Source organism: Lutzomyia longipalpis, chromosome 2 (assembly GCF_024334085.1).
Source record: "Lutzomyia longipalpis isolate SR_M1_2022 chromosome 2, ASM2433408v1".
Taxonomy (NCBI): Eukaryota; Metazoa; Arthropoda; class Insecta; order Diptera; family Psychodidae; genus Lutzomyia; species Lutzomyia longipalpis.
The window spans coordinates 39,354,916-39,426,834 of NC_074708.1; the positions used below are offsets into that span (position 1 = coordinate 39,354,916).

Consider the following 71,919-nt stretch of genomic DNA (forward strand, 5'->3'; position numbering starts at 1 on the left):
TTAAAAGAGGAATGACGTCTTTCTTAAAGAATTTCCTCCGCGTCTTACTTTCAATTTTCCTTCTCACAATAATATTTCTCATTCATCCGTTTTACGTAATCCTTGACATAAAAACCCTTATGGCAAGAATCCAGAGCAATAAAAATCGTTAAAAAACAGATCCAATAAAATTATTTTGTAACACTAAATTGTAGGAAAATTAAATAAAAAATTAATTTCTATTCTAAAAATGTTCCTTCAGAAGAAAAGTTAATTTACCGAGAGAGGAAAAATATCAACAGAAAATCTATTTCTGGGGAAATACATCAAACTTTCATATATCTACATTATCCCACAATCAGTCGTGTATCATTGTTTTGGCATGATAAGACAACACACAATGGGAATATCTATTGTGCACGGAAAAATCAATATTTTCTATTACAATGAATAATTTCATAAGGCCGTAGTGGTGGTCTTTTAACAAACAGTGATGCAATAGTTTCCAAGTGACGTCATTGCCTATTCTAAAGAAAGTCATGTTCGTGCTGTAAATTATTAAATAATTTCGAAATGTCGCCCTGATTGGGGTTTGGTATTTTTATATTAAATTATTTACCGCCTTTTTTTTAACATGGCTTTAGAGGGAATTAAATTACGATGTAAGAAGAAAATTCTTTTTTTTTTCGATGAAATTAACCAACCTTTTCAGGAGAATTTCTCTTTGCGTCCTAGAAATCTATTTCCTATTACGAGGAAACCATACAAAGGGGGGGGGGAGGTTGCGGCGACACATATCATGCTCACACAACGTAAGGATTGACCTAATTCTACGAATGAGATTTTTCTTTGGGAAACCTAATTGAATTTCCTAGTTATTTTCCCCCGCCGGCATTTATTGTCACACTGTGCTGCGGAAATTTTTCCAGGAACTTTTACCATGTGGAAAAGATGTTTTCTTCCATATTGCGATGTAAAAAAAAATTGTTTATCCCGAATGCAAATTTAAAGACGACGCTTTGTGCGTCGTTTATGGATGCCGCTAAAAGGGTTTTTATTATACAGTGTGGCAAAATGTGCAGGAAAGGGTGCGTTGTCGCGAATTTTCCACGAAAATTCTCAACCCATTTTGGTGTAATTTCATGAATTGAAATTTCCTACATGCTACATCGAGGGTTGGAAAATATACTATACTAACTCATTTTTGTTGATTTTCAGGAGAGCGATTTGAAGTTTGAGATTTACATTGCTTCTTATGTAAAAATTTTTACAGTTTTCGCTGTAACTTTGTAGGGAACAAATATTCGAATTTGTCCTTTTGAGGGAAGATGAAGGACATCAAAAGCTATCGAAAAATGCGTTAAAAATATACTATACTAACTCGACTTAGTATAGTGTATTTTCCAACCCTCGACATGTATGTAACCTATATGTAGTCCCAAAAGTTCCCCTCTGTCGCAAGTTTTTCACAACCCACACACATGGACATACAAAGAGATTTTCGTGGCGCAATCGTGGCACGGGTCACCCCTCAAGTGGCAAAAGGAAGGCAAACTCATGGAGCATCCGATGTGTGGGAGTCACAAAGACACAATGGCGGAAGAGGAGCAAAATCGCGTATTTGGCGCCTCGAGGGGTAGCACCAGCAGCCGTTGCTAAAATCTCCCGCAAAGAAGTACTTTTTTTCCTCCGCGAAAAAAGTGCTAAATTCCGTGACAATGCACAAGCCCATGACTATATCAATAATTCAGAAATGATGTAAAAACCACGGGGAGCATGACTTGAGTTTTCACCTCCCCCCCCCAAAACAGTGACTCAGCACTATGGACTCCCCTTCGGTGTGACACCCCCTGACCTCCCCTCTAACCACCCAAAACCGCGGGGAGATGAAATGAATTTGTGAATGAAATTTTCCAAAGGAAGATTCGCGCTATGCCAGCTAACGTTGGCGTGAACACTGTGGCCTCCACCAAGCCCACTCATGAGATATTTTAATGGGAAATTGGAGCAAATATAAATATGAAAATATACATAAAACCATATTATATATGTCACGTAAATATTTACTTGAATATTTTTGAGTAAATCACGAAAGAATAAATTGTTCCAACGCATTTTTTGGGAGGGATTTGTGAAATTCCATTTGCATATTTTGGTTGTTACAAAAAAAAGCCCCGAAGACATGCGGAAGAATATTTAAAAGAAGAAATCACAAAAAGGGTTAATATTTAAAAGCTCTAGCTAAGAAAATACTTGGAAATTCTGAAAAAGAAAATTGAGAACCGTAAAAAAAAAGAACTTTTTAAAGGTTAAAATCCTTAATATATCCTACGCAGTAATTATTAATGACTGGGCGTGTATTTCATTAAAGGGATGAAGGGGTAGTTTTTTTATCAATTTTTCTTTTCACCTAACTTCTTGCTTAATGAAGTTCTCTTGGCATTGCTGAAGAAATGGGAATATTTTAAAATGCTTTCAATTTTCTTAAGGATTTTTTGTCAAAACTTCTTTTACCGCCATTTTGTGACTTTCCGGAAGGATATTCTCAGAATCTACTAGATGGATTTTGATTGGATAAAAAGCAATTGAAAGAGGAAGTATTATTGAAGATTGTACCAGAATAGATTTTTGAATCCTAATACTGAAGCTGAGAAAAGTAAAAAAATGTCAAAAAAGTCAAAATTTTAAGACTTCTTCATTTTTCTTAGCTCCATAAATGAAATTCAAAAATCAGTTTCGGTACAATAATTCCGAATAAAAATTGAGTCCAAAATGAATACCTTCCTTATTTTTAAGGAACTTTATAAAGTTAAAAAAAAAACATTTAAGAAAAAATCTATCGGTTATGCATGCTGTTTCTTTTTAATTTTGAGCTTTCTAAAGCTCCCTAAAAAAATATGGATGATATTACTGAGGAATATGTTTCAATTTTCATTTGGAATTTTGACGATGTTCTAACTTATCTGACGTCCAAATGAAAATTTCTAGAACCTATTTTTTTTCATTTTCTTAAAATTTTTATTGATAATTTTACATAGGAAGATCCATAATATATAAGACTTCAAAGAAAAAAGATCCTTCTTATCCAGATTTTCGAACAATATTGTTCCTTAATTAGAATCTTTACAATTTATGTTGCAATTGAACCCCTCCCCCAAATTTATCTCATATTACATTGTATTTTTTGTAAGTTGTATGTTTACCCAAAAGTAATGGACCATTCAACCCGTTGTTTACGGAAAATCCACCTTTAGTGAGAAAATAGATATTTTTGCGAAAATATTGTGATTTCGCACCCCCAACCCCGCTCTCGATGACTCAATGTCCGGTACTATCCGGTCCATTTGTGTGAATATATATGAGCTATGTATGTATGTTTATGTGGCGAATTTCACTTCATATCTCCGTACTGTGTGATACCCAACTGTGAGCAACACAATTTCCTAATCATATTTTTTATTTTGTCGACGTCATCCACTAACTATTGATCGGTGTTTGTATGCTCGTCAACCAATCGTGATTCTCAAAATTTTGCACTGACACACACACATATATAGTTGTGTGGAGGAGCTTTCCCCGCCACGTACTGTTGAGCTTTTTTGACGCACTCACAGGCAGCATTTTCCACCCCTGCCCGGTGGTAGTGGGTCTTCCTTCATACTATCTCCCCCATGTAGCATCCCCTAGCGTCTCCCCAATGCGGGGTAGCTATCCCCACCATGCGGCACATGGGCATAGAGGGGGAATTTCATTGAGAACGTGTGGGCGATAGATGAGGGGCGTAGGGATGCGGTGCGCGGGAAAATCTATAAAAGCACGTTCCACGCACAGCCAAGAGACACTCCGTGAGATTTTTGCCGTGAACATACTCCTAGTGCAGTCCCGTTGTCAACCTTTTTGTTCAAATTGAATTTTATGTGAGGAGGAAAAAAAAGAAAACCAACCCCCATCCCTTTCATTGAGTGCAAAAGTCATCACTCCTGTAGAAGGAAAGTGATACAAGAGAGAGAGACTGTGTGCTGTGAGATTTGATTCTTTTTTTAAAAGTAGTTTTGAGTTCTTTTTTTGGGGGTGGAAAGAAGTGCGAATGGGACATTTTGTTCTAAGAGGAGATAGAGAGGAAAAGTGAAGGCCTTCATCTGAGTGATTTGAGCTTTTTGGATTATCAAGGAGGTGTTGTCCCCTTCTGGAGAATTTGAGAGGTAAGAGCTACACAATGCCCTACATTTACTATGTACAGAGCTTTTATGCTTTAGATAAGGCTTAGTGGTCGATAAGTTATTTGTAGTTGGGTATGTTTTCGTGTGCAGTCGATGTTACGCAAGAAAACCTGTTGAAAATAGGTCATATTGGATTTTATGACCTAAATTCCATTTATAGATTCCCACTGTAGGCTCACTTGGTCACATTTCCCACCTTGTGCAATCCTAAATTGTTTTCTGAGCAGGGAATTTGCAGAGTTTTCTTGTGTTGCAAATTGTATATAATTAGAGAGGCTATAGATACCTATATAGGTAGCTTGAGAACATCAATGAGCTAATTGTGAAAATTTCCCCTTTCTCTCTCTCTTTGAAATTTGGCAGTCAATCGATTCAGAGCAGCCACAATGAATCGGATTACTTTGGGATTTGGAGCTTTCGTAGCGATGCTCCTCCTCACAGAGGCATACCCAATTTTCGGTACAAAGCGCTACCATCGTGCGAGTAGCATCCCATTGCAACTGAATCCAATTCCCATTTACACAGCTGTACCCCAGTACTATGACTACAGCCCCTATGAGGCACAATACCAAGCCTATGGACTCCCCATTTACCATGGTGAGTACAAGCCAACACAGTACTACTACGCCCAAGGCCCAAGCTACAGCTACTACGACGATCGTGGGGAAGATGCACCAAATCCAATGGATCACCTTCATGAGGAGATGCTGCAGGAAGATGAGCGTGAGCGCTTCCATGAGAATAGTCTACCAATTGGGCAGGAGACGTGGTATGCGGAGCCAGCAGCACGTCAGCCAGATTCCCTGGCAAATGCCAATGCTGCCTTCCTCAGGAATCTCATTGCCTACAATAGTCAAATGAATGCTGCTGCTGCTGCTCCGGAGCAGAATGACGATGGGGAATTCGAGGAGTACAGTGACTTTAGCGATGGCGGTGGGTACTTTGACTCCCCCCAGGTAGACACATACAGTGGCAATTTCAACCCCTACGAAGCATCGCAGCGACTCAATGGGAATTTGCATGAAGATGAGGATGATGATGTGCAAGAACTCAAGCATTTAGCATACGAGAAGGAACACCAAAATCCCCATGCAACAATTCACAAATCCCTCCCGACAAAACACCAGCCAGCTCCTGTCCAAGATTCCTGGCGTCATGGTAATGAAGCTGCATTCCATCAGTACGACTCAGACCCAGAGTACGAAGATGAGTGGATTAATTGGGATAGTAAGAGGAGTGTTTTGCCCATAAAGCAGAAAGATGTGGGCTCGATTCTTGCGTTCAGTGACCGGAAACCATCGAATTTGGTGGCAAAGCACAAGGAGGGTTCCACTGTGGCACCCCCTGTGGTCACACCCAATGCGAAGGAAGGTAAAAGTGGACAGAAGGAGGTTGTACTCCCACGACCAGCTACACCCGTTAATCAACCCTTCACAGCGAGTGCCATGAAGTACCTCAAGCAGCAGGCAGATGTTGCATCATCCCCCAAAGAGGAGAATTCAAAGGACACCACAAAGAGGTCACCGGGCAAAGGGAAGCAGTCTGTGTACGATACCATAAAGCATCTAATAGCCATGGAGCATAGTCTAGAGGAGGTAAGGAATATTTGTGCTAATCAATTGAGCTTAAATAACCCCAAATCCCCACATGCATATAGCATACATAGATAGCAAACTATATATAGAGCAATTGTATGATGAAAATGCGGGGGAGGATGACTTTTCTTACCCTACGGGTTTGCTTGGCGCGTGGATGCTGGGGTTCAATTGGGGCTCAAGAGCAGTACAATGCGGTGATCCCTATAGCCATCCCACTTGTGTTTCCATTCACAAAATTCCGAGAGCAAAACGCCACCACCCCTCACATAGGAGAGCCCATTATTTTAGGCCCAAAGGAGGCGCCGCTATGTTGGTTCAATTTGACTTGTGGTGGCGTCATTGGATTTATTTTTGCCACCACCCACCGCCCCGAGTACCCCATTCACAGCACAATTTGCTGGTGGATGAGGTTCTATTTTTAGAAGTATATCTGTGTGAATGGAAGCAGACCTCTTATAATTTCTCGCCACTCTTTCGCACCATCTCTCTCTTCATATATAGCTAACTATATGCATATAGGTGGGGGAGTATAGCTGGGGTAGCCCAATACGCGCCCTTTTGCATGCCAACCGCGCTTTACCAACACCCACACCACCCACCCTCCTTAACTCACCCCTTAATCGCAGGTATGGTGCCGAAAATTGAATTTCTTTTCCTCTTTCTTTTTTTCCTCCTCTGCAAATGCCCACCCTTTCGTGCCACACAGAGTGCCCAGAAGGAGCAGCAACAGCTGAATCGGCTGAAAAAGCGATTTGTCACAAATGAGGAGAGCCTTGTGCAACAGTTGGATGGCCTAAAGAGAATGGCAGCGTAAAGGAAATCCACCAAAAAAAACCCTCCTATGTTGAGTTCCCATATTCATCAAGCATCCCCCAAATAAAAGGTAAAACCTCTATTTAAATTTTCATCAAAAGAAAAATCTTAGCCAGTTACCAAGTAGCTGGAAAATCCCACTGCAGAGGAATACATATTAACAACCAACAAAGAAAAAACTCCTACTATCCTCCACAAAGAACCTCTCGACCATCTACAACTTTGTTCAACATAGAGAAGATCTTTTGACTTAAGACTGATTATTTTTAAAAAGAAAAACTGATGATAAAATCGATGAAAAAAAAAACACTATAAAAAGAATTTTGTGGATATAGCCAAATTTTTTAAGTCTTGTGCGAAACACTGAGAAAGTCTCTTTCAATAATACACAGCAGTTATTGTATTTCTGTTATATTACCTCTATCGCACGATGGAGCTATCTTTTTCTACGTAAACACTTTAAAATATGAGCTTTAATGATAATAATGGGAGATTAATAAAAAATAAATAAATATTAGGGAGCTTTTCAGTTTGTTTCTTTTATTTCCAAAAATAAAATGGTTTTCCCAACACGGGAGCCAAGAAAAAAGAATATTTGACTTAATAAAAATGCTCTCAAATCCCTTTTAAGGACACTTAAACTTTTGGGGAAGAAAGCATTTTATTTCTTATTACACGTATATTTTCTTAGGGTGGAAATAAAAGAGAATTTAGTAGATGAATATATATAAAATTAAATGTATATTCTCCTGACAGAGACACGGTTACATGAGATGAGGTTATCTAACTCTTAAACTTATATTTAGAAATTAAAATAAAATAATAACAAAAAAATAAGGAAAATTTATGAAAGAAGACCCTTCCAAAGGCAGCTAGAGTTTCCTTAAAATATAAAAATAAAAACTTATGAAGGACTATTGATATAATGATAAATAAAAAACATTTGTAAATAAACTGAAAAAGATGTGCATTGATAAACTATAAATAAACTTGCTTTAATCATAATTAAATGAAAATACCAACATTAATGGCATTTAAACACATAGGTCCCATATAGAAGGTCATTAAACATATAGCTAAAGAAAATATGCATTTTCGTCTAAATTTAATCGAAAGTTTTCCTTTCGAATTTGTATTTCAAAAAAAATAGTTGCAGCAATTGCAAGAAAAAATGTGTTTAAAAAAAATGCTATGAGTTTGACATTTTTGACATTTAAGTTGGGATTTTCATTGGAGATCACAAATTTTAACAGCATTATCCCTATTGAATAAAAAACAATGAGATAAAGCATCAACTAAAAGAGAAAAAAGGACTGTGTACATTGATAATATAGTCTCTTGTAAAATAATCTCTCATCAAACACACAGCACTGTATCCTGGGGAGCTTGAATTTCTCTTTATCCTTATTTTTTTTCTGTTTATACCTAACGTCTTCATCTGCGCTATGCTTTTGCTACTAAATACAATAGCTCCATAATCCTGTTGATGTTGTTTTTTTTTCTATCAATTTTCTCTTCTCTGATTGATGGAAGAATTAAGAATAAAACAACATTAAGGATGTTTTGACTTAATACTTCTATAAATCATTAAAAACGTTGAACCAAAACATTTTATTTCTTCTGAATTAAATAATTATTTTATCTATTTACAAAACTCTCAAAAGTTTGCGCCTAAAAACATAAAATCCTTGACAAATCTTGCATTTTAGTTTCATCAAGGAAAATATTTAAATATTTTGACAATTGCAAATGTCAAAATTTTGACAGATACTACACTAATGACAGTTAAATCTGTTAAAGATTTAATAGCTGAATCAGGCCAACTAAGATATTTTTAAGATATAAAATGTTTAGGTATGACTTTTCTTTCGAAAAAATTGAGAAATTTTTTTTTACAAATATCTTACCAAATAAAGTTCTTCACTTTTAGATTCATTGACATGTTTAAGTGTCAAAATTTTGACAGATAATAGTCCAATGACAGCTATTATGCCTGCCAAAGGCTGGTTTAAATAATTTTAAAATTTTCTTTCTGTTCATCAACAGGAATAAACAAAAAAAGAAAAGAAAAAGTCATTTCTGCTTATACTTAAACCCTTAATTTTTGACCCTTAATTCAACAATTTTCTCTCTTTCAATTTTTAAAAATCTTACTTTAAAAATTCACCTCAAACCCCCATTATCGTGCTGTTTGTTTGAAGAAATGTGAAAATATTCTCCGTTGTGACACTTATATAATTTTGGCTTAACATAAATAAAAAAGAATATGTGCTTAGTACCAAGTTGAAAAAATAAATAAAACCATGTTCAGTCGCAAAGGACAAAACAATATTAATGCAAAAACAAAAATAATATGTGTTGTAACAATGCCTGGGCTTAATTTTATAGAGCTAAATGAAAATGAAAGAGTTTTAAGAGCTATAAAATGCATACAATAAATACAAAAGTACACATTTTTTGACTAAATATTATTAAACAAATAACAACAAAAAACTCACTAAATGGGAAAATATTGCGAAATAGTGAATTGTTATAAATAGCTATGTGATTTGTGATGTAGTAGATGCATACTGGCAAAAATCTTAATTTTCTTCGCGTACAATTGCTCAAATGCCCTCCACCCCCTGCTAAGGGTGAAACCCTTGCGGTGGGTTGGGACAGACGTCAGCATTCGTGCCCTCGAGAAAATTGTTTGTTGACGCATAAATCAACTATATATAAACTTATACATAACACCGCATATATAGTGTGTGGAAAAATTTCTGCAGTGAAAGTACAGAGAACTTTTTCATCCCTTTTGGGGCTGACGGAGGGAGCTCTACCCTCCAAAAGCTCGCAACAAGTGAATATTGAGAGAAGGGAAAATTTTCTGCAGCACCCTGTATCTTGTCTTTTGAGGTGAGACTGACAAGAAAATTGGCTTAAAATTTTCCTTGAAGGTGAAATACAAAAAAAATAGCGAAGAAATTCTGCAGAGAATTCCCAGAAAAAATACATGCAGAGTTATGAAGTATAAGAAGAAAAAAAAGTATGCAATGGTGGCCTAAATGATTGCGGGGTGAACTGGAAAATTCCAAAGAGAGGTGATTGAATTTTCCTTCAGTGCACGCGCATTAAGTGTAATGTATGAGGTGAAGAGGCGTTCAAGCAATGTCCCCATACAAGTCAATAAAAATCATACACATCAGTGCGGGATGTTTATAACCAGACAGTTCACCTCCCGCGATCCCCTTTGATGCGCCCACGCGTGCCTGAGGAAATGCCGACAGTCTCTCTCTTTGGTTTCTGTGGCATCTGAGAAGGTAAACTATATACATACATATAAGTATATATACAATGTATGTGAGAATTTAGGGAACAAAGGGCATCAATACTGCTTAACAAGTTGATTCCCATTCAAGCCCGCAACTTTGGTGGAGAGCAATTATTTTTAATTAAACCGCCCACACGGCAAGAATAAATTCCTTTCTCGAAATACAACACCCCCTCAACTTATGCGCAGTAGGGGAGGAGGGTGGGAGGTAATATTAAATATTTAGGCTGTCTGTGATTCCACCAAAAAGCACCCTCAACAAGGACCAAGGTATCACCTTAATATGCTCCTTATGAGGTTTTGTTGGATTTGTGTTTCTTTCTTCTTTTTTTTTACCAAGAGGCAACACCTTCTCCTAAAAATAAATCATCGTCAGCAGTATTGAATGTCTCCTTTGTGTCTAATCTAATATGAGGATATTTTCGAGTATACCACACGTACTTTGAGTACCTCCAATAATAAAAGAAAGACAACTAAATAGAAACGAATCTATACAAGAAAAATATATAATGATTTTATAGATGTTATCTAATACTTTCATTTCTTCCAGCATAGTGATAGATTTTAGGGATATTTTTTGTATAAGAGAAAAATAAATAGATGTATTTATAGATATTTGATACTAAAACAATGATTTTTCCCTTCTATTTGAGCTTTTCTTTCTCTATAATATAATGCTCTCTCTTCTCCATATAATATACCATACATATAATGGCCTCAATTAGAAAATAAATGAATTTTCCCACAAAGAAATCAAGATGGTGCACTGAATGAAAAAAAAAATAGATTTTTCCAGAAAATATTTAATTTTATTATTTGGAATATTTTCTTTTTATTTTGTGGACAAGGAAATTAATATAAAATTAAAATTGGCTGGATAACTAAGCTTTTTCTAGGTATAGTAGAAATTCTATTTAAAAAAATAAAAACCTTCCAAAATTATTTGAGGAAAATCATTTTTATCTCTTTTACATTTTCCTCCCTTTCTATTTTAATGATAAATTATTCCTAAAATTTCTATCAAGCTTTTCAAAAAGTAATCAGAAGCTTTAAGGAAAAATCTTGAATTTTCATTAAGTGCACCCCATGCTAAAAATTGACTAATTGGCTTACATTTGAGGAATTCACTTAGGAACCAGTATTCCTCAATTGTGCTAATTTTTCAATTAAAAAAAATCGGTCTTAAATTCCATTGCCGTAAGGTAAAAAAAAACACGTGTGAATCTAATTTTCACTAATTTGATTTATAAGAAAAAAAAATTGAAAATCGATTGGAAAGCTGTTTTTTGCACAAACTAATTGTTCAAGAAGTTAAGGACGTATAGAAAGAACAAAACAAAAAAATTTAGGGCTTGGTAAAATGGAAGAAAACCATGGAAATTGAAGTCAATAAAATTAAATAATGAAAAAATAAAAGATTTTCTTCTCTACGGTTGATCTTTTAAGTATAAATTTGAGGCTTCTGTACATATCCTTTTATATGCTTATGGTTATATGTGTAAGTCAGTAAATTATATTAAAAACAACAACAAATATAAAAATAAATGATCGTTGAGACAACAAAATGAGAGCAATTAGTGAAGTGAGAGAGAAAATAAAAAAAAATGATGGAAAACTTAAAAATTTACCACAGAAAAATTATATCAAAATTATGTACATAAATATCAAAATATATTTTGATATAAATTATGATGAACGACATTTTAGACGTGTGAGGTTGGGAGACTTGAAAGAGGAGATTTAAAAACAAAAAGTAAACATAATATTTTATCGACATAATTTAAAAATCAACCTTACAGGATTTTCTTTTCTTCTCCTTTAGACTTTTCTAACTTTCTCAGAATTTTTTTCTTCTCGAATTTTCTTCACATTTTAATCATGAAAGAGAAATTTCTTTTTTCCCCCAAAACAAAAAATTAATAAAGATAAATTTATGTTTGTTAGTGAGACGAAAGGTAACACAAAAAATAAAAATATTATATACTGAGGACAATGACTGATGTATAAAACATATATATTGTATGAAATATTATACATAGATAATATATACATATATGAAAATGAATCAATAAAATATATATGTTGAAAATAAGATTATCTCTCTCTCTCTTACTTTTTCCTCCTATACAAATTTTGGCACTGATTTTCGTCTATTTTCCATGTTGGAAATTTAATTTTCATGAAAGCATACTAAAAACGCCATCCCCGCACCAAACAAGATGTTCCAGATGCGCAATTTGTGTTTACAGAAGAAAATTCTCTACATATCTGCGAGAAAAGAAAATACTTCGCGTGAAAACTATAAAAGGTTAAGTATAAAAATTATCCTTGACAGGAAATAATTCAGAATAATTTTAGTTATTATCTTTATAGAGTTCCTGGTGAAAGGAGCTAAATAAGCTTAATAATTTTCCTGGAAATTTCTGTGAAAATTATCAATTTCCCAGGTCAAATGATCGTAAAATAGGGAAATTCAATGAAGATTCTATTTTGGGATTGGAAAATCATAGTTTCGCTCGCATTTCCTGGAAAAATCAGGGAGCTTTTCATGAGTTTCTGGTAAGTTTCTGATCTGTTCAATATGTAATTTAATATTCAAACTTTTAAAAACTAGGGGATACTTTCTCCTTCCCACGTCTTTTATCTAAAGTTTTATACAAAAGGTTGCAGCAGAACTTTTATTTAAAAGCTTCAGGCTGGATAATTACAAAGGAGAAGCTTTGTTAAAGATATTAAAAAATTATTAAATTATTATGTATCAGCTGATTGATTAGCAGTATTCATTTAAAAGCCTTAAAGCTGTAGAAAATATATTTGAAAAAAAAGCTCAATAAAAGCTTTTTTTTACTATGAGAATTATGTTACAGAGAATTATGTATTGTTGATGAAGTATCTTGGTTAAAGTTATGAAAAGCAGTTTCTATTGAAATTTCCTTCAACCACCCACTCGTTAGAGGAGCATTTTCATTCAAAACAGCCCATTCATTAGGATAAAACAAATATGTTTTAATATTATAGAATTAAAACCATTGAATAGTAATTTTAAAAGCTCCATCAATTCCAGAATTTTAGGAGAGGACACCTAAAGCCAAATTTTTGCTTTCTTTATAAAACAAATCAACCAGCCCCCTTGTGTAAGTTTTGTGTGGTAAAGAAAATGAATTTCCAACCATTTTCATCACATTTCTATATCGCATTTCACTTGTGCGGCGTCCTTCAATGGCACTTTACGTAACTGCAAGAGGCCTCAATACATAGTTTGAAGCACTCTCGTGGAACCCCCCGTGTGGCGGAAAAAAAATTTGGGTCGAAGCTCAAATGAGGCCATCACCCGGCGGAACTCGAGACAAATGCGCTACTTTCCCTCTGACCTGGAAGGATGGTTATGTAATGCGCTCTTCTACAAAAGATAAAATGGGAAAAAGGTGATCGCCGCCACCCTCCGGGGGTATTATGGCAATTAATTGGAAGAGAAGGGCAATCACAGGAGAAGCCACAGCGGCACGAGTCCTATGGGGAGAAAATTGAGTTAGGATGAACGCTATGATTGCACGCGGCGAATGACCTTTTACCATCCTAATTCGCCTTTGTCCTACACAACATAATTGCGCCTTCCGAGAAAGAAGTTCGAGAATGAGATTTCCCGGAGATAATTGCGAACCTTTTGTTGGGAAAAACTTAGATTTTTTTTTTTGCTTTATTCTCCTCTGCAAAGGTTGTTTTTCTTATAAGAACAGATGTATACATATTTTGCTAAAAGGTTATCTGGATAAATTGAAATTCTTTGCTTAAAAAAAATTCAAAGAAAATTCGTTGATTCATTTCTTGAGCTTTTTCTTTTAATTTTAGAACGTCCACAGAATAACTTCTTAGAAAAGAGAATATTGATAAAAGAATAATTAAAGTTAAAAGTTTATTCTGATATGGTTGCCAAATTATTATTCCTAAAGAGATAGAATTAATTAATTTCCAGGAAAAAAATGATATTTTTAGCGACATTTCCATTTGAATTAACTCCCTTTTTTTGCACCCTCTCAAATTTCTCAATTTTCTGAGATTTCTAATTTTATTTTTTCCAGCAAATAAAAAAAAGTTGCACAGAACAAGACAAATATAAATTAGTTTATTCCAAATATTTGCAATCTTTCTCCAAAGCCAAAGCGTACAACCCCCCTGGAGGCGAAGATTTATGCAAATATGCATTGAGAAAAAAAATGAAAAGAATTGAAAAATCTCCCTTGTGGAATACTTCCAATTAATTTCCCCGCAATTGCCATATTTTTCATGGTTTACCCGCAATGTTTAATTTACAATTTTTATGGGTAAAAAAAAAGCACACACACATGCCGAGACTGAAAGAAACCCGCCCATCAGTCGTTGCCAAAATATCATTTGGACTCATGAATGAACTTGACTTTTTTTTCCGCAACACTGTGTGCGAATTTTTATGAAAATCTAAAGGTCAAATGTCGCAAATTTCTTGCAAATAAATGGGATTTTGTGAATAGAGCCGGAAAGCATGCTCTCTCGTCTCCGCGCGCCGTGGTAGTCATTCAGCAGTCTGAGAGGCGGGGAACCCTTTTTGCATAAATATATTTGTAATTTTATTCAATGACTACGTTTTCTGGGGGACATGGTTGGGAAAATTCTTGTGAATAATCACATAAAATAGAGAAGAAAGATGTTTTATTTGGTTACAAAACATTATTCAACTGAATGTGTGTACCATCCCCCTTTCATGTGAGATGTTTGTCTTCCGATTGATTTGCCGATGCGATGAAGAAGTAAATATTTTCTTCTCCCTCCACATATGTATACGGGTGGGAAAAGCAATGGCAAATGGTGGTTCATTAACCTAATATAATTATGTTATCTATATAAAAATAAAATGAGAATGACCTTTTGCAGATGTTCTTTTCCTTAATTTCTATTTATTAGTTACATTGTCATTAAGAAGACGTAAAGTCAAGTTCCCTCCTTGATGTGAGAGGAAAAGTCACAACGATAAATGCCATTTCCATCTGTGCCTATCGTGGAAGGAAATTAAGCAATACACGCCTCAGCAGCACAAGTGGTGTGTCAACAAAATGCTTATATAGGAAAAGAGACTCCTTGTAATTGGAAATTCCAGAAGATTATTGATTTTGTTGCTCATTTTTCCCACACACACACAATTTCACCTGAATAAACGCGAGCTTTTATGAGAATCATTGTATGTTGTCCACCCTTTGTATTCCCGTGAAAATGGTCATTGTATTTTCCTAGTAATTTCCAGCTAGCATTTTAATGCCATGTGATAAATAGCGGCACATAATTGTCTGATGTGTTTAGCATGTTTCACACATTCAGGGAATTACCTTCATTTTAGCACAGTTTCCTTTTCGTGGAATTTTCATAAACCCCCGTAACGTACAAGGTTTTCAAACTAAAAGGGTTGGTGTACGTTAACAGAGAGGATATATTGCGGAATTCTCCATTAACGATTGGAAGACAAAATTGGGTACTTACTGCCAATTTGACCTTATTAAACCGCCATATCCAACTTATCTTGATAAGAAAAACGTTTTCTTTATAATAGAAAATAAAGCTCAATGTTTGAGGTTAGAAATTCATGTCCTCGAAGTGTTAAACGGGGAATTTTCAGGGATCAAAAATCAATAATTAAAGGACACTAAAAACTCCACAAAAAATGAAAAAAAAGAATGATTTAAGAAACGAGGTTCATAAAAATTGAGAAAACTGAATCATATTAAAAGTTTTTGCATTTAAATTAGCAGCTTTTAACAATTTATTTGTGCAATTCTAACGTTTGACGGTCTTTCAAATGTTTGACGAAACAGATTGTGGAATAAAAGCTTGTTAATTTTTTTTTTATTTTTTACCATTCTTTGGTAATATTTGAAAATTTTATTTTGTAATTTTACATTTCTTTTTAAACGTCTGAGATTTCTTCTGTGTTCTTTGACGTTTTTAAATTGAGACTTTTATTGAAACTTTGACGCAAGCAAATTAATTTTCAACACTTTTTAGTCTAGAAATTTATTCTTTAATTCCTTAAGTATAGAGATTACACCCAAAAACTTCTAAAAAAAATTTTAAAACTCCGAGCCTGAATCATTTTTGAGAATTTGGCCTTAAAAGCTCTTTGGTTATCCCCAGTAATCCAGCAATAATTTTTGTATTTTTAAAAATATTCTTTAGGCAGAAAAAAGAAAATTTCCAAAAGAAAAATATCTGTTAAAACCTCTTTGTAAGGACCAGAAAATCCAATATATTTTTTTAGTTAAATTGTAGGTATTAAATAAAAGGAGTTTTTAAATGTAAATGAGACTATTTTCCTTGGAAAAGTCTACAAAGAAAGTTTTGAAATGTACACCACAAGTATAAAATCTCTCCCCCTTGTTTGACATTCAGTGGAAAATTCTGGGAATTTCCCACTATGAAAATGGGAAAAGGGATAAAATATATCGCGCGTAGGGGGCCCTATCTCTTGTCTACGATTGGATAAAATGCAATAACCTCTTGATCATCGTCCTTACACTATGATAACTTGTTGTTAAGGATATTATCACACGTTGAAATTTTCCTTGTCCATTAGAAAAAAAAATTAAGAAAAAATAGAGAAAAGATCTTGAAGATAAATTTCCCACGAAGTGAAGGAAAAGTCAAATCAATCAATTATGTTTCGAGGAAACAAGCAAGAAAAAAAAGGGTATAGAATTCGAGAAATTGAGCTTTTGGGAAAGTTCGCTCCCATTCAGTGCGCATGGGAGCCGTAAGAAAAGGGAATTTTGTTAATTTTCCTTATATCTTCCACGCGGGCGTGCTATTGTGGCGTGCGAAAATGTCAAAGGTCGTTACCGTTGTTACCACATCCACAAATACTGACACGAGGGAACTTTTTTTTAAATTTTCTCTCCGCACAGCATCCTTCCTCTGTGGGAAATTCGCAAAATTGCACCAATTATGCGTGGGAGCTTTTCACATTTTCAAAGTATAAAAATCCACGATTTTACCCCAAATGGATCCTCCCTCAATGTGAAGAAAAATGTTCCACCATGATTAATAATTCAAAAAATAATGGCAAATAGACTCATTATCCATTTACTTTTCCAATTCCCTTTGACCCAGGAGAAAACCCCGAAAAAAAGCTCTTTGCCGGGTGCATGAACTTTGCACATGAGATTAAAAAAAAAACAAGCTTTTAGTGCACTTTACATGCCAATTTAATAATTTATTCTTGCTCCAAAAACTTTGCAAAAATATTGCAAAGTTTTACGAATAAATGTTCTTGGAAAAAAATAAGATGTGGTGGTGGAAATCCCGGGGAATTTTCACTTGAAAATATTGCTGCTTATCCTAAAAATAAACCAGCTTTATGTAATGGAAATTTTCAAATGTATTTCTCTCTTTTTTTTCTTTTCAATACTTCTGGTAAAGTTCAAAGTTCAAATTTATAAATCCTTCTTCTAAAATAAATTGATTTAAATCCATTATGTGGATAACGCTTTATTTGAAAAATTTATGAAAGAAAACTAATGCCACTTGAGCTTTTAATCAAGAATTAAACATTATAGGTATATAGATCATTTTTTAGAGCATTGGGATTTCCCCTTTATTTTTTTTTGTCTTTCATCTCTTAAGATCATTTTGGGGTCTTTTAATTTAAACTTAAATGAATAAAGAATAATCAAGGGATATTTATTCAACAATATTCAGATTATTCGCCGAAGAAATCAAAATTTTATGTAAATCACCTCTTAGTTTTTATATCTAAAATTTTTCAGCTTGAGGAGCAAAAGCTTAAAAAGTATTAAATTCAACCCTTTAAATACTAAATTCAAATCTGAAGAGTATAATTTATTTAAGCCAAAAAAAGTTATTGTCAATTATCCAATTGAGGAGAAAAAAGTTTTTAAAATGTTTTTAAATTCAAGACTAAGCTAGTAGTAAATTCATCTAAAAAAAGGAACTACATCTTACGGTTTTTCTTCGTTTCTTTTCAATGACTGAAATCTGAATAATTTTATCTGACTAAAAAAAAATTGGATTTATATTCTGAAATATTCGGATGATTCATGAAATAAATCAAAATTTTCGATAGATAGGCACCCCTAGAGAATAATTAAAAAATTAGTAAAAGCTCAATAAAATCTCCAGAGAGGTCCTTAATGTACCTGCATAAAGTTAAAGGCAAAACCTTCAATAGTTTCGTTTAAGTTTAAGATGTTTAAATCAATTCCCTTTTTGAGTTCAATAAATTTTATAAGGTCGTCCTACCTACCTACCTACCTACCTACCTACAATCCTTTAGCCACACTTTGGAATGTAATTGGAAAATTTCCGTTTCTTGTTAAGGGAAAAAGGAGCGAAAAGGGTTCAAAGGGGCTCATATCTTGGCATATTTTCCAATCGCCTGATGGCAATGCAAGACGCCCCAAAGGAGAATGTGGCATACAGAAAAGGGGTTTACATAGTTGATGAGGGACATTACCTACAACACCTTGGGGATGATTAAAACACCCAAACTCCGGGGATTTGGTTTCGATTTTGGGTGAGTCCGGGACGAGCGGAACTCTTGCAGACTTGGTGGCACCGCGACGTGCTCCTTCCGCCCTCCCTCGCATTTTGCACCCTCATTTGGCACGGGATCCGTCCCCCCAGCCCGCGGAAGCTCTCCTGGCGGCAACTTGCGCGACTGTGTCGCCACGGCGGTTCCCCCGCACCCGAAGCCACCACGTGTTTGTGCGACTGGGACGCCCCGAAAGAGTCAAAGTTTCCCCCACAGAGTTCGCTGAACTTCCGCGTGATTTGATGCGACTGCCTGGACGCCGCCACTAAGCTCCGATTTCTCTCCCCCAAATCCACCCCAAAAACTGGGTCAGGCCCCCTCCCCCTTCCCCCATTCCACCCCCCCCCCCCCAATGAAGCGCAATATTTAGTTGCAAAAGAGAAAATGATTCGACCATTAGATGGAAAATTACATTGCTAAAAAAGAAACCCCCGAATGGATCAGAAGAAGAAATTGCGGAAAATATTTTCATTTGAGAAAGTTTCAGAACTAACTAAACTTTTCGGATATTACGTTTGAGCAGAGATAAGCTGGAGATGCTGCTGCGGAAGACTGTATGATAGTCAATATTCTTGAATGAAATGCAAGCAATGAAAGATTTTTATTAGTTGTTAAAGAAACATCAATTTCTTAATTTTATATATTTTTTTGTGATTTCCTTTCATTCTATAGATTTTCTTTTATTTAAATTGCAAAATTCAACCCTAATAGTAAAATGAAATAAATTTAGTTAAGTTACGCCCTAATTCTTTTGCGTAAAGATTGTTAAAATTATTTTTTTTAAGTAAAATTTGATTTGTTTTACCTCATTTTCTAGAATTTATTTTATCTAATAAGCAAAAATTCAAAGAAGTCTGAAAATATTCGAATTAAAAAAGCGTCGTGGCTTCAGTAGTCTTAATAGTTTTATAAATCGAGTGATAGATTCAGATAAAAATCTTTTCTTATAATTCTTCAGTTACAAGATTTTTGTTATTCTGGGAAAAATCCTTTAAGATTTTGACACTTTATTTCATTCCTTAATCGTGTTTTTGAAAGATTTTCCAGGGCTAATAAAATTTTGTTTTTCTTTTATAATTAGAACAGAAGAGAACAATTTTGAAAAAAAAACATCAAGTAACAAAATCTTACAATTGTTAGAAAAGAAAAGAAGATTTTTATCAATGAAGATGTTTTTTTTATCGTTGATTTTCCTCATTTATATGGGTTGTCAATGTAAAATTACTTACTTGGATTGAAGATTTAAGACTCCTCAGCAATTCTTAGTCACGCACTTCTTAAAACTGAAGGAGAAACAACTAAAAATCATCAAGAAAATTCTCAAAAACTTTTGGATAAAAAAATCTAATTTTCTTAACGGAAAAACTTTCAAATGCTTCGCGCAAAAGCAGCAAAGCAAGAAAGCATGCAGCATAACTTGAACTTTAACGGACTTTTATTTTATTTTTCCAAAACAATGTGATTTTCCTAATTTTTTCGCCAATTTTTGATCGTAAAACACATTTTTGGAGTTCCTGAAGAACTTCCGGATGCTTCGGAGCCCCCGGGAAGTCTTTTTGTGCAGAAATTGGGGCCCGCGGAAATTTTGACGGTTGGGGATTTTACACGACTCTGTTTTCCCGGAAATGGATTTTCGCGGACTTTTCAAACCAATGATGCCAATCGACGCGGCGTCGCTTTCTGATTGCAAAAAACTTACTTCCGCACAGAAAATTCGCCGGAAAACGCGAGAAAATTGCGAAAAACTAAAAGTGTGAGCGAGACGGATATTGGTGAAATGCTTCGGTCTCATTTTCCCCTCAATCAACAGTGCCAAAAAAATACCAGTGGTTACTTTCGGAACAAATAAACGTCAAAATATTGTTTTGTTCGGATTCCTAACCTCAAATATTTTTCGTCAACACGTGAAGAAAATGCCCAATGTGAAGTCAAAATCGGATAAATCCCTCGGAAAAGCCCTCATAAATGATAGATTAAAGAAGCGTGGAAAGCGGAGGACAGTCGATAATGGATCTATGGTGAGAAATTGTTCATTTTCCTCAATTTTCTTTGGGAATTTCCCTTTGAAACTTCTTCATTGGAAACTTCTTGAACTTCTTGATATTTTTCCAGCTTCATACGACGGAAATGAAGGATGGCTTCGACTGGGGTCGATTGAATTTGCAATCAGTGACGGAGGAGTCCTCCTTTCAGGACTTCCTGAGAACAGCTGAACTTGCTGGGAAGGAATTCCAAGCGGAAAAGCTCAATGTTACCTTTGTGACGGCAAATGCAAACTTTGGGGTACTCAGTGAGGCAGAACGGGCAGAAGCGCAGCAGAAGCATCAGGACAAGCAGGATTTGCTGAAGATTCCCAGAAGGCCCAAATGGACGCGTGAGACAACGGCGGAGGAGCTGCAAATGCTGGAGAATGAGAGTTTCCTCAATTGGAGACGTTCGCTGGCGCTGCTGCAGGAGGAAGGAGGTTTGCAGATGACGCCGTATGAGAAGAATTTGGATTTCTGGCGTCAACTGTGGCGCGTGATTGAGCGAAGTGATGTCGTTGTGCAAATTGTCGATGCGAGGAATCCTCTGTTGTTCCGGAATGAAGATCTGGAGAAGTACGTGAAGGAGGTGGGAGAGGAGAAGGATAACATGATCCTGATCAATAAATCGGATTTCCTGACGGAGAATCAACGCAAAATCTGGGCAGATTTCTTCGATAAGCAGCAGAGTCGTGTTGTCTTCTTCTCAGCTCTACAGGCGAGTGAGCAAAGCCAGAAACTCGAAGATGTCCGGGAAGAGGGTGAGAAGGATGAGGAAGATGCTGCAAGAAGCCCAGCAAAGGAACTTTTGGAGAAGATTGACAGAGTTGAGGAGAAAATGAGCAAATTGGAGAAGGATTTGGGGCAATTGATGAGGCAGCAGGATGACGATGGATGGGAGAAGAATAGTCCGGAAATTCTGTCTCCGGAAGAACTAATTCACCTCTTCCAGGGAATCCACAAGAATGCGAAGAAGGTAACAGAGGGCATCACAACAATTGGCCTCGTTGGGTACCCAAATGTGGGCAAGAGCAGCACAATCAATTCCCTCCTGACGGAGAAGAAAGTCTCCGTTTCAGCCACTCCCGGAAAGACAAAACACTTCCAGACAATTTATCTGCAGAACGATCTCCTCCTGTGCGATTGTCCGGGTCTGGTGATGCCGAGCTTTGTGCTGACAAAGGCTGAAATGATCCTCAATGGAATCCTCCCGATTGATCAGATGCGAGATCACGTCTCGCCAATCAATCAGCTCTGTCGCTACATCCCACGGCATGTTCTCGAGGATAAATACGGGATAATGATTCCCAAACCCACAGGAATGGATGATCCCAACAGACCTCCGCATTCTGAGGAATTCCTCCTGGCCTATGGATGTAAGGAATGACCCTAAAATCCCTCAAACTTCCCGCTTATTAACCCCTTTCATTCGTTTGTCAAATATTTATCCGGAATTCTAACCTAACATTTTTTTACCATTACATTCAATGGGGATGAATGAGAGAGAAAATCAAAATTGTACTGAATTTATGTGAATATCTTTCAGACAATCGTGGCTTCATGACAGCCAATGGGCAGCCAGATCAAGCCAAAGGAGCTCGCTACATTCTCAAGGATTTCGTCAATGGGAAGCTCCTGTACGCCTACGCTCCTCCAGGGTATGTCCAGGAGGAATTTCACACCTTCCCGGAGAGACAGCGCGCCGTGAGGACGTACATTCCGCCCCAGGAGCAACGGGCCACGCGTCTTCCCGGATCAGCAATGACAGAGGAGGAATTCGATGCAATCTACTTCAGCAACAGTTCCGCCGATGCCCACGCAAAGGGACGCCGGAATCTCCCGCATGTGCGTCCCGTCAGCGCCTCCAGCTCCACGCAGAGTCTCAACAGTGTCCACATTGCGGGGAAATCGTGGAAGGGTGGCAAGAAGGAGAAGAAGGTGAAGCTGAGGAAGCAATTTGTGCATCTGGATCAACACTAAGTGATCCACAAGATGACTTCCACTGTGAATGCTGTAAAAATAAATTTTATTTGGAATTTCCTTCATTGCCTTTCATTTCGTTGATTTCTTCTGGATTTTAGTGGGTTTAAGAGTTTTGGCTGATTAGAGGTTTGATGTGCTTCCCGAAAAGTGCTATAAGTGGCTGGAAATTGTTTAGTCATCTTGCCCATTGCACCAGAATGTTTCTAAAGGATCTTAGGAACATCCTTTTCAACACTCGGCTGATCCTTGATTTCATTTAGAGGTCAAAATCTGTCCATTTAACAAGTCTTATTTGCAATTGCATGAAGTATTTTTATAAACTTAAATTTTGACCCCAAAGATGGCATCAATGATCAGCCGGGTGTTGAAATGGAAGCTCCTAAGATCCCTTCGAAGCTTCCTGATGCAATGGGCAGTCATACTGCACAACTTTCAGGCACTTATGGGACTTTCCGGGAACACGTCAAACCGTTCCCGGAAGAAAAGCTGACAAACTTCAATTTGCTCTTGAAGGTTTAGCCATAAAATTGAATATTATTTGCAGATCTTTTAGCAACTTGAAGTTTGTTAACTTTTCTTCCCGGAACGGTTTGATGTGTTCCCGGAAAGGGCCATAAGTGCTTGGAAGTTGTGCAGGAAGACTGCCCATTGCATCAAGAAGCTTCTAAAGGATCTAAGGAATCTTCTTTTTAACACCCGGCTGCTTCTTGATGGCATCTTTGAGTCAAAATCTGTCTTCCTTTGCAATTGCTTGAAGCATTTTTATAGACTCAGATTTTGACCCCTAAATGGAATCAAGAATCCGCCGGGTGTTGAAAAAAAGATTCCTAAGATCCCTTAGAAACTTCCTGATGCAATGGGCAGTCATCCTGCACAACTTCCAGGCACTTATGGGACTTTCCGGGAACACATTAAACAGTTCCGGGAAGAAAAAATTTTTTTTCTTCAAGAAAATTCCTTTAAAGAATCCCTCACAAAACCCTTAGAAAGGACTAAAAATTAAACCTCTTTAAAAAAAAACTCAAAGAAATATTTTTAAATGTGTTTTAATCACAGTCTTTTGGGTAAAAAAAAAATAGAAAACAAAGAATTAAATCTTCCGGAAACTCTGTAGGATGGGATAGATATTTTCCAAGCTCTCTGCAATTTCCTGCCGCGACTTGGCCCCCGTGAAGACAATCTTCCCATTGACGAAGATTAAGAGCACCACGCGCGGCTTCACCATCCTGTAGACGAGTCCCGGAAAGAGTTCAGGTTCGTACGAACTAAACTGCCCGTGCATCTGATTGAGATTCTCCAGACGAATGGGGAAGCGAAGGTCCACCGTTGCGACGAGATTTTGCAACTTAAAGTCCCGGAATTGCACGGGAAAGCCCAACTTTTGGATAATCCGGGCAAATTTTCGTGTTCCCAGGTGCGAGGCAGACTCTGTGCGTGCCCCCGTGCAAACCATCTTCCCGGAACGAAAAATGAGAGCTGTACACCGAGGTTCCCGGATGCGCATGACAATTCCGTGGAATCTCGAGGGGTTGTACTCGGAATTCCGCGTCCGGGAGTTGATTTTCTGCAAATCCAGCATACAGTTGAGGTTCACGGTTGACACGCAGTTTCTACAAAAAGACGGAGAGGATGAAATTGAGCTGAAATGCCACAAAAACTGGTGAGGAAACTTACTGAATTTTTATAGAATTGATGGCTTCCTGTGGTCCAGATGGGATTGGCGTCTGCGGCACCATGCTAAGCTGTGGTGGCATGCTTGTCTGTGAAGAAGAACACCCAATAGATGATTTATCAAGCTTTCCCAGAGAGAAATTCCAGCATTTCCCGGAAGATCTTTCATGAATTTTCTTGCAAAAATCGCCCACCGCGGAAGAATTCAATTTTCCCTCACCTGTGGCCTAGAAACGGGTCGTGAAGCAATTGGAGCAGCTAGGAGAGCTTTCAAGGGGGATTCTGGAGCTGGTGGACGTTCCATTGTTATCGTATTTCGCGGAAAACTATTGAAAAAACACGGACAGATTTGCAAAAAAATTCCTCAAAACACCACAAACACAGATGAGTGAAACATAACCTCACAGTTTGTTTACAAACTTTCATTGGAATTTTCTTCTCGAGTTTTCCTCAATTTCCTACAGTTTTCTGAATCAATTCTTAAGCTCAAAGGATAAAAAGAGTTCCCCCAAGTCTTTTTCTTAAAGTTTTATGAAAATTCATTGTGTAATTCTTCTGTAAAACTTCTTCAAATTGAAACTCTAAAAAAAGTGAGGTTAGATTTGATTTTCTTCCCATTGAATTCATTATCTTCCCAGAAATTCACAAATTATTCTCTCTGCTCGTCTTTCACTTGAATTCCATTGCAGACAGCACAGCCTGAAGTTGATTTAGTTTCCAGAAACACGTTCCCGGCCTTGAAAACTCCACACCCAAATTTCCAAAGCTCTTTATTCCGGGATTCTATTGTTGGAGTGACCAAAATGGTACTAAATCAGGCAATTTTTTCGCGTTCACCATCTAGTTTTGCATGGACTTTGACTCACCGCTATGTAATACATCTGCCAGTTCCACCAAATGAGCTTTAGGCACGCAAAGTTAGTTCCCTGCGAGTCGTTGGCTGAAAAGGTAAGAAGAAAATTCCACAAATCAGAGGGTTTTGGAGGCAGTGTCACTAAAACGGGATCTCTTGGACTCTGCAGGTATTTGCTGAGCAACATTTTTGAGCATCCCCACGAAGGAAATCCCTGTGAGAAATGGAGTACAAGCACTTGCGCGTCAATTCCGAGCGTCCCTTTGTCTTCCGGCTGGATCTGGATAACGAAGTGGCCAACAATACGATGACTGATAGCCTCTATCACTCCATCTACAAGTGCATCACGGCATTGGGGCGCAACAATGAATGCCGTGCCATTGTGATCTCCAGCTTGGGGAAGGATTTCTGCACGGGGATCGATTTGGACAATCTGGGGCAGTTCAATACGGATCTGGCCAGCATTGAGGATATCTCCCGACGCGGGAGGAGCGTTGAGTCACGCATATCGACCATTCAGCGTGCCTTTGTTGCCATAGAGAGGTGCAAGAAGCCCGTTATTGCCATCATTCACGGGGCATGCGTTGGCCCCGGAATGGGACTCATCACGGCGTGTGATATGCGCTACTGCAGCACTGATGCGTGGTTCCAGGTGAAGGATGTCGAACTGGGAATGGCGGCGGATTCGGGGACCCTTCAGCGCCTCCCGAAGGTCGTTGGGAATACGAGTTTTGCGCGCGAAATGTGCTTCACTGCGAGGCGCGTGGATGCCGAGGAGGCCCTTCGGTTTGGTCTTGTGAACCGCATCTTCGAATCCCGCCAGCAGATGCTCAACTACGCCATCGACAAGGCGGAACTCATTGCCCACCTCAGCCCTGTTGCCATTCAAACCACCAAGACCAGCATCCTCTACTCCCAGGGGCATACAATACAGGAAGGACTCGATCACATTGTGAGTATCCTCCTCCTCATTGGCTCCTCTGCAATCTTTCTTTGTTCTTCATCTCAAACATTTTGTTTTTTTGTTCTTTTCAGCGTGATCGGAATGCTTTGGCACGTCAGAGTGAGGACTTCCACATCTCCATGGGACCAGCTATGACGGGATCTGAACGTCCTGCCTATGCTAGATACTGAGAGACTTCTGCTCTGAGATTTCCAGGAGGTCAGGAGCCAATTAAATGATGCGTATTCAGTTGCTGTAAGGAGGGGGAATTTGTGAATAAATTTTTGAATGAGAAATTAAATAAAAGATTCTTTTAATTTATTTCTGCGTTGGTTTAAATAAAAAGTTAGAAGTTTCTTAGATATGGATTTTTTGCTCTTCTCAGGAAGATATTTTCTTCATTCAGCTTCAGATGATCTCAAAAATCGAAGAAATGGGGCTCAGCCAAGGGGTGTTTATCTGAATTAAAGGAATTAAATATTCGGATCTTTGGAAATATTCGGAATATTCACTAATTATTCTTGTGATTCACCAAAAAAATTAAAATATTGGTTTTTAACCTCTAAATGGCTTAGAATGAGGAGCAGAAGCCAAAAAAAAAAATAATTCAAGCCTTAAAAGGACTAACATCAACCCGAAAATTAGTAAATCTAACCCTTTAAGGGGCTAATTTTTCCGATTCTTATACACTTTTGAGCTATTTGGTTTTTAGCAAAGGATTTTTATGTGAATTAAAATATTCAGACCTTCATAAAAACCGAAATATTCATCAGATAAACACCCCTAACCCTCAGCTATTCAGGATAGTTTCTTGAAAAATAAAGACTTAAGTGTTCTTAAAATTCCTTAAGAAAAAACTTAAGATTTCTTAGGAAAAATTTAAGAATCTAAAATTTTCCTTATCGAAACTTAAGATTTCTTTAGTAAAACAAGCAAAATGTATATTTTTGATGATTTTTACGTATTTTTATGCCCGAAGACGATCAGAAAAAATCTTCAAAGAATATTCATTTAGCACTATTTAGCATGACTGAAAAAATCTTAAGTTTCGGTTAAGAAAACTTTAAAAATCTTTATGTTTTTATTAAGGATTCTCAAGAAAACTTAAGTCTGTTTGCCATGAAAAACTAACGCTAAATTGAATATTATTTTATCAAGGGGAATTCATCTGTCAAATATTTTGATGTTTTTGCCGAATCATCCGAATATATACGTCTGCTCTTGTAAAAAAAGTTTCTCAGCTTAAATTAAGTGTCTATTGTTTAAGATTGAATTAAGTAATTTTTAAGGTTGAATTTAGCACTTTTTAAGCTTCAATATCCAACTTCATAGGCTTAAATTTAGTATTAAGTTTAGATACATACTTTCCAGGCTTGAATTTACTATTTTGTAGAGTTGAATTTAGTTTTGCTCTGGCTTGAATTTGGAGTTTTTTTTTAAAGCTTTTGCTCCTTAACCTGTCTCTGTTTATGGTTCAAAACTACATAATCAGTGATGCCGAATAATTCTGAAGATCTGAATATTTTTTTTCAGACAATCACCCCTTGTAGTTTTTAAATTTTTAATAAAATTGTGGTTGTAATATTTGGCACAAGGGCATCTTATATTTTTCAGGGACTGTCCTTACGGAAATCGTGAACTCAATCCTTTCTGAACAAAATGTAGGGTTCCCTTGAAAGGGCCCTAAAAAATGATAAGTCAAATTGATAGATATTATAAAAGTTGAATCAACCCCTTCTTACTCTTCTTAAGGAACGGAAGAGGATGGAAAATAATAACAATTGAAATAATTAATTTTTTCAAAGCCAAAGGTATTTTCTTCCCTCCTCGTTAAGTTTTCCCCGCCTTGTGTGCCTTTAGTTTTTTCTCTCATCATTTCTCAATTGGTTTGGGTGGAGGGAGGATCTAGCCTCCGCGTGCATAAAGTGGCAATCACAGGTATTTTCCCACCTGTACGTACATACATGCAACCACCTGAGAATTTCCTCTGGAGGCGCACATGGTTTGTGCAGTGGAGGTCTTAAATTAAAATTTAGAGCCAGCAAGGTGTGGTAAGTGCAAGAAAAAGAATAATTTACACCCCCACAATGGACAACGGCGTTACAATTACCTCTTCCACCCATCCTGGTACGTTTATAGTACCCATAAAAGGGAAGTTTAAGGACCAAATAAACACAGGCAATGTACCAAGTTTGTGTGAACAGTCATTATTCTCTCTCATTCTGTCTCTCAGGCCTCTCTCTCAGGGTATCCCCTATTTTATGTAGCTGCGGGGGAGGCTCACAATGCAATCCCATTGAGGGATGCTAAAGCTTCCTAAGGAAATAAAGTCGTTGATGCATTGCTGGAGGATGGAATGGGGATGAAAATCCATTTAAGGGCAACCAAATGAATTAATTTTAAATTATATTTTATGCACAAGTATTTTCCTTTCAAAACAAAAAAACAAATGATTAAGCCAATAAAAGCTCAATCATAGTTGAATCAATCAGATTGACCAACGATTGATCAATAATTGATAAATAAATTGAGCTAGTCAATCGATTGATGAATCATTGGTCAATTGATTGATCATTGGGTGAAATTCACCATTCAGACAGTCTTAAGAAATCTTAAGATTACTTAAGAAAAACTTAAGATTTCTTAAGAAAAACTTAAGATTTCTTAAGAAAAGTTAAGAAAACTTAAGAAATCTTAAGAATTCTTAAGATTTCTTAAGACTGTCTGAATGGTGAATTTCACCCATTGACTCAATATTAATACTATCGATATTGAGTCAATTACAACTCAATCAATTATTGACCATGGATTGACCAATAATTGTTATTAAATTTTTTTAACAATCAGTTGGTCAATTTATGCTCTATTATTGATCAATCAACATTGTCATTCAATATTGATTATGGAATGATCAACTGTTGATCAAATATCAACCAATTTAATATTATGATGTATGATTACAGTTTCATTTTGCATGGAGTTGATGTGGATAGACTGTGCGTTCTATGTATTAGTAGATTGTTGCTTTGACGTTATTTTTCCGCCATTTCATTGCCTGAAGAAGAGGGAAATCCATGCCCTTGAAACGTCGCACGTGTAAATAAAATGAGAAAGTAAAAACAAGGTCTTTCCCGTGTTTCCATCAATTATTGACCAGTTATTGTTTATCAATACTTGATCAACTATAAGAACTTTAATTGACTCAATATTTAGCTCAAGAATTGATTAATTATTCACAAAATTTGCTCACTTGGTCAATTTTGCAAAACATCCCCAAAAATCACAAAAAAGTTAAAATTCCTCCACACTGTTTTTTTTTCAGGGAAATTATATAATTTAATTTTAGTCTTTCGCCACATTTTGTATGTACTCAACTCAACCCACCTACAAAAGAGTCCAAACAGCTTTTTCTGCAGCTTTCCCAACAAATTTTCCATGGAATTTCTATTTTCGTATAAAATACATAATTTCTTTTCCCCATAGAAGAAAATTTATTCCAACCAACATTTTAATGGATGATCAAGAAGAAGAAAAAAGTTACCGCGTGGCTTTTTCTCTTCACTCCGCCAAATTTGGAATAATGTAAATCAAATGTTAAGAAAAAAAATATATAAAGGCCTGGGAAATTTCAATTTCTTACCCTCATTTTGTGGTATAACCACACACATATATATTTATTTTCTCAAAGAAGAAAATTGTACATGATGCGTGCTGTTAAATTTTTAAGTACCCTTTTAGTGCGGAAGATCTAATGGGAATGTTATGTCTCATTCGCGACATTGACTTACTTCCCTTCTATATATACATACATAATAATTTGCCACCTTCTCTCCCACCCTTCAGGGTTCCTTCTCCTCACACATAATCCATTCCGTTTATTTGTTTTAACGCACACACAGAAATGGGGAGGAAAGGGCATGAACCCTGAGCTTTTGGGGGGCATGAATAATAAAATAAGGTCACCCAGCAAGAGCAATAAAATACATTTTTGCAGGAAAAATTCTTGATTAATGTCAACATCCCCACAACATCAAGGCGATTTTTTTTCATGTTGTTGAGAGCATAAATGGAAATGAAAAATTTCATTGTATTAATCCTTTTTTCTTGTTTTAGCTGTCAAGAGAATTAGAGAAAAAAATGACAAAGAATTATTCATTAGAATAATGTTTGAACCACAAGAAATAACTTTAATGTAATTAAATGGAATGGAATAATATACAAATTTTGTCGTTAATTGACCAATTATTGATCTGAATATTTAGTCAATCAAAGTTCGTAAAATTGATCAACTATTAATCAATCAGATTGATAAACAATATTTGGTCAATCGTTGATAAGCAGTTGATCAATCCATTGTAAATATTGATTGAGTTAAAATTGACTAAATATTGAATGTCAATGTTGATTGATCAATAATTGAGTATAAATTGTTCTATTGATTAAAAAAAATTGAATAACAATAATTGGTCAATCCATGATCAATAATTGATTGAGTTGTAGTTGACTTAATATTGATAGTATCAATATTGAGTCAATGAGGCCCACATAGATGATCAATTATTCGACAATCAGAATTGACCTGAGATTGATCAATCGATTGATTAGCTCAATTGATTTATTAATCATTGGTCAATATTGATTCAACCATGATTGACCTTTTATTGGCTCAATCATTTATTTACTGGGTATAATACTTTATAGAAAGGATTTTCTTTTGTTCTTCTCATAAGGATAATCGCAAAAAACATAGCTAAGATTCAAAAAAAAAATTTATATAGAATTTCATTTATTTTTAAAAGAAAAGAACTTTTTTTAATTTGTAATTTGTAAAGGGACGACCGTGGGTGATAAATGGGATTTTTTAAAAAAACGGATTTTCGGTCTTATCCTCGGATAATTAATTTTTATTTCTGGCCAACGTTTCGGACTATTTTAGTCCTTCCTCAGGGCAATCAATGGACAAAATTAACCACGTCAAGAAACAATCAAAAATCACTACATCCACAACACAACTTTCTTTATCTCCTCTCATTGGTGGCCAATCTGTGTATTGATTCTTTTAATAATGTGCAAAATGAAAATCATCGATTTTTTCCTTAAATATATATCCTTCGTATAATAGTAGGTAATAAGTTGTGTGAGTAAAATTATTTAAAATTTTTTAATTATTGTATAAAGTAACATGGAGATTACATATTGCCGTTAATGCACCAACACTTTAAAGTCAGAGAGAGAGAGAGTGAGAAAAAAGCAATCAATATCCTGTGAAATTAATATCCTTTTGTTAGTTTCCAATATCCAATCAATGTCTTGTGATTTATAAATTGCATTTAATTATAGTCTGGCAAATCTCCTTTGTCTGCTCAACCAAGTCCATTGTGTGGTATTATTCGTATTTGAAAATTTATAGTCGCATCCATTCTTGCATGGGGGGTGGGCATGGGGGTGATTGGGGAAAAAAGTAAAATTGAACAACAAATAGAACAAGGAATAATTTATAGTTTACCTTTGTCTTGCATGTCCTCTCCCGGGGGGTGGCTTGGTGGCACTGTTAGGGGGAGGGAGGTGGGATGGAAAGGGCAGCAGAGCGTCTCTCTATACTTCTTTGTACCCATAATTGATGTAGAGAAGATGGCACGAATATGGCACTTTCCAATTTATCGAACAACCCCCCTCGGCACGGCTTTGGGTATCATCATCCCCCCAAATGCAAGACTCACGGGTTTGCCTTCCTCTCGGAAATGATTTTTGTTTGGTGCAATTTCATTTTGATGGCTCAACCGAGAGAGAAGTGCATTGGATGCTTTTAAAGTTTTTGGGGCCACTGAGCTATATACATACATGTAGATATGTAGAGGGGAGCGCATATGGTAAAACTATGAAGACTATATACCTACTTTCATGAGCTTTTCCGCTAGAAGTTGCATGAAATGGATCGTTTCACAGTCTCGCAAACCACAAACCATTTCCACCCCCTCCCTCCCTCCACAAACATCTCCTTCTTTTTCCCTCCTTCGTGGTGGTGGTGGTAATTTCATGTGTCTAACAACATTTTCCTCCTTATAAGATTCCAAGAACCATTGATTCCCTTGATTCCGCAATCCAATGTCATGCACCGAGGACACGCGGTAGGGATAACCAGTTGGAAGGAAAAATATAATGTGTAGGAATTTTATTAAAGCTCTCTCTTTTTTTTTCTTTCTCTCTCCGTGTAGAAGCTTTTCTTAGAAACGTGTTCAATTTACTATTTCACCCCCACGCGTACTTTGGCAAATACAGCGCAATTTCCTCGCTTCTACACATAGCATTGCCTTGCTCCTCATTGTGAGAGACTTCTTTGGAAAATTCCCTTCCATTCCACATAGCACAGAGGAGGGCTCTTCTTCCTTTGCTCCCAATGAATTTTCACACAAATCCAATGAAAACTTTCCCCGGTAATACCCATGGCATGTTAATTTGGCGATTTGCTCACCCATGGGAATCATATATAATTTTGTTCATTTGAATTCACACAGCAAATCTTTTCAACAAAATGCCGGAAGAACTTGAGAGAAACAATAGAGCTCACCCCCGGCCCATTCCTTCTATTTCTAATGGTGCAAAAGAAATCCATACAAACACAACTATATATGTAGGTACCCCTAGAACTCGGCACCTTATCTATTTGAGAGCGCGCTGAAAAAGCGAGACGCCCTCGTGTTTCACGTCACGTATCATCTAATGCTCGTACGATATGTAAAATAGTTGCAGTCACGTAAATTGAATAAAAAAGATTAAGCCACTTCTGGAACCATCAAAAACCACCCTCACGATATGGACTTTATTTTAACCCGAAAATGGAGGAGAATATACATATTTTTGGGTAATTTTGCAACCTCGTTTTGTTTTTTAGTAGATGGAAGATTTCCCAAGAAGTCTATAATTGCGAGAAAAATGTTTTAATTTAAAGTTTTGAGGTGAATTGAGAGAAACATTTGAAGGAATTTTCATTCGGTTGCAATTCTTTGGTTCAAGATTGAAGCTCGAATATTTGATTAAATAATTCTACTGAAAAGCATTGAAATATCTTTACGATCGAATTATTAGCAGAAATAATCAAAAAGGAGTGTATTCATTTTTATGGGACCATCAGAACACGCGTAATTTTGTAGAGTATTCAAAAAAAAAATAATAAGAAAGCACCAAAAGCATTTCTCATTTTTTTTTCAGTACAGATGGACTGAAAAAAAAAAACTCCTTAAGGATTTGCTCAAAAATAGAATTAATGACGTCATCATTGTATTCTTTTAATTCTTTTTTAATGCATAAAATTTCCTTCTGTTTATCTTGTCAATGCTTTTTAATAAAGTTTGTAATTTTCGGTTCAACCCTCTGTCAAAATTTGACGGATAAACTGATTTTCAAAAATCTACCACCGTTGGAAAGGGGATTAAGCTTTAAGAATCTATGCTTCTTTTAAAAATCGGTCGCCCACAGCCTGAGATATTGACGTTCAAAATAATATCGGTGGTCTTATTATTTTTCTCAACATTGTATGTATTAATCCTTTAACGTTTAAAGGTTAAATGAGAAAAACACAATGGTGACGTCATTGTTTGCATTTTTTAATCAATTTTTGTCGAGATTTTCCAGCTAATCTCAATGGAAAATGAAAAGTTTCTGAGACGATTTATGAAGTTTTTTTTACAATATATCTTCAAAAATTAGGAACGTCCTACTTGAGAGTTTGACCCGTACTGTAACGAATAAGCTTCTTTGCCAAGAAGTTTTTTTTTTGAGATCCCTAAAAATCATATTTATTCCTTGATTTTGCTCTCGAATTTTCTATGCCAAATCCACTAAATCAGAGGACAAAAATTGAAACTTCAAGAAAAAAATAATCAGGACGATGTGTAAGAAAGCTTTCAACCAACCCTCTCAAAAAAGCTTTATTAGAAAGATTTTTTTTATCCTTTTAAGCTTGAGCTCTTTCATTCAATCCAATAATTTTCTTTTATCAAATTCTAAAGCCAACGAATGCCTTCAATATCTAAAAGATTTGTAGGTCATTTAAGTAAATGCATTTGTTCTTTCCTTTCTTCCAAAATGGGACTCTCAAAAAATATTTGGGATTCACAAAGTGCTGGGATTTTTTTCTCTGTAAATTCTACTTGATCCTGGAGAGGGTGAGATTTGTGTGTTGCCTGGAAGAGCGCCAAAAAGGAAATATTGTCACAAATTTGCAGGATCATCTTATGCAATTTCTCTTGAAATTGTCCCCCAAAAGCTTTTTACAGCAATCTGTGAGCTTTATAAAGTTCTTGACAACTTTGTCATACAAAATTGGTCAATTAATTTTTCAAGGAGATTCCACTTTGGCAAATTCAAATAGTTCCATCTATATTTTTCTCTCTCTCTCTCGAGGAATTTTCTTGGAAATTATGTTTTTTTTTGGTATAGCAAATGGTATAAATTACCACAAATTGCACATATGGGGTGGAATATGTATTGACACTGATTCAGGGGTATTTGTGTGCTTTTGTGCAATCAAAGCTCGATTGCGGAGCAGCGCTTGAAGGGATCCCCAAATAAGCAGCACCCCAAAAGGCAGTCTCTGTATGTGCTCAAAATGTGGTGGGCAATGTAATAAATTCATTTAAATGTGACAAGAGGAATTCAAATTTGGGAAGCATCCCATGGAACGTCTGCTTTTCCCATGTTTAAGCTCACATTCCCCCTTACTTGCTTACTTATACGAGCAAGCAACTGATAAGCATTCACAGCTTTCCCGTATAACCACACCCCGTGTCCGTATTTGAATATTCGAAAGCATAACAACGTGCTGTCGCACACAATGCAAATCGTTCTGCATTAATCTAAGAATTCACACCCTTAAAGCTTTTCTTGAACCGCCCCCGGGGGTGCCATCAGTGTGAGGGATCTAGCCATGTGCGGGGTAGGGGGCTACAGAGTGGTTGGGTTCTGTGTGTGTGTGCCTGCGGGAGCAATGCCTTTTTCAATTGCCCTCCACATGTGATTTACACCCGGTAAACATTGTATTCAGTGTATGTGTGGCGCGCGGGGGTGCGAGATTGGCGAGGTGGCACACCCTGGACTCAATTACGCTGAGTACACATTTATAAACACTCTCCATGACCCCTCCGCCGCCTCTGTACATTTCCACCAAGCCCAAGTAAACTTTTAATCGCCACCTCAACAATGTTCTCTCAACCAGGCAAATGCAGGTTTGAAATTGAAAACTAAAAACAGCAAAAGTGCTAAAAGTTAGAACCTTCAAACTTACTACAGATTAGATAATTCTGACCTCGGAGGAGAGAGCTTTTGTTGGGTTTACCCAGAATTTTGAGGGGTTTTTGCTGTAAATCTTTATTCTCACATAAGCTGGACATATATTAGAGCTTTCATATCATTATGTCATAATTTGTGAGCTTTGGTAGCATTTAGTGTTTTTTTTTAAAGTATTTTGAAGACTTTGATGATGATTTTCGTAAAATTAAAAAAAACTTTGATTCTTTGAGAAGGTCGTTGAAGAGTCTGATGATTTTTTCCTGGAAAATTTTGAGCTCTTGCTAACTTGTTTTTGAGCTTTTCAAACTTTGTGAATAATACATATTTACATGAGATTAAAAAAATAGTTTTCTTTTCAATAGCCTCTGGAAAAATCTAAGAGTTGCTGAAGAGTCTGATTTCTTTACTTGAAAATTTTAAGCTTTTGTGTCGTGCTCTCAAACATTTGTAAAGATTTTCAAGAGATTAACTTTTTATTAATTCTTTGAGAGACTTATGGGAGATAATCTGCAGATTTTTCAGATGATTATCGTGGAATTTTCTCTTATCTATAAGAAGCCTAATATAGATTCTAGAATAAATCATGACATCGCTAAGAAGCGTCTGATTTATTTTACTAAAAAAAAAATTCTTAAGCTTTGGTGTCGCATTTTTAAGCATTCTTTTACATTTTAAGCACTTTTCTGATGATTTTCAATAGATTAAAAAAATCTTTAGTCGTTCGATACCGTGATAAAGATCCTGCAAATAATCTTTAATAATCGAATAGAAGAAAATTCCTTCAGAGCTTTACAAGAGCTTTACAGCTTTAAATGAAATAAAAGAAAAGAAGAACTTTAAACAGAAGAAATTTCAATGTTGCAGATAACGCCAGAAAACAAAATAATTTTAAAGATATATCAAGAATTTTCTCAATCTTAGTAAAAGAGAAACTAAAAGTTATTTCAAAGATTATAAGCAAAATGATTTTATTCTGCCAAACATTTTGCATCCTAAAAGTTGCTTTGCACATGGAAAATGCAAACTTTTAGCAAATTCAGGAAATTGCATTATATTTAATTATATTATGTACATTTCCCCATTAAAGAATTTATATTGCACCGCGTGGAAGTATTTGAGTTGCGGAGGTGGTGGATACATCCCCATAATATTTATCTTTACCATTGCACTGAAATCCACGAATGAGTGAGGCGAGCAAACCGGGGAACGAGAGTGTGGCTTTCTTTCAAATTATTACCAAAAGGATATAACATAACATATGTATGTATTGTGTATATATATTCACTCAAAAGGCGTGATGCACGTTCTCTTGCGGAAAGTACTTTTGCATACAAAATGCGGTACTTTTGTGCTTTTATGCTATGTGTGTTCAAAAGGATTTATCCCTGTTCTCTCACACTCACGTCCATCTTAATCGCAATTTACCGTGGACCGGAAAGAGGGGGCACAGGGGGGGGGCGAGGAGGGCTTGGAAGGGGCAAAGTGCGCCATAAGGAAATGACATGGGGCACATGAACTCCTTGCATGACCCTGTTTTCGCATATAACTTTTACAATTATCTTCCCATGTGCTTGAAAAGCGAGTGTGGATTAATAATGTGGAGATGCACGCTCCCTCCTTCTTCTGCCACTTTCAATACCCCTCTACAGCTACAATAGCCAACTTTTTGAATAATAAAAGTGACTTTATTCCATTACAAGCATTGTTTCCTTCTCTGGGATTTCACTTAATGGTATAATTTCTCTTTACCAAGCCTCTCCATTCTATTCACTTGAGAATTCAAAACAATGGAATATGTTTTTCGCCCTTCTCCTAATCCCTGTTGCTCATTTAAACATTACCTACTCCGCATACATATAGATAGGTATACATAATAGACACACTGTTTTGTATTATTGTGCCCTACTTTGGTAATGGAAAATGATCAATACGTGTAAACTAAACTAAATATAAACCAGAGAGGATTATAAGGAATTTGGGTGTGAGAGAATATAAATAAAATTAATTGATTTAGAACTACTTTTAAGCTCGAAGCTTTTGAGCTTTTATTGACTATCTAGAATTTTAATTTCAACGAGAAATTTATCTAAATCAAAACGTTTCATTTGAAATCGAACTTCTAAGCAACTTTTAATTTTCTTCAACAAACGAGAAAAAGCTCCAGGATACGTTATAAAATTCAAAAGCTCTAAATTATTAACCCCTTGACAAACCCACCCTCAGAAAAAAAGGCCAACACCACCAATCTGATGGAAAAATAAGGAAAATACCCGAAATATCTTCCAACGAATTTTGTACAAAAGTGAATCCGACGTGTTTCCGTTTTTCCCAGGAAAAAAAACCAAAAAGAAAATGCCGTGATATAGAACGGAAATATTATTTTCCTGCACATTGACTTTTTTGTCTACCTCCACACAGGAGCAAATAATCAAAAATTCAGACGAAAGCACACCAAGTTTCACAGAACCTTCCTGCCTCTGTCACTTTGTGAATAATACGACTTTACATATTACATCATTAGGGTATGCTCGGTATGCCCACATAGGAGAAAGGTTTCCACACCCCCCATCCACCCCTCCTAGTTCTCACGGAGTTATGTATATTTTTAAATAAATGGTTAAACTTTTTGGTAAAATTTCCGTTCATTCCACCTCGAAATGTTTGGCTGTGCACTTGCGATATTTACGTCCCGATGGCACAATGGGGGTTTGTGCGACTTTCCCCATGTTGTTATAGATTAACAGACACGTAATTTATGTGGAGTGGCGAACTTTTTACTTCCCATGCATGACTCCTACAATGTGGTCCGCCACTCTTTTTGTCCCCCAAAAACTGCCAACTTTTATAATTATTCAAATTCATTTACAGAAAATAAACAGCTTCAGGACTAAAACAATATTAACATGGATTTCTGGTTACTAACTCCATCGTTTCAGAATAATAGAAAAATATTATTAGGGCTGCTCACTTGATATAAAATGTAAAATTGTAGAGTAGATATTTAAAGAAATTTTTATTTTATTTAAGAAGCTTCAATTAATTTATAATGCTTTAAAAAGCTCTCAATTACTACTAAATAACTGACTTCCAAAGAATTCGTTAAAAGAAGTTCTTCTTTAAATAATTTCAGCTGGTATTTAAATTAAAATGTGATTTTTTCACCGAGAAAATAATTTATAAAGAACATCTTGAAGATGTTTCCCAACCAGGCGCCTCCACTGACAAAGCTTTCTCGGCTTTTCTCTACACAAAGACTTTTTCAAAGTAGTTCCTTCGGTGATCAACAACATCCATTACCCAAATGTGTTTTGTCGTATACTTTAGTGTCACAAATAGTCAGAGATATAAATAATAGATGTGGTCCCCAGTGCAAATAAATTTGAGATTTAACGCTGCAGTATGAGGGAGGTGAAGCATTAAAGGCGGAAATAGCAATTTGCTGCTGTTTCCAGTGCAACATGAGATGCTCTGCAAATGATCATGGAGGTGCAGTGGGTGCGGTGAAAATTCGTGGAATTTCAGCAAATTCACCTGAAAATCCATTTAAATACAAAATAATACATTCCATAATAGATACACAAGCGTATTTAATTTATTAACAATATTTTTTCAGAATGAATAAAAACAAAAAGGTATAAATTTCAGTGTTAAATTATTTCAATTTGAAACAAAGAATGGATACAAATTTCAAGAGAATTTTGTATGATTCAAGCTCATCAGATGAATTTTCGTGTTGGAATGAAAACAGGTGCGCAGTGGCAAAAAATCATATCCATATCAATGTTTTTTTTCGCCTCTACGGACTACTAACCTCCTACCACAATCATACTAATGGTGGCTGAGGGAAAGGCGCTTATGTGTGCTATGTATGAGAAGCTCAAAGCAAATATGTGTTCTGTGATAATGACTTTTCATAAACACAACATATCGTGTTGATGAAACATTAAACAACAAATTTTATTAGACTTTTAGCACGAAAGTCCGTATGATAGCAGAGAAATTCTGCTGCTATATATACCTATATATATGTGAAATAATATGAACATAGAGGGAAAAAGGAAGAAAAAATCAAGGCATTTTTTCTTGCATTTATCGTACAGAAGAGGGTGGCGGACGTGGAGGGGAGGGTTGAAATGAAAGATGAAAAAGTTATGCATGCAATTTTCTAGTAAATTAATGGCGAATATTAAATAGCATTTTGAAAGTTGGTTGTTACACAAATACTGCATACTACACAGAGTCCCATTTTAATATGTGAACAAGCTTTTGCCAGAACGTGGCTCTTTTTCGGTGTGGAGAAAAAGCTCCACTCTTTGCGTCTCTGGAAATTTATAGTACATAAAGAAACTGTCATTTTTGTTGTATGCACACACACAAAATGCATACCATTGAAATAAACTAAAGTTTATTCTTTTTTGCCAGAAATTGTCCGCACATTTCCACACTCCGCCGGTTTTTTTTTTGCCCAAGCAGAGGGGAGGGAGTTGGAAAAAGCTCACATAGAGGGAAATTTTGCGAGAAAAAGGGTCACAAAATGCCCGCACGAAAATTCTTTGATATATTTCCGCCTCTCGCAAGGACTGACATTGCACATAAGTCAGCCACAGAACCGAATTTAATGGCAAAATACACAAAATGCAAATGAGATTTTTCCATGCAAACCCCATAAAACTTGCCATGCATTGCAGAAAGCTCCCCATTTGGGGCTTTTTTTTTGGGAGGCGCGAGCGATGAAAATGTCTCAAAAAGGGCACGTTACACAGAGCTTCCGGAAAATGTTCAATTGCTCAAGCATTTTGTCGTGCAGATTATGGAATTAGATCACCAATCAATTCCACATGAAATTTATCGCAGCAGAAAGGACAAGGGGTGTTTATCTCACGAATATTTTGGTTATTATGGCAAATCAACCGAATATTTACGAAGATTTGAGTTTACTACTATTTAGACTTAAATTTTAGTCCTTTTTAGGCTTTAATTAAAAACTATTTTAAGCTTTTTGAGATTGAAGACTCTGCCTTTTTAGGGTTGCGAAAGCGAAATAATTCTTTTAGGCTAGAATTTTGCACGTTTCTGATTGAATTTACTATTTTCGGCTTAATTTTAATCCTTTTTAGGCTTGAGTTAAATATTTTTCATGCTGACGCTGCTCAATCTTAGCCGTTTTAAGACTAAAATCAAATATTTTGATTTCTTTGGTGAATTATACGAATATTGCGAAGATACGAATAATTTAATTCAGATAATCACCCCTTGAGAAAGGAGCTTTAACATATATCCAATGTTGAGTATTGTACGTAGTTGTTCATGTCACATGTCTCTAATGCATCGAAGCGATTCCTGTTTGTGAACTTGCAATCAACTTGTGTAGTGTACATTATGTAGACGTAGACATAGACATCCCCTCTGAGCGTCTCATATAATTACTTCAAGGGGATGATTCTTCCACACCAAGAAACATTTATTAGACATATTGAATTATTATTATTAAAATAATCGCTTTCGGTGCAATTCAAGAATAAAAAGTCGTTTTCTGAATTTATTGGGATGTCTTTTGAAATTTTCCTTAAGAATTTCAGAAAAAAACTTTAGAATTTTTTTTATTTTTAATTTTAAAATTCTCATCATTCAAAAATATATGAAAAATGTAAAATTTAAGATATTTAAACATTATAAAAATTACATTAAGCGTTGAGAAGGAACCAAACGATAGAAAAAGAATGATAAATATTAAAATAAAATGACAAACTTTCTTAGATGTTAGAATTTAACAAAGAAATTTTCAAAAGCTGCTGATTGTACTAAAAATAATTTTTATGGATTCCTTTGAGCACAAAAAATACATTTTTGGCAAAAAATCCTACTTCAATTTTTGGTTTTTCGTCTTTTAGGGATCGTAAAGACATAGGGTAAGATTCACTATTCTATTCACTAGACAGACTTAAGTTTTTTAAAAAAGATCTTTAAAATATTTCTTAAGGTTTCCAAAGAAAAATTTAAGATTTTAAAGTTTTCTTAAGCGAAACATTTTTAAGGAACATTCGACATTCTTAAGGAAACTTAAAGAATCTTCAGAAAATTTTAAGAATTTTAAGAATAGTAAATTTTTTTCCATAGTATTGTACTAATTTAGATTCAATATTTAATGTTTTTGATAATCCGGTCTTCGTCAGTAGGGGCTTTTCTTTTTAACCAGGAGTTAAAAGGAAAACTCAAATTCTTCTTCCAGAGCTTTCGGCTCCCTCCGAGCTTTTCTCAATGGCTGTGGAGAGAGTTTTTCTTTTATTGATATTTTTCGAGAAAATTTACAATATTTTTTCTTACATCAAATTGTACATTCCTTATGAAAACTCCTGGAAACGTCCAAGACTATCACAGAACGGAACTACAACTTTTTGAGAAAAAGGCAAAAATATTCAATATTTAAAAAATAATTTTAAAAAATGAAAAATAATCGAAATCGATCCTTTGGGTTAGCATATATCCCAATAGACAAGAAAGGGTTAATTGTAACAAATGCAATAGTCGTTTACTAGCCTTTTAGTAAAATTTCTAAAATACTTTATTAGTTTTCTTTAAAGATTTTTCTTAAGACTGAAAGTTTAATGAAAATCAAATTATTTTCTGAATTATCTTTGCGTTTTCTTCTGATTCTCAAACTGAAAATTTAAATTCAAAAAGTCAAGATAAGGAATTGGAAAATTCTTCTATAAAGAAAAGTGAGTATCTTGCAAAATTCCTGTAAATTTAACATGACACGCAAAATCACAAATTATTTCCCCTTAAGTGACCCTCACAGCTTGATTTGCTACTGTGGGGGCTTTTCCAATCGTTGGCCCCGTGTGGTGACCCCAAAGTAACCCCAAGATATTCCCCCTTGTGGTTTGAAGGTCATACCAAGTTGCTCGGGCCCATTATGCCAAAGAAACAAACATTAATTTGTTGAACAATGTTTAAAGTGGGGTATGGGTTGCACACACACCCTGGGTGCTACTTGAGGAGAGAGAGAGAGTGAGTATCTTTGAACTATCCAACTTTCAATGGTTTTACATGAGAGTATCTTGTGCTTTGCGCCAAGTGGAGTGGATATTATTTACGATGGTGCTCTGTGGTGGAGACCTTGAATGGGGATTGTTTGCAGCTCAGGGCACGCCATGCTCTCCTTCTGCTGAAGGATATGGTCAAATAAGCGTTGGAAATATGGGACAATTTGTATGGATTACGTATCGGTGAGCAGACGTCGCACCTTATGCTGGGAAATAGCATTATCTCACGAAATAGCCCTGCCTTTTGTACACCTATACCTAGGTTGTAAAGAACAACAACAAAAAACTAAGAAACAAACACTATGCTGGTATTGAACTTGAACTACATATAACGCCACCACCCACTCGTAAAACCCATGTTGAGGCATACCCATTTCGATGAAGGAGATTAGATAGAGACGCCGATAGGTCAGCTAGAGTGACACCTCATTTACTTTCTTCACCAATCTTTTTTTCTTGGGCTTTTCCAAATCACTCATTCTTCCCATCTGCCCTAATCGCAATCGTTCTTTGTCCCCCAACACTACCCCAACAACGTTTGATTATGTATACATTCGAAGTGGAATGCCTTATACTTTCCCATTGTTTACCCGCCACTTTTGAAAGTGTTTCAATTTAACTTTGAGTGGAAAAGTATAAAGTTTGGCGCCATTAAAGTTGAGTGGGTGGCGGAAAAAATCGGAATACATGCACGAAGCACCCGCTTTCTCAGGTTTAAGGTGTCCACCGTGCTTTTTTTTCTTCAAAGTGTAAAGTGACTGTGATTCTGCTTCTTCACTCGTGCACACTAAAAAAGTAGAAGTTTGAACTTTGTTCTACCGTAAGAAAATTGCATGCAAAGATGTATATTTTCAGGACTAACACACTCCTTGAGCCATTCTTCAACAAACTCTCTTTGTCCTACTTTCCATATGTATGTTGTACGTCCCTCCGTGTGGGGGGTTACACAGCGCAGTGTTGAAGTTACTATGTAGAGAGAGAACGACTCTCTACATGTAGTGTCGCTCCCAAAGTCCATATAGCATTCCCACCCATTGCAATCGACAGCAACGATGACATACAGTGCAACTGAATGAAATAATGTATGATGTTTGCAGTATACCGAAGAGCCACCAGACACTCCGCAGCAAACTCAACATGAGATCCTTGTCCCTGATACAAATTGAACAGTCACTGCAGGCTTGTCACAAACACATCCTGGCAAATGTCTCTCATTCATAGTTGGTAAAGTGAGATGTGAGTATTTACATGACTGACGCATCTATGCTGCTTTTGCAATTCAATGAAAAGCATTTAATAAACATTATGTAAGTAGATATACATATTTATGTATACATTTAACGTTGAAATTATGTCAATATTGAGTTGTCTTGTGTACTAAAAATTGTAAGAATTGCATTTTATTGAAACTTCTTGATCCTTAGAAGATTTTTTTCCTCAAGAAACCCCCAAAAAATCAATTCTTGTTCCATACTGATCTTATTCACCCCATTTAATGCTCCTAGATTTAACTTTAGAATGCTTTGGAGCTTAATAAATCAAAAAAGTTTTTAATTTAGATACATTAGGAAGATTCTAAACTTTCCTTTTTGCACCCCCTCCCACGGAGCTTTAAATTTAATTCCCTGAGCTTTCATAATACTCTGCAGGAAAAACTTTCAAAACTTTCAGATCAACCATGTACATATAACGCATGATTTTAATTATATCCTGAAAACATGCTAACCATTTGCCCCTCGCATAAACAATCTCTAAAAATATTCTACTTTTACAGAAAAAACATTAAGGGGAATTAAATAGTAGGAAAAAAAATGCGCGTGTGTCAGAAATATCATTAGGCCTCATTACTTTTTTTTTGCATGAAGGATTTACGATGGAGCCTCTAAATTTTGTCACATTCCAAATACGGAAACAATGCGAGATTATCCGCAGAGCTTCCGCAACAGCCGGCTCTACAATTCTCACACAATATCGCTTTTATTTCCATGGCAATTAACTGCCATCAAAATGAGGCTTTAAATAAATAATAAGGCCACCATGAGGAGCTATATATAGTGTTGCACATAATTGTAAAAGCTTCCAAGCAGAACGTTGAATTTTTTTCAAAAAATATTTTTTTGAACAAAAAAAATCATTAAAAAATGTGAAAAATGAACTTGTTAGATGAGAAGAAGGAAACTTTTAGATGAAACATTCAGGTTGGTTGGAGCTTTAAAAAGTTCTATCGCGGAGGGTTCTTGAGAAAATTCTCTTTTACAAAATAATTCCCAACTAACGGCCAAGTCGAGTTGAATGATCCAGGAAAAGCTCCCTTTCTTTTGAAACGCGAAGGAGGGTGGCAATTTAAATTACAAATTTTTCTTTCATCCAGAAGCCGAATCAATTGGAAATACTTTTCTTATTCTCAGAAAATTCTCAAGAAGTGAATTTCCTTAAATACATTCGACTTTGGTGTGTGTGTACCGAATCCCCTTTTATAAAGTCTAAATGCCTTTCTGGTTCATTTCATGTAAAATTTTTCGGCATTTGGGGCTCGCCATGAGCGTACAAATTCAAATTTTCAACAACTCTGAGAGAGGGAAAATAAGGAGAGAGAGAAAAAAGAAAGGAGCATCCCACACAGGAAAAAAACAATAAATGATTCATCCGTTTGTTTTCTTATACTCCTTGTTTATTGCTCTGGATATTTTTCATCCCATTGAATTTCGAGACACCCAACCCCAAATTGTATATAATATTATTCTTCCGTCAGCTACTTTGCTGTACTGGATATATATGTATGTCAGTGTGTGTGTGTGGGGATGTTTCAGGTGGAGAAAAGCTCCGAATACCTTCTCATGTCAAACAATCATACATATTTATCATTTTGGGGTGCGTGAAGGTGAATAAAAAAAATCAAAGAGATTGTTCTTCCAACATTGAGGAATTTCCTTTATTATTTGTGCTATACGAGTAGAGGGTGTAAAATAGCGCGCGGGGGTAATGAAATGTAAAAAAAGGTGAATTGCTATGAATCCTACCAAGGGTAATGTAAACTCAATATTATGTGAGGAGATTGCGGCAATAATTTCATAATACACGCCTCTTCTAGCACGAAGAGTACACCACAATAAAATTCCAATTACTTTACTATGTAATGGAGAAGCTTTTCCGTCAAATTTTATATGTATGTACGTATATAGCTGAAGGGGGGCTCGTGCTTTCAGTACACAGTGTGTGCATAAAATCCACATGATGTAAGAAATTTGTGAAAATTTTATTATCTCAGAAAAATAAACAACGAAGAAAGATGAATGATTAAAAGGAGTCAAAATAAATTCACAGTACCTACCAAAGTACATGCGTATAAGTATTCCAAAGTAAAGCATGTATTAATGGTTAAAAAAAAAAGAAGAGATTAAAATTTTCTTTGAATTTTTTTTGTGGGATTTTTTCTAAATAAATATTTAATAAATCCAAAAGATTTTTTCAAAGTCTTTTTTTATTGAGCAAACTTTCCTGACTTTTGTAATAAAATAAGAAGTCTGTAAAAGTTTTCTACAAGAAAATTTTTAATATGACGAAAAATATATTCAATTTTCTTTTTATAGCACAGTGAATGTTCTTCTATTTATGGCATTTCAAATATATCTCTTTGAACTGAATTTAAACATTCAAATATTCGTTCTTTTTTGTGCAAGAACAAAGTATAAAATCGAGTGCAAAAGGTTTCATTTCAATTGTCCTCCTTCGCACACATTTTGCCTTATATTTAATTCATTCATTGACAAAATACACGTTGTTTCATAAATTTATACATTTTTTTTGTTAAAAAGCGTGGGAAAGTTTGAATATTACAAAAAAAAATTTATTCACAGAGCTTTTTTATTTCAAATAAATTCTCATTTTTTTTTATAAAAAATTTCCAAGGCAATGAAAATAAAATCGCGAAAGAATTTTACAAATCTTTAAGAAAAAAGAAGCTTAGAAAAGGAGTTTTTAATATTCCCTTCGTCAGGAGGAAAATGGAAGAATGCAAAGAAAAAAATGGGAAATTGCTCTTATAAAAGACACAAAAAGAAAGATATAAGAAACTCTTCGTTGGAAGAAATATTCAATTCAGGGAAGTGAAGTGCCTACAATTTTGATGCAACGAAAATCTTCTTTTGGGGGTTTTAAAATAAATTTTGAATGCACTTTGTGTGACTTTGTGCTCTCCCTTTTTACCCAGTGCCACATAATGCAATATTTTATACAGAAGCAATTCAACCGCATATCTGTGGATTGTGTGTTTGTCAAAAACGCCACAAAACTGCAATATGCTCTGTATATAGCATATACTTATGATACAATTTCTCCCTGCTTCACATCATTCTCTTCCCCGAGAAAAAGAAAAAAAATATCATATATAGAATGAAAAGATTCCACAGAAAAGAATATATCTTTCTACACCGGGGAGTTCTAGGAGAGCTTTTTCCGTGTAATACTTTATTTTGTACAAGTAGAAAATGCACGAAGATTTGCATAAATCAATATTCCCCTTTCAGATTATTTATATTTATCTTCCCATGTAGGTAATTGGCTCTAAGAACTGCTATTTTGTGGTATTGAAAGAAAAATGAGGAGCTTTCATAGCATTTCTCTGCGCGCGGAGGGCAAAAGCAAGTCTTTCATACACGAGGGCACCCCGCCCCCATATATTTTCGTGCACACAGAGGGTAAACTCCCCCATTCCCCAGCATTATAAGCTTGAATTAAAGGTAGATTTGCTTAACAAATACCTTACAAGCATGTAAATACGTTATTTTGGATAGCAAAAGGGAATAATAATTCACGGAGACCTAATTGGAATTTTATGAGGCAAAAGGTAAAACCATATAGGGGAACGTGCAGCATTATTTCAACTTGTGTGACACTTGAAATTCCCCCCATTATTGGCTCATGTTAATTCCCAAATAAATTCACTCTCATTCACTAATTAATCTCTCGGTTAATTTCTCAAAATTCGCAATTTTCAAAATGTTTTGCAGTAAATACCTCAAAATGCACCACATCAATTTCACTGGGAAATTGTAAAGATTCAATTATGCGGATTCAGCACAAATTTGCAATATAATCGGTTCTCTGGGCACTATTTTACGGTTTATTGGTCACTCATTTGGTATTTGGGGCTATGTGGGAATCAATGGAAATATGCTGTAAATTTTACTTAAGTATTGAATTTTAAATTTAAATTTAGCCCTGATGTGTCTTTTTCTATTATTAAACTTTTCAATAGGTAGACGTTGGCATAAATAAAAGGTTAAGATTTAAGTTCTGGGGCAGATTCTGGTATAAATATTTTACCAGAATCTTATTTTTTTTTACTTAAATCGTGTTTTAAAGGAAAATTTATTTTCCAAGGCTTTTTAAAGTCTTTCTAAAGTCTTTCTGACTATTTTCTGAAAGAATAAATTCTTTATTTTCCGTTTATAGAACGATTTTAAAATATTAACTGTCAAAGTCTTACAATAGCGTTTAAGTTGTCAGAAAAGAAAAGAAAATATTTTTATCAGAATCTACCGCTCTATCTAATTTTTAATTTTTTATTATCAATTGAGAATTGTTTATTTAATTCAATATCAAATCTTTTAAATTATTCAGTTGTGATCTAAATTTTCAATTAAATATTTATTTATAAACTACCCGAATAATTCAGGATTTTATTTTATATAGCTGACTCTATATTTTGTCACCAAATGGTTAACAAAAAAGCTCAAATATCAATTCAAACCGTGTTGTGAAGCTTCTGCCTGTTGTGTATTCAACACATTAATAAATTAAAGCATAAATACGTTCAATTGAAGTGAATATTTGCTGTTAAATCGAGCCTCAAGACTTCTAATTAAGATGCATGAGATTTACATTATTTCGATTAAGTATACAATGTGGATGGTAGAGCTTTCCAATTGAAACATGTTAGCAATCATAATAAGCTCATTGAATAAAGCTGGGTCAGTTTTTGGTCTTCCTATTGTGATAATGTAATTTACTAAAGTATTAAATATCTGTCTCCAAATCAGTAAATTAATTCTCGTCACAAAGTCCTTTAATTTTAATTTTTCAATGAATTAAATCTTAGGGAATGAACTCAGTTTTAAAGTTTTAAAATGAAGTTCTGACCATTCCTTAAATAACTTCTTCAATTTCCTCAATAAAATTCAGCAACATTTTGAGTCGTCAATGTTCTGTCTTTAAGAGAAAAAAAAAGAAACATCACGTCGTCACCTAAACTACCCGCCTTTGGTACTTGTCCAATTTTTTTGCGTTTGTCTTTTGGGATTTTCATATAAACTGGTAAGTCCATCAGGGATGTGTTGTGTTGAATGAAATCTGACATGGTGAGCTATCATCTTGTTGGGCGGGGGCACTTTTGGAGAACCTCCAGAACATGGATGGGACAAGCATTGTATGTAACATACATACTACATACATATTTTGGGGTAAGGGCGAACTATGTAGTGTGTAAAGTATGTCAGTGAATGTTGGAAAGGAAAATCCAATGGCATTGATGCTATGCGACATTCGTTCTGCCACACATAGACTATACCCATCGCCACTGTCACCATATGCTGGTGTTGATAGCGAAAAAGCTTGCCGGAGTGGAATTGAAGGCGGTTCATCGTTTTTTTTTTTCGGCTTGCCACTCATACCCACTAAAACCACCCTCGGCGCCACATTTACTTGAGAATGATGACATACTAAATATATATGGCAGAGTTTATCAAGATTGGATTTCCACACGCGGATGTGGCACAGCAAACGCGCCACTGTTGCTGCTTCGGAGACACCACCAGAGATAAGACTTGACTTTCGCGGTTGAATACATATAGCCTGATGGATGACACAGCCCCCAAAGACAGCCAAGGGAGCAAAGGGAGGATTTCTCTGTACATACATACATATGAGGGGGTGATGAACAACCGTCAAATATAGTGAGCAAATGCATGTCACACAAGTCCTGGAAACGCGCGCGCTAAGGTGAACCGGAGTAAAAAGAACCCTACTGGGAGTTCCCTTCAACCTCATGCTTTTGAATTCATTTCGTTATACACGTGTTAGCAGAAAATCCAACACCTTCATCTTGGATTTCCTCGCGATGTGTTTTGGAATTTTTGCCAAAAAAAAAGAAGTCAGTCAGCGAAGGAAATTGCAAAGAGAGGCAAAAGAGCAACGCCCGTTGGGAGCAAAAAAATGCGAGTTTGAAATAAATGCAAATCTTTCAATGATTCTCTATATAAATTTATTTTTTCAGAGACTTGTGATGCCTTTTTCACAGGCAGTAAAGAGTGTACGTACATGTAGGTAGATGAGAAGCCAAAAGAATCGGTCCAATTACGAGCAAAGAACACGATATCCTCTTGACAGCGTATACCCTTTGAGTAATCCGTGCTATGAAGTACCATAGTTGAGTTTGAGGGTGCAATCCTCTCCGCTATTCAGCACCGCACGGTACCACGAGGGACGTACCACGCGAAGGGTAGAACGGGGTGGTGGGTGGTGAGGTGTGAAAAGTAACTACTTCCCGTCATATAGATTCAGCACGATGATGAGAAAGTCGCGCGAACTGGTAGAGCAACTTGACTTTAGTTCACTTTGCGTTGCTATATCGAGTGGTGTGGGAGGGCCGTATACGGCGATGGTGGAGCATAGATATGTACGGTACTTTCTTAAGGAGTCTTCAAAACCCAACGCGGAGGTATATAACAAAGACTTCCTCCCTCGCACCACACACACACACACGATATTTTATGGTTGATTGTGGTACACAAATCGAGTTACAATGTGGGGAAGAAGACGGAAAAAATATCCACGTTTCGCATCAACCCCCGCACACACAACCCACCCACCCCCATCATCCCCCCTCGGTAATACTAACAAATTACATGGGGTTATGCGAGGCAAAAAAAATGATGTGAATGAAATGCTTCTGTTGGAGAGAGAAGAATTTTTTGACGTACACCCAAATCAAGGAGGTGGCATTTTAATGGGGGGTATGTTCAAACAACTTCAGACGCGAAACTTTTAAAAAATATTATGATGAGTTCCGCCACATCATTTTTTTTACTTCTTCTCCCTCTGCCACCCCCACGGGGCACGAGTCTAACCTTACATGTAATGAGATTTTCTCTTCGGTTTCTCCTACACACCTCATTACTACATATTAAATTACGTGAGCCATAAATCTACATGACATGCTTTCGAAGGTTTATCATTACCACACATTTGTCTCCCCACAATCAGTCCCGGAGATTTTATCGAAGAGAAATACCACGATGGGCCACAAGGAGGGTGGTACTTAAGGAAGATATAATATATAGTGCGTGGGAGAGAGAGAGGCAAAAAATAAGTATAGCTCAATCAGTTTATTTTCCTCACAATGCGATGACCCTAATGAGGTCAGAGTAATTTATCTGGATGATTGGTTCGTTTAACGAAAGGCATCCTTCTTTTTCTCACAAGCAATGGGATTTATTTTTTCTCTCTTTTTTTTTTTAATTCAAGAATTATAAGTTAATTTGATGGAAAATTTTTGAGCTTTTTCCGCGCTTTCCCCTGTTGAATGCATTCAAAGCAAGGGGTGTTTATCTGACGAATAATTTAATTATAATAGCGAATAATTCAAATATTTACGAAGATATGAATATTTTACTAAATAGTTGACCATAAACATCACTTTCGACTTGAATTTACTACTATTTAGGCTTTAATTTTAGTTCTTTTTAGGCTTTAATTAAATATTATTTTAATCTGACTCTGCCTTTTTACAGTTAAAAACCAAGTAATACTTTCGGGCTTGAATTTACTACTTTTTTTAGCTTGAATTGACTATTTTTAGGGATAAATTTACTATTTAGTTTAAATTTAGTCCTTTTGAGGGTTGAATGAAATATTTTTTTGGATTCTGCTGCTCAATCTTAACCATTTTTAGACTAAAAACTAATATTTTGATTTCTTTTGCAAATAATCCAGAGAAACAATTTTGTTTTATTACTAGACTTAGGAATTTTAGTTTTAAAAGGTAAAAAAATACTTTTTTATCTATTGAAAGGTATTATGGTGCTATTCACGTTTCTCATGTTAGAAAAAAATGATCATGACATTTTTTCCTGACATTTTTTTTGTCATTCCTTCTCACTCCCACTCATGTATTTCCTAATGTTTTATTCTATTCTGTCGCATGTTTATGACATTCTATTTCAAACTCTTGCGAATTCAACACGTTTCTTAGTTTTTGGCAAACTCTGTGTGTGATATTTTATCTCGTGAAAAGCAAAAAGCGGCTTCTGGAAATGTTCTAAGTGCCTGTGAAAGTGTGAAAAGTGGAAAATCATGGGTATTTATCGGCTAAATAAGTGAAAACAGTGATGTTCGACAGCAAAACATTCATTCCCGGACAAATTTTTCCGCGTTCGGGTGAGATTTTACTACCCAGGAAGCATTTCCCTGACACCACACAGACCTTCCGTATTCAGATGACCTGTAGGAAGGACCATAAAGCTCGCAGAAAGTGATTTGTGTGGTGAAAAATCAAAAGAATGTCACAAAAAACTGGCCAGAGATCAATGTTTTGGATTTTCACTTCAAATATTTTCATATATTTGGCCGATAAATGACCCTAATTTTCCACTTTTCACTGTTTCCCTGCCACTGTGGACTCCTTAGCTAAGCATTTTCCAATTTTCTTTGAGGAAAATATCCCCAAATGCTGAGAAAATTCATGAAAAACATGTGCACACAGTGCACAAGAAAAAAGGCATGCCATGAAAAAAAAAAATGTCGTGATTATGCGTCAGAGAAAGACGAAAGATAGGGAAATACATTAGTGGAAGTGAGAGGGAATGACAAAGAAAATGTCAGGAAAAAATGTCATGATCATTTTTTTTTTTGACATGAGATTCCTGCATAGCACCATTAAAAATGTACAGAAAACTACTTCAGAAAAATTATCTGATCTATTAATTTTTTTTAAATGAAAATTAAAGCTTTCCCAAAAACTTCTTATAAAATAAATACGCTTCATTACAGTGTTTATTCAACTCTTTGCTTTAATAATTTAATAACTAAAAGTGTCTAAATGTAAGAAACTTTCTCAATATACTGTAGACGTACATATGTATGTACAATGTACATAGCATCCTTTCCATATGAAATTCTATTCAGAGCAGCATGAGAAGCGATTTCTCTGGCTGACGAAAAAGTACATGGAAAAGTCCGAATTGATGAAATGGTAATAACACCTTGCGATGGGCGGTGGGTACTCTTAGTGAGTTTATGCAAATAAAATTTCACCGAGATGGTGTAAAATGGGTGCAATAGCACCTTTCCCGGACACTTTGAGAGAGAAAACTTTAATGCACTTGAGCTCTTTTCGTCCCCGGAATTGCGTCCCTCCTACGGTGGGGGTCCGTTTCTTTTCACAAACTATCTGTGAAGACATTTTAAAAGTTTTTTAAGTACTTCACCGAAAGATTATTTGCATCGCAGCACTAAGACTGAATTTTTCTGACGTGTACTCTCGCGTATGCAGGCAAAATCTTCCTTTACGACCACCATTGAATGGAATTTATGCACATTTCTAATTCCGTGACTAATGAAAAGTAAACTATATGGACATTTAATTGATAATTCACATTTTTTATGAAGATTTTTTTTGTCTGGAAAGCTGTGGCTGTGATTAAACTTCTGGCGCATTATGAAGCTTTGGTTAATTAGGCGTTAAATAGATTTTGCTCAATAATTTCTTTTGGTGCTTTTTTGGGAGGTAAAATTCAATTAAATTCAATTTAATAAAGATTAAAGACACATATTAAAAATTCAATTTCATAAAAACCCTCCCTTAACAACCCTAACTCTTGATTTTCTTCCATCTCTTTTTAATTTTTTCTACATTTCAACCCCCTCGAATTTTTTTTCTACATTTCAACCCCCTCAAATTTCCTCGTTGCGCACAGAAGAATTCTTTTGAATTTCCACAAAATTCCCAAGTATATAAAGGAAAATCTCCATGTGAAAACAAACAAGTTCTGAATTGTGTCATTTGTAGCACAAACACTTCAGGTGAAGTATATCTTTGCGAAATATTCCCACTTAATCACGTTCAGAGGGTTTCTTTGAAGCAGCCCGAGGAGGAATTATGCATTAATTGGAAATATCGTTCTTGCATCCCCTGCTGGAGTGTATTATAAAGTGCTCCAGTTTAAATTAATAATTAGTGGTTGCAAGAAAATCAATCTGCAGATATTGCACGGGCACGGCGATTAATGGCCGAGATTGCGGATCGAATATTGCATGAATAATTTAATAGGAAATAATATTAATTTACAAAGTAGAGAATTTCCATATAGTTTATATACAAAAATATATATAATGTTTACTCTCTCTTATTTAAATAAGAATTCCAGCTGTTTTTCAACCCTTTCAATTGAAGACTTTAAGCAGAGAGAAAGAAGGGGAGCTAAGAAAAAAAGCTTGAAAGTGAATCAAATAATTCATATCACGCAACATTCAGTCAATTTTGCTGTGTCGATAGATCAATATCTTCAAGGGGTCCCCTATGTAGCTTTGGTGGGTACCCCATGGGGTGGTTCCCCGCAGTGACGATGCGCTGGCTTTTGCTTTAAAGTCCCTCCACCATCCCCCGCAAAGCTCAATTATGTAGTGTGCGAATAAGCCAGCACAGACACAAATAAGCGTGTATGTATGAGGGTTGCAAATGAAAATGCGAGGCTCGTGTGGATGGGTAATGGTTTCCATGTGGCATTTCAAATGATTAGCAAAGCATTTTTTCTTTTACGCCAACATGAAAATGCTGTATACTCCACCATTTTTTTCCCTCCACATCGCACCCATAATCCACTGCCACAGTGTATTCGAAAACGCTACACAACACCCTTTTTTTTCTCCTCAAATGTATGTATAGAGTTTTTTTTTGTGCCAAACCTCCCCCTGGGCTGTGCTTTTTTTGTATGTATGTTAGGTACATATTGAGCTTTTTCATACAAGTGCAGAGACACAGGTCTATGAGCTCTGTGAGTGAGTACACACACAATAGAGGGAAAAGTGGAACTAAACTACCCCAATGTGAAAATTCGTTGGTTTATGGTGGGGAAAATTGTAAAGTGTATTATTACATTGATGTGGAGGGCTGTTTTTGTTGGTGCGAAACCAACAGGAATCACCCCAACACGTGGAATTTTACCCTTTTCTGTGCCACACAACTCGGAGAAAATGTTTCACAGGCATTATATGTGTTACAAATTCACAAACGAAGGGCAATAGTTTTTGCTGAATACTCTGTACTTCATGGCGCCAGATTGCGGGAAAAGAATTCTCAGTCAAAAGCTCCTGGAATTCTATGTGAAAATAATTAAGTTGCTTTGAGAAATATTTATTTAATTGTATTGAATGAATTTTTAACAGACTTTATAGAATAAATTGCCTATTCTTGTTCTTAAAAAAAGATATCAACGTAGGCACGAGAGGCTAATCTGACAATCGCGCGCTTTTTAATCGAAAAGTTTTCTTCGAAACAAAAAAATCCGTGCTCCGTCTCATGTTAGATTTAACAATTGAATTTATTGAATTTAAAAAAATGGATTAATTTCTTATTGCAGAAAAATCTACATATCAGAGCTTAAAGCTCCATGCTTAAAGAAAGTTTCGTAGCAAAGAAAATTTAATATTCATTTGAAGAAAGCTATCAAGACGCTTAAATTTCCATGCAAAAATTGAATTATCACCCACCTAACTCAAAACAACTTCACTAAAAACTCATTACCTCATATTAGGTAAATAACATTCGAATGTAACGTAAATTATATACGTTCCTTTTACTATTTAATTTCTCTTACTTTTATGAACTCAATAAATTACCTCTTGTTTTGCTTCACCAAATAAAATAATTGCGCCTGATGGCAACGAAAGGGGGGAGACTTGGGGGATTGATACAAGAAAATGCTTTTATTGTCTCTTCTCTGTCTTTGTCATTTATCATATGCTGTGTGTATGTGCGACTTGCAGAGGGAATATCCTGCACATGCTACGGCAAATCGTTCATCCCTTTGGCATAGAAAGAAAAAAGCATAAAAGTGTGGTGCTTTCATATGACTTTTATGATCACACAGCTTCTGTCTTCTCATCTCTCAAAAAAGAAATGGAGCAATTTTCTGGGCGTCGACAAAGACAAACTCATTCAGAGATAAGAGTGATAATATTCTTCTATATTGTATGTGTGTGTGTACCTTTTTCGATTCACCATTATCGACGATAAGAAGCTTAGCAGGAAATTACATTTTCCAAAGATTCCTTTCGTTTAGCGTGATTCTTTCCTGCCTGAAAGTGTTTCTTCAGTTGGAAATTTAACCATGAAACATACCACAAAATCCTCCCTTTTATATTATCTAATAATCCGTATTATAACCCTCTCACCACCCTCACACTTTTCAGCTTTTTCACGCTGATTAATTAAATTGTCATTCAATTGAGATTTTCTTTAAATGATTTTTTCATTGAAATGAGTAATTTTTACAAAAAAAGAATTATTTTTTTAATTATAAATTATGGGTGAAATTTACTAGTAAGACAAACTTAAGATTTCTTAAGAAAGACTTAAGTTTTCTTAAGGGAAACGTAAATTTTTTTATATAAATCGAGCAAAATGCATTTTTTTTTTTTTACTAATTCTTACGAATTTCTATACGCGAAGGCGATTAGAAAAAATCATTGAAAAATGTGCATTTAGTTTGATTGAGTATGACTGCTGAAATCTTATATTTCGCTTATGAAAAATTAGGAATTTTAAATTTTTCCTAAAAAATCTGAAGCTTTTTCTTAAGGAAAATCAAGAAAACTTCAGACATTCTTAAGAAAACTTTAAGAATCTTAAGAAAACTTGAGTCTGTCTGATTAGTGAATTTCACCCTATATTTGGTTTAAAATTAAAGAAAAAACGTTGAGATAATTTAAAAAAAAAATCCCAATAAATTAAACAAATATTAAATGCTTACCAATAGTAAAAAAAAAAAAATTTTATTTTAATTTATTTAGAGAAACTAGGGTGGAGTTAGTCACGCAAGAGTGTTGGAAAATGCATTTTCCATTAAAATAGAATTAATGTGGGCTAAATGGGCTTTTCTTTCTTGAATAATGTCTTAAAAATATTTGATAGAATTGCGCTAAATACACAGTCTGAGATTTTAAAGTAAATGGTTCTTAAAGTTCATCCCTAAATTCTAAATTTTCACTTTCCCCCCCCAAAAAAAAATAAAAGTCCATAATTTCCATACAGAGTTTTCACTTGATTTTATGAGATGCATTAGAATGCAGCTTGATAGAGCTCATTCATATGGCATTAACTATGCAATTTAAAGAGCATTCTCACATGGTTTTGCAAACTAAATTGCAATTTCCATGTTGGGGGTGCCACACGTAATAAATGAATCTCAATTTAGTCTGGGTGTCCCAAAGCACAATTCCAACTCTTGTATAAATAGTGGGAATTCTTCGAGCGCAATAGGTTTATTGCTCTCTTGTTCATTCATCATTTTGTGTGCTTGGGATGATTAAGGATATGTCACGATGATTTTCACTTTACTGACTAATTGAAATTGCCACACCATTCCCCCCAAAAACCCGCCCAGATTTCCATGTGTGCTGCCTTTTGGGGACGGTCCAGCTTGGCCAACATGAGGTGGTGGGGCAGCCCACAAGGATACATTGCAATTATGAGCAGCAATAATTGTGGGGACATGTATTTGAAGTCATTAGTCACTTTGGTTACAACGTGCAATTTCTATTCTTCTGGGCAATGACGAGGAAAAGCCATAAATACATGAGAATCTCACACAGTGGAAAATGGTGAAAATGTATTGTAGGTATGAAGGGGTAAATGCGTGATATTTTGGAAAATTGCCAAATGACGGAAGCTTCCCAAAATGCATCAACAGTCACTTTAGGACGATAGATGAATACCTAATTTACCTAATAGGGGGGAACGATTCCGAAAGATTTGTTTTACCTGTGAGATGTCTTTATTGCTGATTTGGCATTTCCAAATGCCATAGTCAGTGGTGGTGGAACATGAAAAGAATGCAATTCATTGTTTTCCCGAGGAAATGCCAGCTTAAAGCAATTGTACTGTGAACGCAAAAGAACATCCTAAAGCTCCGAAAGTGTTGCCAAAATTGCCAAGCGTGACATTCTGGAAAATGTTCAAGAATTTTCTTGCTTGTTTGGCAATTGATTTTTATCTACAGAAATCCCAATTTTGCAACATGGAAACAACCACCTGATTAGATTTTTTTCTAGACAAGTTTAGAAGAGAATTTCTAAACTACAAAGTTTATATTTATTTTCTAAGGAAAAAGTTAATTTAATTTAATCACAAAGACATTTATTTATTGCAAGATCTCTTCAATCTCCCTCGTATAGAATGTCGATTGTGCTTATTGGAGATGTTAGGGGGAAGGTTTTGTACTTCCTTTTGCAACATTCTTTTTCCTGGAACTCAACATCATGGCTGTATTGCGTGGTATTCCTTTCAACAACGCTACAACAGCCAATTATTCTTGCGCCTATATTGAGAACAATCCTTCACCCTCAAGGTATAAGCTTGAAAAAGGTAATGACATTTTTTTTTCATCATGTGATATTGAGGGCTTTACTTGGGCGTAATATTAACGCTTATATAAAGGCAGATATTGAAGGAAATATCAATTTTTTTGTAAAATATATAAATTTAATTTATCAATGATTGATTTATGATTTATCTTCTTTTAAGTTTTATCCTTTGAAATCTTTCTCATTTTTCGCAATTTTCATATTAATCTCAATTGTCTTTTAAAATCAATTTTAATTTTAATTAATTATTTAGGAGGTATGCAAATAATTAATTATTCAAATTTAAAAAAAATTTAGTTCAAACGTATTTTTTTATAAAACAGTTTAAAAAAAATATTTAACCGTATTTACGAAAAAAAGTTCAAAGCTTTCAGAAAAATTGCAAAATATTTGCAAAACTTTTTTCCACACTATTTCAGAGTTAATACACCGCTACATATGTATGTAATTGAAGTTATTTGTACTGATGGGAATGTTCAAAAGTTGCGTTTTTATTGCAATAACCATAAATGCATTTTCACGTATTTTCATTTTATTTTTTAATAGCCACCCTCCGCCCAAAAAAAAAGCTCGTTGACTGTGGAATTGGAAAATCATCAAAATAGATATTCTGTGAAAACCATTTCAATGAAAATTGTTTTCTACACTAAAACCCTCTAACTGTGTTAGCATTGTAAATTCATTTTGGACAAATCAAAACTAACCACTCTGGGAGCCCTTTATGCAGTTTTAGGGCTGAAGAGGGGGTGGGGATTTATTGCATGTCCATATGCAAGACTTTCATATTCTATATGGTTACATAGTATATTGCTCCCCAGGTCATAAATGGGTTAACTGGTATGTAGCTGACTGATTAAATATTACTTCAAAGTGGCGGAAATTTGCCCTCCAGTGTATATTTGTGTGGTAACATGGCGACTTAAAATGCCATTAATCAAAATAGAAACATGAAATAAACATGTATAAATGCCAGAAACACATTTGCGTGGTAAAGAGGATTTCGCAAAAATTTGATTTGAAACGCAGAGGAAAAATTATATATGTGGTTGAGTTGTATAATTGAGGGAGCTTTTTTTCTCCTCTTGCGAGTTTTTTTTTCACTCCACCTCCCCCTGAAGGACGTCTCTGTATAGAGGCGAAATGGGGTGAAAGGTTGATTTGAACTTGAGGGCGTGTTGGGGGCAGGGGAGGGGCACGCGGAGGCCAACAGTGGTAAATTGCGGAAATATGTTTTTAATGTGTTACCCAATTTAAAACAATTTGCCATTTTTCTACTTTTCTGTATTTGATGTTTTCAATTCAATGATTCTTTTTTTTTTTTTTGAATTTTTTTTCCTTCTTTTTGTGCGCTGCGAGAAAAAGCTCTCAGCAAATTAACCACACGAGGATACACTACTGTGCATAATTTTCAGAGCATGTTTGAGAAATTTTGGAGAATTTTTTTTTAAATATTGATTTAAAGCTTTTACGAGAGCTTTCATTAAAAAAAAATGTAAATTATGCTTTAGTTTACAGCTTTCACCTTTACTACTCTAATTAACCTCTGGAGAGTTTTGTTGGCCGTCGTGGCCAAATCGATATATTTAAATAGCCATTGAATTAAAATCTTTTTATCATTTCGTAATAAATTACATATTTGTGCTTTGAAAATTTCAATTACTTCAAGTTTGTCGAAGAAAACTTGGAAAAAACATTTTCTTTGTAAGAGAAAATTTAAGGTCAAAGTTTTAAGGTTAGAATCATCTTTCCTCCAAGGGTTAATTGAATATTTCGAGGCTTAATTAACCTTTTCAACAGGCATTAAAAAATTGCAAAGGTTGTCATATCATTTTTCTTTTGAATTTTTTTCTAGGATATGTATGTATGTCCTACAATTTAATCATGATTTCCCTCAATTTTTTAGCATAAGAATATTTTTCATAAACGTGATTTCTAATTCAATTCAGTTCCTGATGAAAAAAAATAAGTATCTCCGAAACGTTAGAGAAGGTGGTGGCGTAGCCAGAGGTGTATTCAAGGGAGCGTTTTTAGAAAATTAAAAAGTTAGAAAAACATTTTATTTTTCAAAATTTCTTCAAGCATTTTTTGCCTAAAAATAATTTTCTATTAATCTTTTCTAACACAAAAAATTTCTAAAAATATAATTGATTAGAAAATGGAACAAATTTCATTCCTTGCACTGTAAGTATCGCCTCGCCACCCTTTACCTCTACCCCCTGTAAATCAACCCTTGATGTTGATGGAAATAAATCTAACTTTCACAATGATTCTTTTTTTTTAATCTGCAAGTGAAAATGAATATAGAAAAATTTCAAAGCTTTTGGGATGGTGTTGCGCATAGAAAAAAAATGTAATTTGAGTCCCGTTCAAAAGGGAAGCTTCCGATGTAATTTGAGGGTGGAGTGTGCGAATCATTATAGATTGATCCATGACTTTTCATCCTGCACTTTGTGGCTTTCCCACCATTTCCCGTTGTACTCAATACTCTTTCGTATGAAAGAGAGACATAGAGTTGACGTAGCAATTTCCTGGGTATCGTATGCACTTTCGCACAGAATATCATGGATGCATTTTGCAGCACGCAAAATAAACATGATGTGTACCGTAAGCAGGGTATTGCATTGCAATTTTCAATTATGATACGGGGAAATTTCCTCAAGTGAGTCTTTTGATGACGTCTCAGTACCTACAGCAAAATCTCCTGCTAAAATTCCTGCTAAAATGACAAACTTTCCCCCATATCAAATCACCTTGAATTAGTTTTATAAGTAGGTAGAGTATTATGCAGGAGAATGCCTAAAGGCGTGAACACTGCCAATTGCACTTAGGAGCTTGTTGGAAATGAGGGCATAATTACTAAGGCTGACGGTACATCCGGAAATTTAACTTGGGAAACTTTTGTATATATTCTATGTTAGACTTTTCACCATAAAACGTGCCATGGGCATCTCAACCATAGCTTTTTAATCATACCTATACCTACACCTCCCCACCGTCGTGGCCCCCCTTGAGTTAGTATACTCGTCAAAATTGAATAGCTTCATACGGTGGACAAACTTCATCTTTTCGCCATGTCAAAAATCACCAAAGCTCATGTTAAAATTAGTCTCAAACTAAAATACACGCCATAAAACCACCGCGCGCTGTATATATTTTGTAATTCTCAAAACTTTTAATTAATAAATATTCATTAGCTTCCACTTCACTTTCAGCGTACCAGAGCGATTATGGGTGGAAAAGTGTATGTTGGAGGAAAAGTGAACAAAAAAAAGAAGTGTATGGGAAAAAGAAAAGAAAAATTATGCAAATGCGAATCTTGATGATAGAATTTTTTTCATCGCTTTTTGCCTTTCTTTTCCCCGTCGTTACAACATGGGAAAATTATGATGAAGAAGAAAAAAAGCCCTTATAAGAAACTTTTTACTTTGCGTGGAAATTTCATGAATATCGTTCACCTGACAACGGAAAAAATAAAGGTTGTTCTTTTGTTATGTTTCCCGTTTGCGCCCCTTTCAATTTTTTTTACTTCTTCTTCGACTCCACCATTCACGTGTAAAAGAAGCGTGCTAAGCACGAGGAAAAATGAAAAATTTTCGATTAAAGAAACCAATTTATTGCAAATAGATCAGCTTTTTTTTTACCTTTTATTCTCTGGAATGCGGCACGGTAATTAGGCTGACGTGTGCAAGATTTTGATAAATAGAATGCCGGATTTGATAATTTTTATTTTCAAACTAAAAATAGGACATTTTATGTTGGATTTCATGCGGTTTTGCTGATTTTGCAGAAATTTGGAATTGAAAAACTATTAGAGGGGAAATTGGGGTAAGGTTATGAGTAATTTTAAAGAACCTGAAGGAAAATTTAAGACGAGAGTTTTCCAAAAAAAACTGTTTTATTTAAAAAAAAAATCGCGTCATATTTCAGTGAATAAAAGCAATTTTTTAATTATTTTCTCTTCTGGGAATTTTCTTTGTTAAAAAAAGTTCTAATTAGAACAATATATAATTACTTCCTCACCAGAAAAAAAAATCCGAAAAACTATATAATGTTATGTTAAATTAATTTTCTTCCGGCACAGAAAACTTTTGTATTTGAAGGGATAAAAATGGGATAAAAAGTTGTAAATCTTCTGCAAAAGTTACTTGGGAGTTCTTGTTCAAAATTAAAATAGCAATAAACAGGAAATAACTTCCGAGACATTAAAACTCTGTGGGAATAATGACGTCCACTTGTACGGCCAGGATTGAAGGATACATACAAGAATACAGTGTGTGGCCAGAGAAAATTGGAATCATTTATAGAAGGAAAGATTAAAATTTCGATTTTTGTCGTTAAGAAAATAGAGCTTTTCCTAAAAGCTTCATTAAAAAAAATTCTTTGAAATAAAAAGTTTAGAAATTATTAATTCTTCCTTAGATTCATTTGAGGATAAACTTCTGGTCCACCCTGTATATTTGGAGAATATTTTACCTACGTATTTAATGTAAATAGCCAACATAACATGTCTTGATGGTGTTATTACAGAAACACATTATGTATGTTGAATTAATTCCATTTATGCCGAATGCTGAATTATGCTGTATTTGTAAGTACAACATAAAATATTATGGGGCCAAAATATGACGAAAATGACAATTTATAATTTCCCAAAAGGCCAAAACCCCAACTACCAATGGGATTAATTAATATTTTGCGTTATGTGAACGTTCAGGAAAAAGGATATGAGTATTATGAAAGGAAGAGGGTGGCTGGTTGATGATTTTGGCCCACAGACTACACGGGACATTCTCGTCCTTTTTCTCTCCGGTTGTATATTCTGTAGTACTGCTCCTTTTCTGACTTCCCAAAAGCATGACTTCTGTGGAACTTTGTGAGTTCATTTGATCATACACAGACGTTGGTTTATATTAAATCCACTTTCTGGCGCCCAAATAATATTGCAATATACTCACTAGTGCCAAAGGGGAGATAAATACTTAAGCCATTTTGGGGAGGCTTTGTGAGATGGCAGATGAAATGGGAATTCAATAAAATATTTGCCGAAGCGAGAGAACAAATTGGATGTCCTCATTGAATAAGCAAATACAATTGAGTAATGATAATTCCTCTGGCCACTCACAAGATCCGCAACTTAATGTTTGCCCAACCATTCCACCCATCCTGTTTGATTGACCATTTACTCCGTACGTACACTATGGGGTGACTCACCCGTCTCCCTAACCACACGTCCATATATATACATACATATTATCTATTATCGAGAACGTTTAGGAGTGACAAGAAGACTCACAACCTCGGGTTACCCAACATTAACAATTATTGAGTTAATCTCTTGAATGAATCTCTCTCGTACAGTGCTGTCTCACAGTGAAGCCCCTAAAATTTAAATAGAGGTCAATTGACGCAGCATGGAAGAAAATTTACTCCCTTAAATGTGACTATATACATAGAAGGTTATTTGCATTTCAAATTTGTATTAAATTCCAACGTATATTCACCTACATATATATTTTTGCATATATATAATAGATATTCATGCGCATTTTATACGTTGTTGTGATTTTAATATTTTAGGTGGAACAGATTTTCTCTTAAAATTAATTTTCCCAGAAAACCTGCGATATTCAAAGGAAAAGTGAAAATTAAAGCTTAAGATTATTGTGAGATTTTGTCTGTATTTTCATAGTTTATCCGTTAATAAATAGAAAGCTTAAACAGATTTTGAAACTTAAGAAAGTTTTACGAATTAACCCAGATTTGTTAATTTGGTTAATTTTGAGTAATTTGAGGAATTTAAGAAGAAATTCAAAATGATTTAATTAACAAAAGAGTTTAAGAACTTTTTGAGTGGATATTTTAAAATTTTCCTAGTTTTTTGTGACAATTTTGAAGTCAGATTTCATGAAGATTTAAAAAAAAATCCTATGCTTAAACGGATTTAAGTTTTTTTTTAAATAATGTTAAAAATTCACTTGAAAGCTTTTTCAATTTGCTGATATTGCGCAAAGAACATAACCAGGGCTTATGTAGATATCTCTCAAATACCTTGGCTATATCTTAATTCGTATACCTTAACCTACCTTAATCCGTTTACCATTAACTTCTTTAACCCGTTTATTTTCTTGAGGAGTTATTAAATTAAAGCTCTAAAAGTTCACGAGAGAGGGAACTACTTATCTTTCTTTTATTCTAACGTAAAAAAATAGTATTAAAGAAAGATTAGTGGGTTACTCTTTTCCTTAAATTTTAATAAAAATTTCCCTTTATAAAATTCTTTTTATTTATGCTTTCTATTCTCCATCAAATCTGCACTAAAATCAATTTAACCAGGCGTCTCCATCGTGAAACTTTTACAAACTAATATGGAAGTGAAATAGAACCCACTCATGTCCGTTTTAGCCACACAAAAAAAATAATGACTTCTATTTAAAATTCGTCCCGGTGAGAGGCTCAAAGGAAATGTTGAGAAAATAAATCATTCATGTGGGGGCACATGGTAATGATGTTTTCATTTGTGTCGTCCCACCAGGAATCCAGTGTGGGTTTTATGTAAAGCCTCCGGGGCTTAGCGCTCAAGTGGTTCCTTAAGCGGTTGATTAATGAAATCCAACTCTGTGTGGGCAAAGTGATGTGCAATGCGAAATTAAAATGCCTTTCAATTAGACGATTAATCCGCACTGTGGGTGCTTTTTTTCGGTGGGTGGTGAGTGTATATACATACATATATATTTTGATTAGTCAAAAAAGCTCTCTCGTTGTTTTCCACGTGGCAAGAGATTGTAAAACGTGTTCCACTCTTTTGATTTTTTTTCGTGCAGAAAATTGAGGCATTTTTGGATGGATTTTGATGCCAAAAAGGTTCGTTGTGATTAATGGGAAATCAATAGAAACAATTTATAAATTTATTTTTCATCTTGATCCCAAATTGAAGTCTTTTCCACTAGAAGGGAGATATTCGCTGGGGATGTACGAGAAGAAATATAAATTGCCTGCAAAAGTCACAAAATAGGGACATCAATTTCGCAAGGAAAAAAGAAGATGAACTCAAGAATATATTAAAGCTTGTATTTTAAATGGTAGACTTTGGGCTAAAAGAGCTTTCAACTAAGCACAGAGAATAAGGTAAATCCTTCGTTGGTACATACGCAACACATCTTCTCCACGGATTTAATCTCTTTCTTACTTCTGTCAAGAGTTCTTATAAATTCGTAGAAAATTTAAATGAAATTGGAAGGAACATACATATGCATGAATATATAATTGAGCTTTATAATGTACATAAAGCTTAGTAATTTGATGGCAATGCAAAGACAATATCTTGCGAAGTATAATTGCTACCTAAGCTGTTCCATTTTGGGAGTCAAAGAAACAAACTCTAATTATTTTAAAACTTTTCTTCATTCATAAAATTGAAACAATTTAATTGAAAAACACCTCAAAACATGCTAAAAATAATGTTATTTTGTAATAAAGTAAAAACAAAATTTCCCACACATAAATGCTGAGAATGTTCTCTCCATAAGCCTCCTAATTGATACACTTGCTACACATCTCTCCGGCAATGCTCCCCAGTGGATTACACTGTCTCGCGTTGATGAATGAAAGTTTGGTGTGGAAGACCAAGTTAGTGAACAAAATTATCGTATCATATATTTTCCCCCTGAAGCTCACCACGAACTTGATCGACTTGGCTTGGCTCTGTTGGGAATTTTCTGACGTTGGCAGACGCGCAGGAGTGAAGAAGGAACGGTCAAATGATGATGAAAAATTGTTTGATTTATTTTTTAGATTCGGGAGGGAAAAACGCAATTTTTCACCATAAAACTTTCTTTTTTTCCTTATATAACCTCCCCGCCGTCCCATCCATGAGGATGTTTTTAATTTCGCCATTTTTTTCATCTCGCAATGACGAAAAAATGGAGCCTCAAAGCTCCGCAGCTTCTCACTGGAAAAAAATCATCTTTTGCATCCCTCTCGTTCCATCCCCTGCAGACATTTCCATTTTCATGTCATTAATTCTAATCAACTGTGGCTTCTTCTGACTTCACTCAAATCGATATTAATGCCTTATCTGTGTTTCTTTCCATTTCGAAATTTTCACGTTCGATCTTTTGATTCGACATTCCATATAGCACGATATTTATATATGTATCTGTAGCTTTTTTTTTGTTATTTATCTCTCCAGAAGTAGAATATTGCTACGGAAATGCTGATGCGGGGGGAGTCTTTTGATGTTTGTCCTGGCGGAAAATAAACCATGAATGACTTTCGCGTAAGCCTGGGGAATGCATAATTTCTAAAATGGGGCTTTCTCTGTGAGAAAGTGTGCGAGCTTTTTTTTTCTATTGCGAAACCATTTCGCATTATGCATGACGTTCTCATAATTACACAGTCAGTTTGTCACTCTTTGAATTAGAGAAAAATATACAGCTTGAATCCCCCAAAGGGGATGTTCATTCATGATGGGAATTTTCATCAAACAGTTTAATTTCTAAGAATTTTTATCTTCTGATTGTTGGGTTAGTCGAGAAATTCTATATTTTCTTCATATACCTTCCAGGAATCCATTAAAATAGGACAAAGTATATATTTTTAATTTTTTATGATTGAAAAGGGAATGAATTTTGCCTTTTGAGTATATGACTTTTTTTTGAAAATGGAGCATCTTAAAGATAAAAGTTGCGGAGGCCGAAAGGGGGCATAAAAAGGTCAGTAAAAGCAATTTTTTTTGGCAATTCATTGACATTTTTATTTGTAAATATCTTATATGAAAAATCCCAAAAAAGCTCTGAAAGTTCTGCCAATTTTTCATTTAATATTAATATAAGATTTTCTAAGAATTAAATCATTTCTTCTGTATATTGCTATAATTTGTTAAAAACTTCATAAACTGTGCTGGAAATCCAGCTGAATTTTAAATCCATAAAATTCTACAAATCCTACAATTCCTAAAAATCAAATAATTCGTTCATCTGGGTATTTAAAAAAATCTCATGAAGTTGCATCTATGACTGTAGTGTGGAAAGTCCTGCAAGTCCCGCAAATCTCACAAATCCCTTAAGTCCAATAAATCTCACAAGTCCAGCAAATCTTTCAAGTAATTCAAGTTTAGTAATTTAATAATGACAATTCAAATAATTCCTTATCAAAAATTATTTTTTCAAATACCACAAATCCAGTAAATACATGTAAGTCCTACAAATCCTGAAAATCTTATAAATCATATGAAATGTTTAACCAAATATACTTAACTTACGTCTTTAAAACTCTTCCCAATAAATTATAAATTCTGTCGTAAAATAGTGGAAAATTTCTTTGCAATACCACACCCTCTAAGAAGCACCTTTTCACCTTTCCTACAATGTATAAACACACAGGGATTACGTAATGAAGAAACAACACTTAAAGCATGGGTGTGACTTTTGTGCGACATTAAAGATAGAACAACAAAACTATATGTGGAAAGGGGATGAAGAAAATGCTAAAATGGGCGCAAAAGCGGAAAAGCTCATTGGAGGGAATTTTTGGGTTGAAGAAGTTGTAGCGTTCGCTTTTCCATAGATTTTCATGAATTTTCAAACTTTCGTAAATTTCTTAAATTTCATTAAATTCTTCAGTCTCTCAACCTTAATATTGGCCGACTGCAAGAATTGCTTTCTTTCTGAGGTTTTATGTGGGACAGATTAATGAGATTTGTGACGTCCCCTCCTCATTGGAAATTAATTTTAATATCAGTTTTGTCTCGATTCTCAGAGGACCCGCACGGAATTGGAGGGCCGAGCTACTGACCCCAAAAAGCCCCTAAGAATGTCGTGGAGTGATCCGCGCGTGAGTGGAAGAAAAAGGCCATTGTCCGGATTGAGCCGGAAGAGGCTGCCCCCGAAGTGCGAAGAAGAGAGGTGCCGTCGCTCTCCTGCCGGAAGGGAAAAGATGCTGTTGTCTACGATGCCCCATTTCGATGGATGTGACCCCACGGGCTCCGTGAGAAAAGGAAAACCCTTTCACTGCCGAGCCAATGGCAGAAGAAGGGCAGAAGTGAGTACCCAAAGGCGGAAGAAGCTTCTTCGCTGCAACATTCGTCGTGGGAGACGAATTCTGCGTGCTGGGCGTCGTGAGACCGACGATTGTGAAGATGCCCTCCACAGAGATGAGCATCAGGAGAACACCCAGTGGAGGACATGGATTCCCTCTCGGGACTGGGGAAAGCAGCATCAGGAGAACGCCAAGTGGAGGACATGGATTTCCTTTCGGGGATGGGGAAGGTCCTCAAGCCTGATGCCGAAGGATGAGCATCAGGAGAACACCAAGTGGAAGACATGGATTCCCTCTCGGGACTGGGGAAAGCAGCATCCAGAGAACACCAAGTGGCTGACATGGATTCCCTCCCGGGAATGGGGAAAGTCCTCAAGCCAGATGCCGATGGATGTCAATGGGACGTGGCGTGCGAGGAAACTCGCAGAAGAAACAGGAATCAACGGAAACCTGTATCAAGTAACTATGTTTCATGTTTAACAATTCTCGTCGAATGACGAGTGGCGCCCAACATAAAAGTCATTTAAAGTAACTTGTAAAATTCTAAATTTCAATCCTTGCTTTTCTTTTTCTTAAATAATTTAAATTAAAGTTGCCTACTTGTGGATAAAAGAAATGGTTTAATTCTTGCCAATTTTAATTATGAAAGACTGAAATCCAGAATAAAATTCCGTAGTGCAAAAGTAAAAAGAAAATCTTTTCTTTTCCATGAAAAGAGGTTCATTTCAATGGCGCCCAACTATGCGCTCTTAAGTAACTCACCTTTGAGAATTTTTCTTTTTTTTTGCCGTTTTTTTTTTTTCTTTTTATTTGAAGAGAAATGGTTTTGGAATTGAAAGAGTCTTATGTTTTATCATTTTTTTTTCTGAATTTAGCCGTGTGGGCAGGCTGTTAAAGTTGATTTTCTTTTGAATAGAGAGCCTTTCTGGGGATGAATGAAGGGATATTTGTGGCAATTCCTTTCCCCCAGAACCTCTCAGTTTTTCATGCGATCTCAGGACGAATGAGAGAGTCGAAACGCGTAAATTCGACAGGCTTTCTCCCTGAGATCGACATTATATGCTAAAGTTCTTAAAGATTTCTTTTTCAAATTTTATTATAAAAATTTTCATGCAAATTGTGTCGTTTGCTAACATTGTGATTGTTTGTGGAGTTTTGTGATCTCATTCAGTCCCTTTGAAAAGTTAAAATTCCTTGAGGGAAAGAGCGGGAAATTTGATTTCCTCGAAATTATGAGGAAAACCCCGGAAATCTTTGACTTTCATTTAACCTTGTGGAGCCATGACATTGCTCCACGGTCAAAGTGTGTTGGCTTATCACATAGCGGTGATCTCTCTTGAGATAATGGTTGAGAGATTAAATTAAACTTTGTCCCCTAAAAATTTTGGGGATTCTTTTGTAGTAATTCTTTTTCAAAATTCTTTTTGCAAAAACTTTAAAATTTTACCGGTGCATAATTTTAAATCTTTTCTTTTATCTTTAATTGTGCACTGTTGGGGAATTGTACTTTCAATTAGTTTTTGATTCTTTTTATTTGCGATCAGTCCTCTTGGACTTTGATTGGTTGAATTTGGTTTTGAATTAAATTATTGGAGTATTTCCTCGTTTTGCCATTGAACGCGGGGCATGCGCTGTGGGTTGATCGGGGGCGGGTGCCCTTCGATTTTCTGATCCCCGTATCTTGCTTAGGCAATTGATTAAGCGGGTTGAACAGAATTTGCTGGACCATTTGTGACCCGCTTTTCTCGCGTGCTGCGTCCTGCGGGCAATGATGGAATGAGGGAAATTATTCTGTTTTTTTTATTAAAGTTTTCCGTGTTCAGAGTATATTGCTGACACGTGCACCGTGCTAAAGATTCACGGATATTGGAATAAAGCTTTTGAACCCAGGTGCTTTAAATGCAATTAATTTGTCGATTCTTTTTGCAAACAATTTCCCCTTTTTCTTTGAAAATTAATTATGTGGCAGGACAAATGGCATATGGTTCGGTGGATGGCGACCAAATTGAATTTTCTAGCAAATTTTCTTTTTTTTTCCCATGTTAATTCCGATTCTAAACGAATTTTGCGGTAGGGAATTTGCTAAGCAGAATAGTTGTGATTGAAGTTTTCTGATCACAATTTTCTTGCTGGAAGTTTTCCTTTATTTAATTTTGAATTTAAAATTTATTAATTCTCGCGTTTTCCTGATCCCTGCATCGGGCGTTGAGCATGCGATGCGAGCCGACTCAGGATGGGCGGTCGTTTATTTTCCGATCCTCGTATCTTGCTTAGGCAATTGATTAAGCGGGTTGAGCGGAATTTGGCGGATCGCTTGTCAAAAACTCTGTCCTTGCATTATGCGTTTGACGAAATGATGATGGGTTGATGGAAGATTTGCGCTTTTCATTTGATAAGGATGTTTTTGTAACAGCTTGCATTGCTGTTTGGGATTAAGGGAGAGAACTGCTTAATCTATTTTAAATTTAAACCTACTGAATAGGTAGTACAAACATCCTTGGAAAGCTTTCTTGATAAAGCGTTAGATTTTCTATCCGGGGATGGAGGTCTCCTCAGTGGTTTTTCGGCGTATGTTTTTCACGAGACCTCCTGTTTCTTTTCCCCGTCGTGAAGTGGCGCCTCCTTCCACGGGATTCCCAGCTTTAGTCTGGTTTATCCAGTTCGGATGTGAGTCCTTCCCTCTTGAAGAACTCGCCGGAAAAATTTTGGGATTCGTCCCGAAGTTTCGCCGTGGATTCTGGTTTGAGGAGATGTGTAGCTTCTCCCAGATCCATCCGACTCCATTGAGATGTGAGACCGTTGGTGGTTTCTTCCCTCGCACCCTCTGTGTGAGGATCTCAAGGAATCTTGATTAGCTTTTGCTTCGATGCCTCTTGTGAGAACAATTAATACTCTAAATGGGTGATTCTTTTTTGATAATTCGTGGGGAACGTCTGGTCGGTTCGAGATCCTCCACTTTCTTTTCTTTTTATTTTTCTCGTTTGAAATTCATCGCCAATCCCAGGGTTTGACTTTGTTGACCCTTGCATTCTCTTCCCTTTCCTTAATATTTCCAATCATCCAATTTCACCATAAAACCAGGATCTGAATTTATTCAGAAATTGGTTAATGCCCTTTTGTACAAGTTGTGCATGGAGAGAAGTAAATTAGAGCATGTTCCGCTGGAACTAGGTTTTAACTGTCTTTTCTTACTCTCTCCGTAAATATTCATTTTGTTTAAACCGGAAGGAAGGTAATGGATCGCTAATTGGAAAATTTATTATTGTTGATTCCTCAATAGTTGCAGTATGAGGAGAGATTTTGCATGAGCATCAGCGTCCATGAGGAGAGTCACGTTTTAAAATTTGTCAGAGTCGTATCATGCCTTATTCGGCAAGAGCTCTTTCGGATGGCATTCGTTTGATTCGTAATCGGAGATGTTTGTTCCTCGAATTCTTTCCCCTGCACTTGGCAGAATCCAATTAATTCCATCCTTCCCAATCCTATGAAATTACATGCACAAGATGCATAGGACCCATCCCACCTAACTAGTAGAGTCAATACTCCTTTCGCATTCTCGTCTAGTCCGCGAAAAAAAATCACATGAAATTATAGAAAGATTCCTTCCTCTTGTTGCCATGTGACCACCTCCAATGGTAGGGCAGAAAAGTGTCATCTGGACCCATACTTATTCTCGTGGGCTCGTGGATGAATCACAGGAAAGCGAGGACGGCGTACCTCCAAGGTTGTCTCCTTCTTTTCATAGGTGCTCTCTGACGGTGACCTCGAGGCAAGGAATTGTCGAAAATTGAAGAGTGGTGGAGGAGTTGAGCGGCGAAAGAGAAGAGAAAGGCAAAACAGGAGTCAGATTGACAAAGAGCCCAATGAAAGGGGTGGTCCTTTACACCAACCTGGGATAACTCTGCATATGAGCCTTTTGCTCGAATGGTGGCGGCGACTGAG

General features: G+C 35.7%; 5 protein-coding genes across 7 annotated transcripts in view; 4 read left to right on the forward strand and 1 right to left on the reverse strand.

The window, feature by feature from the left end:
• The first annotated feature begins 3,814 nt into the window (after positions 1–3,814).
• On the forward strand, positions 3,815–7,444 carry LOC129791344 (uncharacterized). The gene is made up of 3 exons (XM_055829476.1): positions 3,815–4,181; positions 4,563–5,794; positions 6,504–7,444. The coding sequence occupies exons 2-3, from the start codon at positions 4,586–4,588 to the stop codon at positions 6,609–6,611; spliced, it is 1,317 nt and encodes a 438-aa protein (XP_055685451.1). The 5' UTR covers positions 3,815–4,181; positions 4,563–4,585; the 3' UTR covers positions 6,612–7,444.
• A 12,920-nt stretch (positions 7,445–20,364) lies between these two features.
• LOC129791325 (large subunit GTPase 1 homolog) lies at positions 20,365–22,559 on the forward strand. Its single transcript, XM_055829442.1, has 3 exons — positions 20,365–20,513; positions 20,608–21,895; positions 22,066–22,559. Exons 1-3 carry the CDS (start codon positions 20,409–20,411, stop codon positions 22,497–22,499), a joined length of 1,827 nt encoding a protein of 608 aa, XP_055685417.1. The 5' UTR covers positions 20,365–20,408; the 3' UTR covers positions 22,500–22,559.
• Positions 22,560–23,532: 973 nt separating this feature from the next.
• On the reverse strand, positions 23,533–24,668 carry LOC129791374 (TBP-related factor). 2 transcript variants are annotated; one of them, XM_055829529.1, is made up of 4 exons: positions 24,579–24,668; positions 24,394–24,499; positions 24,177–24,262; positions 23,533–24,112 (listed from the first exon to the last, which is right to left on the reverse strand). In XM_055829529.1, exons 2-4 carry the CDS (start codon positions 24,475–24,477, stop codon positions 23,593–23,595), a joined length of 690 nt encoding a protein of 229 aa, XP_055685504.1. In that variant the 5' UTR covers positions 24,478–24,499; positions 24,579–24,668; the 3' UTR covers positions 23,533–23,592. The 2 variants fall into 2 exon arrangements, with proteins under 2 accessions (XP_055685504.1, XP_055685503.1); XM_055829528.1 differs by having other exon boundaries at positions 24,574–24,666.
• A 318-nt stretch (positions 24,669–24,986) lies between these two features.
• On the forward strand, positions 24,987–26,275 carry LOC129791365 (delta(3,5)-Delta(2,4)-dienoyl-CoA isomerase, mitochondrial-like). Of its 2 annotated transcripts, XM_055829511.1 has the most exons (3): positions 24,987–25,121; positions 25,196–25,978; positions 26,062–26,275. In XM_055829511.1, exons 2-3 carry the CDS (start codon positions 25,250–25,252, stop codon positions 26,158–26,160), a joined length of 828 nt encoding a protein of 275 aa, XP_055685486.1. In that variant the 5' UTR covers positions 24,987–25,121; positions 25,196–25,249; the 3' UTR covers positions 26,161–26,275. The 2 variants fall into 2 exon arrangements, with proteins under 2 accessions (XP_055685486.1, XP_055685485.1); XM_055829510.1 differs by having other exon boundaries at positions 25,009–25,121; positions 25,196–26,275.
• A 41,234-nt stretch (positions 26,276–67,509) lies between these two features.
• LOC129791339 (uncharacterized) overlaps positions 67,510–71,919 on the forward strand; it is a 6,994-nt gene continuing 2,584 nt past the window's right edge. The window contains exon 1 of the mRNA XM_055829466.1: positions 67,510–68,436. Coding sequence (XP_055685441.1) covers positions 67,753–68,436 — 684 coding nt within the window. The 5' untranslated portion in view covers positions 67,510–67,752. The remainder of the gene's footprint in view (positions 68,437–71,919) is intronic.

Coding starts and splice junctions, on each gene's coding strand:
- LOC129791325 (XM_055829442.1), top strand. CDS start 20,409: ATGCCCAATGTGAAGTCAAAATCGGATAAATCCCTCGGAAAAGCCCTC. Junction 20,514..20,607: donor CAGTCGATAATGGATCTATG/GTGAGAAATTGT, acceptor ATATTTTTCCAG/CTTCATACGACGGAAATGAA. Junction 21,896..22,065: donor ATTCCTCCTGGCCTATGGAT/GTAAGGAATGAC, acceptor AATATCTTTCAG/ACAATCGTGGCTTCATGACA.
- LOC129791374 (XM_055829528.1), bottom strand. CDS start 24,599: ATGAAAGTTTGTAAACAAACTGTGAG. Junction 24,500..24,573: donor GTTTGTAAACAAACTGTGAG/GTTATGTTTCAC, acceptor TTTTTTCAATAG/TTTTCCGCGAAATACGATAA. Junction 24,263..24,393: donor GACCCGTTTCTAGGCCACAG/GTGAGGGAAAAT, acceptor TCTTCTTCACAG/ACAAGCATGCCACCACAGCT.
- LOC129791365 (XM_055829510.1), top strand. CDS start 25,250: ATGGAGTACAAGCACTTGCGCGTCAATTCCGAGCGTCCCTTTGTCTTC.
- LOC129791344 (XM_055829476.1), top strand. CDS start 4,586: ATGAATCGGATTACTTTGGGATTTGGAGCTTTCGTAGCGATGCTCCTC. Junction 5,795..6,503: donor TGGAGCATAGTCTAGAGGAG/GTAAGGAATATT, acceptor CGTGCCACACAG/AGTGCCCAGAAGGAGCAGCA.